General features: G+C 35.8%; 5 protein-coding genes across 7 annotated transcripts; all 5 read right to left on the bottom strand.

Annotated features, from left to right (window-relative positions):
- Positions 1-18,730: 18,730 nt before the first annotated feature.
- LOC133318176 (GDSL esterase/lipase At1g71250-like) lies at positions 18,731-21,582 on the bottom strand. The gene is made up of 5 exons (XM_061520154.1): positions 21,336-21,582; positions 20,951-21,078; positions 20,626-20,868; positions 20,063-20,318; positions 18,731-18,951 (listed from the first exon to the last, which is right to left on the bottom strand). The coding sequence occupies exons 1-5, from the start codon at positions 21,580-21,582 to the stop codon at positions 18,731-18,733; spliced, it is 1,095 nt and encodes a 364-aa protein (XP_061376138.1).
- A 1,776-nt stretch (positions 21,583-23,358) lies between these two features.
- On the bottom strand, positions 23,359-25,073 carry LOC133318166 (pentatricopeptide repeat-containing protein At4g21065-like). Its single transcript, XM_061520146.1, has one exon. It carries the CDS (start codon positions 25,045-25,047, stop codon positions 23,359-23,361), a length of 1,689 nt encoding a protein of 562 aa, XP_061376130.1. The 5' UTR covers positions 25,048-25,073.
- Positions 25,074-27,075: 2,002 nt separating this feature from the next.
- Positions 27,076-31,506, bottom strand: LOC133318162 (protein FRIGIDA). The gene is made up of 3 exons (XM_061520139.1): positions 30,427-31,506; positions 28,218-28,393; positions 27,076-28,138 (listed from the first exon to the last, which is right to left on the bottom strand). Exons 1-3 carry the CDS (start codon positions 31,346-31,348, stop codon positions 27,287-27,289), a joined length of 1,950 nt encoding a protein of 649 aa, XP_061376123.1. The 5' UTR covers positions 31,349-31,506; the 3' UTR covers positions 27,076-27,286.
- A 3,587-nt stretch (positions 31,507-35,093) lies between these two features.
- On the bottom strand, positions 35,094-42,410 carry LOC133318151 (chaperone protein ClpD, chloroplastic). 3 transcript variants are annotated; one of them, XM_061520120.1, is made up of 13 exons: positions 42,068-42,410; positions 41,079-41,584; positions 39,953-40,104; positions 39,635-39,864; positions 39,379-39,487; positions 39,142-39,272; positions 37,927-38,028; positions 37,555-37,836; positions 37,370-37,464; positions 36,986-37,280; positions 36,584-36,817; positions 36,148-36,381; positions 35,094-35,631 (listed from the first exon to the last, which is right to left on the bottom strand). In XM_061520120.1, the coding sequence occupies exons 1-13, from the start codon at positions 42,152-42,154 to the stop codon at positions 35,320-35,322; spliced, it is 2,769 nt and encodes a 922-aa protein (XP_061376104.1). In that variant the 5' UTR covers positions 42,155-42,410; the 3' UTR covers positions 35,094-35,319. The 3 variants fall into 3 exon arrangements, with proteins under 3 accessions (XP_061376104.1, XP_061376103.1, XP_061376105.1); XM_061520119.1 differs by lacking the exon at positions 42,068-42,410 and having other exon boundaries at positions 41,079-42,026; XM_061520121.1 differs by lacking the exon at positions 42,068-42,410 and having other exon boundaries at positions 39,953-40,123; positions 41,079-41,230.
- Positions 42,411-48,478: 6,068 nt separating this feature from the next.
- Positions 48,479-63,773, bottom strand: LOC133318174 (uncharacterized). The gene is made up of 8 exons (XM_061520153.1): positions 63,532-63,773; positions 60,313-60,522; positions 51,784-51,861; positions 50,846-51,024; positions 49,271-50,419; positions 48,975-49,179; positions 48,718-48,875; positions 48,479-48,627 (listed from the first exon to the last, which is right to left on the bottom strand). The coding sequence occupies exons 1-8, from the start codon at positions 63,771-63,773 to the stop codon at positions 48,479-48,481; spliced, it is 2,370 nt and encodes a 789-aa protein (XP_061376137.1).
- Positions 63,774-72,089: the final 8,316 nt, after the last annotated feature.

The raw sequence follows: 72,089 nt of genomic DNA, 5'->3' as shown, positions 1-72,089 counted from the left end.
CTTGATTTTGTATTTTTAAAATCTCAGATATCTGAGGTTTACAGGACATTTATGGGTTCTTCCAGAAAGGGTCCACTAACTACTTATATTCAGGCAGCTATTAGATGGGGAACCCCCAGATATGGGTTGGATGAAGTTGAACACTGACGGTGCTTCGCGAGGTAATCCAGGGGTGGCTGCTTGCGGTGGCTTAATCAGAGATGAATATGGTAATTGGCTAAATGGATTATCATTTTATGTTGGATCTTACTCAGCTCTCACTGCGGAACTTTGGGGCATCTTTAAAGGCCTGGATCTAGCTTGGCAAGGAGGTTGGAGAAATATAATTGTAGAAAGTGATTCGGCAAATGCCATCACTTTGCTCACCAAAGATGGTGATGCAGCTCGTGAGTTAAGTCTATTATCTCGCATACGAGCAATGGTTAATAAGGACTGGAGAGTTATTTTCAAACATGCTTTTAGATAATGTAATTCTTGTACGGATTGGTTAGCTAACTATTCTCTTGAGCATCGTGATGTAGTTAATTTAGTTTGTTATCCTGATTCCCCTCCGGGTATTAGGCTGCTGTTACTTGCTGATGTATCTGGAGTTTTTAGTCACTGGGTTATTATAAATAATTAATATCGGGGTTATGCCCCGTCTTTTACCAAAAAAATTATTTTTAAGTATTTGTGGTTATAATTGTAATTTAATTTTTTATTATATTTTGAATAGAAATTTAATATAAACATAGAAATAAGAGAATGAAGATATTAATGTTTGTTATGTTGTAAGAGATAATTTATATCTTATACACACATAAGAGTATTTGAAGTTCATGTGAGACCATATGAAGAGAAAAGAGAGAAAAAAAGTCTCACACACTTTTATATATGTATAAAAGATAAATTTATCTCCTATAATGCAAGAAAAACTAAATCAAGAATAAATATATGAAACTGTTTGGAATCTTGCAAGAACAAAAAAACAATCATCATTTTATCATTCTGTAATAAAAAATTGAAATTTCAAATAAAAGTGATGAAAATAAGAATTCAAAAAAATTATGATTTCACCGTAAGTTAATGATATAAATTTAATCAAATAAATCTTAATTAAATTAATTAAAAGTAACATCAAATTTCCCCAATCCTGAATTTAATTTGTGCGAAATCCCAACTCTTAAAAAAGTGAAGTAGTGTGGGACTGTTTCCTGCTGTCTGACTCGAAAGGATTTGATTCTGTGATCTGGTCACGGTATTATGATTTCTGACACAAACGCGAGTATGGAATTATCTTTTTCCTTAAAAAAAAAAAAGCAAAAACAAAAAACAATTTGAGATGTTGAATTAAAATGTAAATAAGAGTTAAATATTATTTAATCGAAGAGGCAACAAAATAAAAAAAAATTAGTTGAGTTGAGTGTAACGAAAAAAAAATAACAACAACAATAATAATGACAACATAGACAATCTATTTTTTAACAATAAATTCGTATAAATTATCTAAATTTACTATTAGAACAAATTTGATTGTTTAATTCTTTAGTACCTATTTACATGAACAAATTAAAATAGGATTGATAGTAAGAGATTTTATTATTTTGAATATATATTTTCATTATGATAACTTTTAAAAAATATTAAAATGATAAAAAATTAAAAATAATGTGACATTTTAATCAATCTAGTATTTATTATTATAATTAGTTTATAGGTATCTGCCTTTATATGATTTTACTCAAAATGCTTGGAAGTAAATAAATAAATAAATATATATATATATATATATATAGGTAAAAACATTTCTCCTACAACTTGAGGAAAATTTATCTCCGGCAATCCCAAAACTACGTCGTTTTGATTATTTATTTCCTTATATTAATTGATTCACCTGTGAATGGTTACGATTTCTTTTTTCTCTCTCTACCTTTATTACCATTGATCCATCTTTATACGGTTAAGATTTAGTAGCCAGAGATAAAATTATCTCAAGCAGCTTGAGAAATGATAAGCCCAAATATATATATATATATATATATATATATATATATATATATGTATGGGAATGGATGTTCAAATATGATATAAAGGGTAAGAAAATTCATTAAAATATAATTGTCTATGGATAAGAAAATAAAGGGTAAGAAAATCACAATTTTATAATTGTCTATGGATAGTTGAGATCATCTCACATAATTCATGTTATATGAGGAAATGTATCACATATTTTTTTAAATGAGAAAAATATTTTTCATTTTAAATAAAATAATTTTGTATTATTTTAAGTAAAATTACCATGTTTTGGTGATTTTTTTTCTTTCTTTCTTCTACCATACTCTTATTTTCCCTCTTCTCTTAATTTTGTGGAGGAAAAAAAAGGTAAAAATAAAATCAAAATCAAAATCTAGTAGTTTCACTTAAAATAACATAAATTTATATATTTTAAAATAATAAACATTTGCCTTCAAAAAAAAATATTTCCACCTTATATAGGCTTTTTGACCCTCTTGTCCCTCATTAATTAATTAATAATCATTTTGCTCCTTATTGTAAACTATCTACCAATCTGCCCCTCTTTAATCGATTAACTTGAATATTTAGTTGATTAAATGGTCAAAATAGACAAAAATGGTTGACTGAAGATTTAATCGATTTAATCTCCCTACTTAATCGATTAAATCTTCCAAGTGTCGTTTAATAGTGTCAAAGTCCAATTGCCGCAAATGGAAAGACAGTGGTTAAGCCTCGTGGCCTTAACAGTATTGATAAGAAAGACAGGGGTTTTGGTTCTGGTGCTGGTGCTTGTGTTTCTCCAACAGAAGTTAGAGCACCAGAAAAGAAGCTTACCCTCTTTGCTTTGAGGCTTGCAGTGCTTGAAAAAACAGCAATTGGCCTTGGAACTCTTGGTTTTATATGGGCAACCGTTGTTCTTCTAGGTGGTTTTGCCATTACCTTAGACAAAAGCAATTTTTGGTTCATCACCATCATTTTTTCGAGTGAGGGTACAAGGATTTTCAGCAGAAGCCGTGAACTTGAATGGCAACACCAAGCCACATGGTTTATTACTGATGCTGGAATCAATAGCTTCAGGATGTTGAGGTCCAGTTCTAAATTCCTTTTTCAAAGCATCAAAAGCCTTTGGAGGCCAATTGCCGCATTATGTTGGACTTTGACACTATTAAACGACACTCGGGAGATTTAATCGATTAAGTAGGGAGATTTAATCGATTAAATCTCTAGTTAACCATTTTTGCCTATTTTGACCATTTAATCGATTAAATATTCAAGTTAATCGATTAAAGAGGGGCAGATTGGTAGATAGTTTACAATAAGGGACAAAATGGTTATTAATTAATTAATGAGGGGCAAAAGGGTCAAAAAGCCTTACAAATGTTCAAAAACATAAAAGATGTTGATGTGAATTAATCTATGCACAGCACACACCCGAGAGACGTGGTTTGTCAAGAGAGTAGTCCAGGATCACCCAAGTGGTGGTCCTTTTTTGAAAAATTTAAAACAAAAATATAAATATAAATAAATAAAAAAGATTAAAGTGGAAAAAAATTTCTACATTTCCAAATAGGAACCACCAACTTAGGTGGTCTTGAACCACTAAAGTTTTACTCGTGGTTTGCCTATACTAATTACGCTTCTGAAAGGGTTCTTTATCTTTTCAAATTATTAATTATCCTATCAGAATATCGTATTTTAAGGAAAAAATTTCTACTCAAACTGAAATTCTGAGATAATCTGCTTTACAAATACTGAGTTACACTTAGAGGTATTTGATAGAGGAGAATTTTTTTTATTCTTGAAAATCATGATTGTCAAAAATATGCTAGAAAAGTGAATTTTCTATGAATGTTATCAAAAAAATATTTCATAGAACAAAATATTCTCAAAAACATTGACTCTAGTTTCTTGATTCTATGCTTGGTTGATGTCAATTATTGTTAAAAATGTGGACCGATTTTACAAAATTAATTTTTATGAGTAAAAGTTATTTGAATGGATCAATTTTCAGTTTCAACTCTCTCTCTCTCTCTCTCTGTCAATGTAGGCCCTTGAGCACCGATGTCGCCTGAAACTTTGGTTTTGAGTATAATTTTTCCTCATTCTGCTCGTGAATGAAACAAACTACTTCAGAATCAGATGTAGTGTTTTCCAATTGTACAATATGATCCTGCTTCATGGGTTTGATACCAACTGGGAAAAAAATAAAAAATAAATGGAAAGAGAGACGAGTAAAATCGTTGAACGAAGAAGGGTTTTGATATTGAACAAAGTACTTTGCTTGGTGAATACCAGAACAATTTAAATATCTATTTTGGATGTGAGTCTTATCTAAGTTGAATGTTCAAACCTTCCACTTTTGAAAATGGTTTATCTTCATAAATCTGTTTGGACTTCTGATGCTTCCTAAACTACAACTTCCCTGTATGAGTAAGACTCACTTTGCTAGTTTCGCTGGTTTGGGTTGCTCTGGAATATTAGAGCATACTGTATATTAAAGATCTTTGGGGAAGGGGGCATGGAGTTTTGAAGCTTTATAGTTAACTTCTCTATTTGATTGTGGAGTTAAGTATTGGATATGCAATATACTACTATGTAAAATCTCAATGAATTGAAGGGTTATTTATATTAAACGATGGTAACTAGGATTTCGAATATGAGTTTATGAGATTTTAAAATTTACTCCTTTACAAACGTCTCTTATTAAAATCTCAATGAGAGATATACATTTCTAATTGTTTGGTCCTATTGAACCGTATAAGGATACCTCAAGGGTATGCGCTCAGAGATATCCAAGAGATAGATATCCGATTGACTTATAGCAAATACCTTCATCACTGTACATTATCAATGGGCATGTAGCCAAGATGTGGGTGTGTGCACAATGTTGGCAGTAATAGTAAATAGGTTAAAAGTGTGTACCTGGGGTCTTTAACCTCTTATTTATAAGGATCACCTTCATAGGCTTTGGTCTTTGAGATCTCCCAATTGATATGAAATCTGCCTTGACTAATGGGGATATAGATCTTATCCCTTGATCCTCTCTAGATTGTATGGTTATGTTATTCCCATCCAATCTTGCTAGTAATGTGATTGTTAGGATATGGATCCAGTCCATAACAGTTGCTAGTAATGGGTCTGGTGCGGCTACCTCTTCTTGGTTTGGATTTTTACTTAGCCGAGGTAATTATTTGTAGCTGTTTTCATCTTATCCGGGTTATAATCGTGCTCCTAACCTTCTGGGGTTTGAGCTCGCTTAGGATAAAGATAATGAAGCGTATGTTAACGTTTGTTGTCGTGCTCTATTGTGGATCATATGGGTTTGACATTTGGCCACGACTGACCTTTTTCATGATGTCGTTGTTTACTGCTAAGTTGTCTTTATCTCCAACCTCAGTTTTAACCCGTGGTTTCGTTGTCGTCGATGTTCTTTACTTAAACATCATCGCAAAGGTGCCAAAGTTGAACCAATGCTTGTAGTTGGCATCTGTCGCCTAAACATGACCCTTTGCCTTTGCCCGTTTCTTGACGATTATCTTTTTCCACGCGTCATTGACTAATGGGCGGTTCGTGCGTTGAGCAGCGTTAGTCATCCTGGCGTTTCACCGGCCATGGTGACACACAGTTAATGTTTTCCCTGTTCAATGACTCCTTTTCATTAGCCTTTGACTATTAATGTTGCTATCTTGGCCCTATCGACTTCATCGTTTCATGCTCATAGCATAGCCTTGAATTATATTGCATGAGGGTCAAAACTCGGCTAGGTTATTGGTCTGAGCTTTGTTAATCTTTAATCTGTGGCATATGATTTTATCCATCTGGATGAATTATGATGCCGGACTTAACGAGCTGGGTATTGAGTATGTTGTTTTATTTTCCCTCCATGAACCTTTTCGGTCGAGGTCCAGTTTGGAATCAGTTGATCTTTCTCCATATCGCCTTGCCTGTGATCTAATCCTTGCCCTTTTGGGTCTTGTTGCTTTTGTATTTGTCATTTGTACTTTCTTGCATTTATAACTTGACCAGCTTCCCTGAATTAGGTTGTCCGGTTCTGTTTTGACATCCTTTCTCTCAGCCTTTTGGCCAAAGTACAAGTTCGGACTTTTTGATCTTGCTTTTTAACCGCGTTGCCGAGATCTCTACTTATGATGGTTGTTACTTTTTCTCGTACTATTTTGATAGTTTCATTCCTACACTTGTGAATGCATGTTTGGTTTGAGTTTCTTTAGTTTTGACTAGGCTTATTGCCAGTCTACGCTTTTGAAGGCGATACCTTCGCCTTTCTAATTTTAGACTGGCTTATCATACCACGGATTTTGTATTTGTGATTTTGTCATAGCTCGTTTTCGCATGCCGTGACTTTCTATTGTGACTTGCTTCTTTCACCGAAGTCATATATTTATGGAGGCAGACTTTGCCTCTTTGATTGGAACCCGGCTTTTTACGTCGTGGTCTTTTAATTTGAGCTCTGCTTCTTATGCGATGGCCTTTTTATCTGAACCCAACTTCTTACGCCGTGGTTTTCTTATTTTGAATCCCGCTTTATTTGTGGTGGATTTTTAATTTGAGGTTGGCCTGTTAGGCCGCAAACTTTGTCATTTGACTTTGTTGCCAAAATCTTGAATAGGAGCTCGACATCATATGTCTCCTCGATTTTTCTTTTATCTCAAATTGGGATATGATCATTTTTCAGGATCACAATCTCTCCAAATTTGTCTTCTCAGATTGAGATGTGATCCTTTTGCTAGAATCACATCTCTCCAATTTCGTCTTCCTCTTTATCTTGGATTAAGATGTAATCATTTTGCTAGGATCACATCTCTCTAATTTTTTTATCTCGGATTGGGGTGTGATACTTTTGTTAAGATCACTTATCTCCTTTTCCGTCTTCATTTTGATCTAGGAGCCTGAAGCTATGGCGTTAGCTGAGTTGAAGCTCAAGGATGAGGCTAAGTTTTAATAAACTTGAAGCCCTTAGATGGGCTATGTTGAAGCTCAAGGCCGAGACTAAGCTATTAAACTTAAAGCCCTTAATTGGGCTAAGTTGAAGCTCTAGGCTAAGGCCGAACTTTTAAACTTTAAGCCCATAGTTGGATTGAGTTGAAGCTCTAGGCTGAGGCCGAACTTTAATCTTGAAGCCTTTGGCTGGGCTAAGTTGGAGCTTAAGGTCGAGGCTGAGCTATTAAACTTAAAGCTCATAGTTGGGCTTAGTTGAAGCTCTAGGCTAAGTCGAGCTTTTAGACTTTAAATCCTTAGTTGGGCTGAGTTGAAACTCTAGGCTAAGGCGAGCTTTAATCTTGAAGCTCTTAGTTGGGCTGAGTTGGAGCTCAAGGCCGAGGCTGAGCTATTAAACTTAAAATTCTTAGTTGGACTGAGTTAAAGCTCTAGGCTAAGGCCGAGCTTTAATCTTGAAGTCCTTAGTTGGGCTGAGTTGAAGCTCAAGGCCGAGGCCGAGCTAATAAACTTGAAGCCCTTAGTTGGGTTGTGTTGAAGCTCTAGGCTAAGGCCGAGCTTTAATCTTGAAGCCCTTAGATGAGTTGAGTTCGAGCTCAAGGTCGAGGTTAAGCTATTAAACTTAAAGCCTGTAGTCGGGAAGAGCTCAAGGCTGAGGCCGAGCTACTAAATTTGAAGCCTTTGGCTGAGCTGAGTTGGAGCTCAAGGCCAAGGCCAAGCTGTTAAACTTTAAACCCTCTTTTGGACTGAAGAAGGGTTATAATGGTCTGCCAGTTCCCTTGCTAACAAAATGTGAGACGATACTTCCTTTAATAAAGAATTCAAAATTCCCATGTACCTTTTTCCTTATGATTTAATGACCTATAGGTCTTCACTTGCTCCATCAAGAATTGCGATGACGAGAATTGTAAGAACCCGCACCGTTAAATCAAGAAATTAAATTAATTAATTATGAGATAATTTCATAATTGACCCTAATAATTATGAGAAGGCTTAGATAATTATGATAAGTGATTAATAATGTTGAAAGTCGCTTTTCTGACGAAAAATGCAGATACCGGTTCTGCCTCACGGTATAAATGTGTACCGATGAAGTATCTCAGAAAATTATGAAAAGTATGTATATATCACTAGAATAATATATAGGACTAGCATAACAAGTTTCTAGTTAAAATAACGAGAATTGGTGTCAGAACTGACACTGGCTTTGTAAAAGCACATACCGGAAAAGTATTGAGAAAAATAAAATAAAAATATGACAAATCCTAGAAAAATGGCTAGGTTCAGAATCCCAAGTTTGAGATTAAAATTCTAAGCGTAGCTATTAATGCTAATATAGTGTGATCATCTTAAGGCACATGTAAATAGAAACTTTGGCACAAAAACCTAGGGTTGCTGATTTTGCCTATGTAGAGTTCCTTGTGCTCTTTGTTTTCAGAACTTCCATCCCTCTCTCCCAAAGCTTGAGCCTTTGGTTTGTAAAACTTCCAAGGCACCATTTTTACTCTTGAGTTCTTCTCTTTCTTTTGCAAACACTTGAGACATGGCCTTATGAGGAAGAGAGACACCTTCATTCTGAGTTATGACCCCTGTTTGTGAGGCTTAAGGGGCTGTGTTTCTGAGTTGGTTGGGGGAAGCCATTGTCATGGCATTTTAGGATTCAAGAAGCCACCTTTTGGTGTAAAAGGCCCATCGTGTGTTGCATTTTCGTGGTCAGTCAGTGTTGTGGAGCTGTGTTGGAGGCTCCTAATCTGTCTCATTTTCTGAGTTTTGAGCATTTAAGGTATATCATGATCACCTCTTTGTTATTTTCATGATTTTAGCTTGTTTAATCCATTAAAAAGGGAAACTTGAACCATTTGAGCTAAAGGCTGGTAATCTAAGTCTAAAACATGTTAATGAACATCTGTTTATGAAGTTATTGGACTCCAGATCGAGTTTGGATCATTAAAATGGGACTTATGCAGAGAATGCATGAATTTCTGCATTCTGTCTGATAAGTATTCAAATACTTTTCGTGTAATATTCGAATAGTTATCCCTTGGTAGTCGAATACTCCTTGGAGGAGTATAAGGATACTTTTCTGGGAAGAAAAGTATTTGGATACTGTTGAATAAGTATTCGAATACTAGGTAGTATGTGAATACTGTGGTATTTGTATTCGGATACTTGGTGGTATTGGGATACTGGGGGAAACGTATTCGGATACCTTGTGGTATGCGAATACTTAAGTGAAAGTATTCAGATACTTTCTATAGACATGGAGTATTCGAATACTCATCAAGGTGTATTCGAATACCTCCTGCGGAATTTGCATGAAATGACTTAAAATGAGTTGAAAAGCCTTAATCACTTAATGTAACCTTGGGCAATGATTATTGATGATTAATTATTGTATAAACATACTGTGATTGTGCTATTTGGTGCCATTGAGCTTGTGTGGACTTGGCTTGGATTGTTAGCTTGCGAGGTAAGCTTTCGTGTCCTCGGTTTAGCCATTGTTGGTTCCACCATACCCCATGGGGGGATGGTTTATATACATGATGTGATTTCATGTATTGATTTTGAAATGCTGTTGAGCTGTTATGTGTAAGTGCTTATAATATGCATGTGTTGTTCCACCTAGACGGTAAGCCTGTGTATGTAGTAGACATGCCATAGGGTGATTCTGTGGGTGGGTGTAAGTAGTGACTTGCACTGAATGTAGGCAATAGATGTATGTAAGTCCTGCATTTCTCTGGCCAGTATAATAGTTGACACACATGACATGATTATTCTGCTGCATTGCACTGATTTTGGAACTTATATTATATTCTTGCTTTTGAACTTATATTGCACATGTAAGTGAGCTTGGGGTGGAGAAATTCTTGAGGACCTCTTGTCTTACTGAGATTTCTGTTTAAAGATCTCACCTCATGTTTGGGGCACATATTTCAGGTTCAGGTAACTCGGAGGTTGAGACCTCGGGCGGCAGGAGGCCGGAGCTGAGTTAGTTATATGCTGATTATTATGATATGCTTGGATGCTGACCTGCTTTATGTTGTTATTATGATTTTGTTGTAGAGACTCTGTTGGGCTTTGTTGCCTTATTTGGTGAGCATGGGGGTTGTCCATGCCACATTGATTGACTATGTCTTATTTGAATTCGATTTGTATAAATGTATCAGGATTATGTCCGGACTACGTGTTGTATATCCGTGACTTAGATACTCACTTATTTATAGTATAAGGTTATTCAGTGTAGATAACTGTCTATTTACAATTCACATGCAAGCAATGCTTTTAAAAAGATTAAGTAATCAACTTGGTAATTGATAATGACGTCATAATTGAAAAGAAAAAGTTTTTCCGTATTTTTAATTAAGCGTGGCTTAATACGATGACATGATAACAAACCGGGTATACACGGGGTGTTACTTTTTATGGTATCAGAGCACTTTCTAGGGAAAAAGTATGTGTGTATTGCAATAACTTAGGATGTTTTGTTGTGTGTCTTGTCTTATGTGTTTTCTCTGTTGGGTTTTGCTATGATGATGCATGTGTGACCACATTACGTGGGCCTGATCAACTCATTTTTTGTGTAACTTGTGCAGAGTCATGGTAATGCCTAGGAAAAACTGAGAGACGAACGAGGATCAACCTGATCCTGTCCTGACTGCATTAGCTGAAATGCAGCGGCTAAACTAGCCGATCAGAGGCCGCTAGATTGGACAACCAGTCTATGATGGACGTCGTTCGAGAGGCGAACCGGAAAGCCTCAGAAGATGTTCTTGAGGTGAACAGGCTGTCGAACATGACCATGATGAGGGTCATGTTGGAGGAGATGAGGGCTGGCCGCAATGAGGGCCAGTTTCCTCCACCACCGCCACCACCTCCACCGCCTCTATCCAGTTTTCAGGACGATAGCCTGAGTCACGTTGAGGGTGCCACTCATCTTACTGAGGTGATGGAACCCTACTTGGAGCCTGTTGAGGATTGTGATGTGATTGACCGCCAACTTAATGCTTTCCGTAAGCATAAGCCACCTTTCTTTGATGGATCTTATGATCCTATTGCTGCTGCGAGATGGCTTCAGGCATTGGATAAGATCTTCCGAGTGATGCAGTGCACAGATCTGCAAAAGTTGATGTTTGCGACGTATATGCTGGAGGGCGATGCACACGAGTGGTGGATGCATACGAGTGGTGGATGCACACGAGTGGTGGATGAACACCTCTCATGCCTATGAGATGCAGGGTCATGTCATGACATGGCCATTCTTCGAGGATTGCTTTTTGGGCAAATACTTTCCTTATGATGCTCAGGAGAGAAAGCAGAGAGAGTTTGACAGATTGGTGCAAGGCTCGTTGTCTGTGGACGAGTACTTGGCTTAGTTTAATGAATTAGTCAAGTTTGCACATTTTCGCATTGCTATGATGACTCTGACGTTTTTGGCTGCTAAGTTCCGCAGGGAACTTAATGTGGAGATAGCTGATCGTATTGCTGGTGCGGCATCGAGAGACTTTGGTACACTGGTACAGCAGTGTAGGGACATCGAGGATGTCTGCATTGTGAGTAAGGCCAAGATTGCTGATGTTAAGGGAACTAGTAGTTCCACTTCTTGGAAGGACAGGAAGTTTACTGGTAAAGGAAAGGGAAAGCAGTTGGCTGCTAGGCAGGCGCCTAGTCAGTTCGAGAGGACTTCAACGCAGGGGAGTTCAGTTAGACCTCCTACTCCCAAATGCTCGGGAAGTGGGAAGTTTCATGTGGGCTGTGTGCTACCGGTCAGTTGATCTGCTTTCAGTGTGGCCAGGCGGGTCACTACTCCAGGGATTGTCCGTCATCTACCGTGAGAGCTGCAACGGTTCAGGAAGTTCCACTTCAGATGGTTCCTCTTCCACCGACAGCGGCACCTTCAGTGCCACCTGCCACCAGTCGTGTGTACACCTTGGATCGGCAGCAGTCAGAGAGAGCTCTGAACCTTGTTAGAGGTACTGTTTCCATTAGTGGAGCTGATGGTGATGTTTTGTTTGATTTCGGGGCTACGCATTCCTTTATTGCAACCCCGATTGCTGTGGGGCTTGAGTTGCCCATTGCTGTGCTTTATCCACCGTTGCGGGTGACTACCGCCACCAGAGAAAAGTGTGATACCTTCACTGTTCATCGAGATATCGTGTTTCAGTGGGATGGCCGTGATTTTTCGGTAGATCTGATTGGATTGCCGATGGCTAACTTGGAAATCATCCTTGGCATGGATTAGTTGTCCAAGAATTATGTGACGATTTACTGTTGTGCCAAGTGAGTGGTGATATCTCCATGTGATTTCACAGCCAGTTCGTCGCCTTATATTTCAGTTCTGCAGGCTATGAGAGCCTTGAGAGTAGGGGCATTCAGATATGTCATGTTGGGAGGTTTGGTGAGTGGGACACAAGAGGATATCGCTGGCATTCCTGTGGTGAAGGAATTTCTCGAGGTGTTTCCTGAGGAGATTCTTGAGTTTCCGCCACAGCGAAAGATAGAGTTCTCCATAGATTTGTTGCCTGGTGTGGGGCCTATTTCACTAGCTCCATATCGGATGTCGCCACCATAGTTGGCAGAGTTGAAGAAGCATATTGAGGATCTTTCAGCGAAAGACTTCATTCGGCCAAGCGTGTCTCCATGGGGAGCACCGGTCATCCTTGTGAAAAAGAAAGATGGGACATTGTTGTTTATGTGTCCAAGTGTTTGATTTACCAGAAGGTGAAGATAGAACACCAGAAGCCGTCTGGTAAACTTCAACCTCTTGAGATTCTGGAATGGAAATGAGAGAGTATTTCCATGGACTTCGTGGTGGGATTGCCGAAGGCTCAGGCTGATTGTGACTCTATCTGGGTCATTGTGGACAGATTGACGAAGTCTGCCCACTTTCTTCCGGTGAAGGTGAGCTTCACTACTGAGCAGTTGGCCAGATTGTATGTTCGCGAGATTGTGATGCTTCACGGGGTGCCTGAGAGTATCATCAGTGATAGGGATCCGAAGTTCATATCTCGGTTCTAGGAGGCGCTGCAAGGAGCTTTTGGTACTCAGTTGAGATTGAGTACAACCTATCACCCTCATACTGACGGACAGACTGAGCGGACCATCCAGACATTGGAGGACATGTTGAGGGCTTGCACATTGAAGCAGGGTTCAACATGGGATAGATACCTGCCATTGGTGGAATTTTCGTACAACAACAGTTTTCATGCTAGCCTGGGCATGGCACCCTACAAGGCACTGTATGGTAGGAGGTGTCGGACTCCTACCTGTTGGTCGAAGGTTGGAGATAAGGAGTTTTTTGGCTTGGACTTTGTCCAAGATACCACTCAGCATATTCAGTTGATCAGAGAAAAGATGAAGTAGGCGCAGAATCGTCAAAAGAGCTCACCTCATAACATCTGAAGTTCACATCTCGGTTATGGGAGGCGCTGCAAGGAGCTTTTGGTACTCAGTTGAGATTGAGTACAGCCTATCACCCTCATACTGACGGACAGACTGAGTGGACCATCCAGACATTGGAGGACATGTTGAGGGCTTGCACATTGAAGCAGGGTTCAGCATGTGATAGGTACCTGCAATTGGTGGAATTTTCGTACAACAACAGTTTTCATGCTAGCCTGGGCATGGCACCCTACAAGGCACTGTATGGTAGGAGGTGTCGGACTCCTACCTGTTGGTCGGAGGTTGGAGATAAGGAGTTTTTTGGCTTGGACTTTGTCCAAGATACCACTCAGCATATTCAGTTGATCAGAGAAAAGATGAAGTAGGCGCAGAATCGTCAAAAGAGCTACTATGATGTTAAGCATCGTCCACTGGAGTTCAGTGAGGGCGAGCACGTGTTTGAGAGACTATCACCTGTCACCGGTGTTGGTCGGGCCCTCGGAGTGAGGAAGCTTAGCCCGCGATTCATCGGGCTATACCAGATCCTTGGTAGAGTAGGGCTTGTTGCCTACTGGCTTGCCTTGCCTCCGAACTTGGCCAACATCCACAACGTGTTTCACGTGTCTCATCTTCGGAAGTACATTGCGGATCCTTCGCACGTAGTGCAACCGAATGATGTGGAGGTTCAGGAGAACCTAGAATCTCTCTTCGGACCACTCAAGATTCGCGATCGAGGCGAGAAGAAGCTTAGGAGCAAGATCATTCCGATGGTCAAAGTGCAATGGACAAGAAGAACTCCTGAGGAGTGTACTTGGGAGCGAGAGGACGAGCTTCTCTGGCAGTACCCAGAGTTTCGGGACATGTATGTTTCTAATTTTGCGGACAAAATTCTTAAAAGGTAGGGTGAATGTAAAAACCGGCACCGTTAAATTAGGAAATTAAATTAATTAATTATGAGATAATTCCATAATTGACCATAATAATTATGAGAAGGCTTAAATAATTATGATAAGTGATTAATAATGTTGAAAGTCGCTTTTCTGACGAAAAGTGCAGATACCGGTTCTGCCTCACGGTATAAAAGCGTACCGATGAAGTATCCCGGAAAATTATGAAAAGCATGTATATGTCACTAGAATAATATATAGGACTAGCATTGCAAGTTTCAAGTTAAAATAATGAGAATTGGTGTCAGAACTGATACTGGCTTTGTAAAAGCACGTACCGGAAAAGTACTGCGAAAAATAAAATAAAAATATGACAAATCCTAAAACAATGGCTAGGTTCAGAATTCCAAGTTTGAGATTAAAATGCTAAGCGTAGCTATTAGTGCTAATACAATGTGATTATCTTAAGGCGCATATAAATAGAAACTTTGGCACAAAAACCTAGGGCTGCTGATTTTGCCTATGTAGAGTTCCTCGTGCTCTTTGTTTTCAGAGCTTCCCTCCCCTCTCCCGAAGCTTGAGCCTTTGGTTTGTAAAACTTCCAAGGCACCATTTTTACTCTTAAATTCTTTTCTTTCTTTTGCAAACATTTGAGACATGGCCTTGTGAGGAAGAGAGACACCTCCATTCTGAGTTGTGACCCCTGTTTATGAGGCTTAAGGGGCTGTGTTTCTGATTTGGTTGGGGGAAGACATTGTCATGGCATTTTAGGCTTCAAGAAGCCACCTTTTGGTGTAAAGGGCCCATCTTGTGTTGCATTTTCGTGGTCCTTCTAAGACAGTGTTGTGGAGCTGTGTTGGAGTCTCCTAATCTGTCTCATTTTTTGAGTTTTGAGCATTTGAGGTATACCGTGATCACCTCTTTGTTATTTTCTTGATTTTAGCTTGTTTAATCCATTAAAAAGGGAAACTTGAACTATTTGAGCTAAAGGCTGATAATCTAAGTCTAAAACATGTTAATGAACATCTATTTATGGAGTTATTGGGCTTCAGATCGAGTTTGGATCATTAAAATAGGACATCTGCAGAGAATGCACGAACTTCTGAATTCTGTCTGATAACTATTCGAATACTTTTCGTGTAGTATTCGAATACTTATCCCTTGATAGTCGAATACTCCTTGGAGGAGTATTGGGATACTTTCTGGGAAGAAAAATATTCGGATACCGTTGAATAAGTATTCGAATACTGTGGTATTTGTATTCGGATACCTGGTGGTATTGGGATACTGGGGGAAAAATATTCAGATACCTTGTGGTATTCGAATACTTAAAAGTATTCGGATACTTTCTGGAGACATGGAGTATGAGAATACTCATCGAGGAGTATTCGAATACCTCCTGCGGAATTTGCATGAAATGACTTAAAATGAGTTGAAAGCCTTAATCACTTAATGTAATCTTTGGCAATGATTATTGATGATTAATTATTGTATAAACAGACCGTGATTGTGTTGTTTAGTGCCATTGAGCTTGTGTGGACTTGGCTTGGATTGTTAGCTTGCGAGGTAAGCTTTCGTGTCCTCGGTTTAGCCATTGTTAGTTCCACCATACCCCATGGGGGGATGGTTTATATGCATGATGCATTTTCATGTATTGATTTTGAAATGCTGTGGAGCTGTTATGCGCAAGTGCTTATAATATGCATGTATTGTTCCACCTAGACGGTAAGTCCGTGTATGTAGTAGACATGCCATAGGGTGATTCTCTGGGTGGTGTAAGTAGTGACTTGCACTGAATGTAGGCAATAGACGTATATAAGTCCTGCATTTCTCTGGCCAGTAGAATAGTTGACACACATGACATGATTATTCTGCTTCATTGCACTAATTTTGGAACTTATATTATATTCTTGCTTTTGAACTTATATTGCACATGTAAGTGAGCTTGGGGTGGAGAAATTCTTGAGGACCTCTTGTCTTATTGAGATTTCTGTTTAAAGATCTCACCTCATGTTTGGGGCACATATTTCAGGTTCAGGTAACTCGGAGGTTGAGACCTCGGGCGGCAGGAGGCCGGAGCTGAGTTAGTTATATGCTGATTATGATGATATGCTTGGATGTTGACCTGCTTTATGTTGTTATTATGATTTTGTTGTGGAGACTCTGTTGGGCTTTGTTGCCTTATTTGGTGAGCATGGGGGTTGTCCATGCCACATTGATTGACTATGTCTTATTTGGATTTGAATTGTATAAATGTATCAGGATTATGTCCGGACTACGTGTTGTAGATCCTTGACTTAGTTACTCACTTATTTATAGTATGAGGTTATTCAGTGTAGATAGCTGTCTATTTGCAATTTACATACATACAATGCTTTTAAAAGGATTAAGTAATCAACTTGGTAATTGATAATGACGTCATAATTGAAAAGAAAAAGTTATTCCACATTTTTTCTTAAGCGTGGCTTAATACGATGACATGATAACAAACCGGGTATACACGGGGTGTTACAAGAATCTTTGTCAAATCCTCACCTGCTTGGATCTGGAGCTCCATTCTAGAGTCTCTCGGAGGATCAAAAGCCTTTTTTGCGATAGGGTTTGTCTCCTCGTATATACGTGGTTTCAACAATTTCTAGGTGCGCAAGGCAACCTGCAATATGTGACTTCGCGCTATGCTGCACGTGTTCACCATGGATGAGAGTCGAAATTTACCGATTTCTCACAGACGGTGCCAATGTTCAGTCCTATTGAACCGTATAAGGATACCTCAAGGGTATGCACTCAGAGATATCTAATAGATAGATATCTGATTGCCATCACTGCGCACTATTAATGGACGTGTAGCTAAGATGTGGTGTGTGCACAGTATTGACAGTAATAGTAAATAGGTCAAAAGTGCGTAACTGATGTCTTTAGCCTCTTATTTATAAGGATTACCTTCTTTGGATTGGAACTTTGAGATCTCCCGATTGATATGAAATCTGCCTTGATTGATGGGAATAAAGATCTTATCCCTTGATCTTCTCTAGATTATATGGTTATCATATATGATATCCTATCTAATCTTGCTAGTAATAGAGTTGTTAGGATATGAATCCAGTCCATAATACTAACCCTACTATTTCATGCGCAGTGTGCACATCATCATTTCTTAACTTCAATCCCCAGCCTCTCGCATCTAGTGATTTGTCACCGTCTGTAATCATCTTCTCCATAACTGATCACTAACCGATGATTTAAAGTAAAATATAATGTCCCGACTCGAATAGATACATTTTGAAATTTGTCGGCATTTTTTATTTACATTTGTTACCTTCTAATATAATCACATTCTAACTCTCAATTTATAATTGAAAAATTAATCATCATCCATTTGTTTTTTTTGTTTTTTTGGTAAGCTCATCCATTTGTTTCTACATATACCTTATGTACCCAAAAGCTTTATGATATTAATATTGGGGATTTTTCCTGTAGCATACCCACATTTCCTTTTCTTTACCAAAATTCTTGCACCTTGTTAATAACAAAATAAATAAATAAATTTAATGCTCAAATTGGACCGTTCCCAGGAGAGAAAAGAAAATATTTACAAATAAAATTCTAATTCCCTCCTTTTCAAAAAAGAAAGAAAAGAGAAATACAAAAATACAACTCTCCTACAGTTTGGAGAGTTGTCTTTTCTGCTGACACAAAATTCATGTAGTTATTTTTATATTTTTATAAGGGATGGGTCCAATTACATATTGTGTCGGCAATAATAGACAAAATATCTCCTTTTGCAGGAGAGTCAATTATCCCAAAGAAAAAAAACACTTTTACATTTTCTAAAAAACAAGAGAGAATATTAGCAATGTATATGATTGCTAGTCTGCAATTAATTTTCAAGATACAACAGTTTTTTATTAAAATTATTATCGAGAAAATTAAATTTTCTATTAATTAAATTATATATATATTACATAAATATTATTTATTATATTTTTCTTTATTAAACATGAATTACGATATCGCATAATAAAAATCATAGTTTCAAATCCCAAAGTGGGAATTCAATTGATTAACGGAAACTTCCTTGATTACATTGCTGATATCTCTGAGAAACTCACATGAAATTTGGCCAAACAATTCTTGGTTTAACAAAAATAAGTGATTCATTTTTTTAGTTTTCATACACTGAGTGATTAGGAGTAACTGTTTGATGGCACAAAAAACGATTCACAATTCTCCATAGTTTCTTTCCCATTGCTTCCCCATATCATTTCCCACCCTGTGTGCTCTTTGTGTAATGTAGGATTTAGCACCATAATTTAACCTAGTTAGAGTCAAGGAGATGGAGATTATTGCAATAGTTTTGTTGTCATAGGAGATAGGACCTCTTATATTACGCACCATTAAAGTTTACATTGAAATTCATTGGAAAATCATTCACATTACCAACAAAAAGTTTCCACGAAATTCTCCTTTAATATATAATAGACGGTGCTAGCTGATTTTTTGCTTTGACAGAATGGTATCTACATTAGTGCCATCTGTCTCACATTAACTGGGTAGCAATCAGAAGGTGGTCCATTAAAAGCCCTTCTAGCAAGAACTTTGTTCAAAGCCTGAGTGGGATGGAATGCATCCCAAAACACATATTGGTCTCTATTTGCACATGGAGTAGACATTGGTAAACAACTAATCTGTCCTTGATTCCTTCCAATTCCACAGCAGGCTCTATCTGTTACAGTGAATCCTGTAGTGATAAAAAAATAAATAAAAAATATTACCATATCAATCATAAGTGAACCGTTTGACCGAGGAACTTTAGGTCTCTTTTTCTTATAGGTTGAAGTATCTTGTGACTTAAATGTCACACTTTCTTAAGAATAGTACTTTTTAGCAGACTATCACGCATATAAGTTCGCTACTAGTCAGAGCGAATTTGATTAGGCCACGTGGCACGTTTTCATTAGTGTACCAAGTTCGTTATCAATGATAGCGAACTTAGTCGTCTATGATTTCGTGACACGTGCACACTTTGTAAGAAAAAAACTGACTAGACTAAATTCGCTATCACTGGTAACAAACTTGGTACGCTAATGGAAACGTGCCACGTGACCTAACAAAGTTCGTTATGACTGTTCGCGTAACATTTAGACAATTTTTTTTAAAAAAACATGGCATTTAAGTCAATGTTCCTTCAATATAGATTCTAAATTTAGATGGGGATGTGGAGGGGGATGCTAGATACTCTTTCAATGGCTGAAGAAGGAGTATATATATATATATAGGTGAAAAACTATTCTTTAATATAAGAGAGGGCCATAATCATTTTGCCTATTAGACTCCACTAATACTATTGTGCATGAGGCAATGTATCTCTGGATGTTATGAGGTGAGCCGTGCACGGAATGCGTGATCTTTTATGATGATGGTCTAAAAATCTTATTTTTGGCAGACAGAGAAGTAACCTCTTAATGGGCCTCTAAGAGTTGACCCATAAGAAAGGGCTGGTGGGGTCAATTCTCAACCATAATCATATGATATTATTAAGAGTAAATATCTTTTTTGGTCCCTAATAAAAAACACGGTCCCCACTTTAGTCGCTTACAAAAATAAATTAGTCAGTTAGTCCTAACAAATTCAAAATGAACTCATTTAGTTGAAATCGTGATTCCTCACAAATTCAAAAAAGACCCATATTTGTCCCTCAAAAGGACTAAAATGGGTCCACTTTGAATTTGTTAGGAACTAACTGACTAATTTATTTTTGTAAGAGACTAAAATGGGGACCGTGTTTTTTGTTAGGGACCAAAATGGATATTTACTCTATTATTAATAAAGAAATTGAGGGCATTTCTTACCATAGGTATTTGGGTTGTTTAAGATCTCACTGAAAGCTCCATAAGTGTTGCCATACACAAAAATTGAACCATGGTACTCAGTATTCAGTTGGTCCACCAAAGATCTCAACAAAACATTAAACATGTCAACTATTTGGTTGGCATCAACCCGGCACTGTCCTGGAGGGGCAAGGCCTTTGGATAGTTGATTCGGTATGCAACCAAGTGGTCCAAGTCCTCCAAGCAAGAACTTTCTTAGCCCCAAACCATGCAAAGCCTGTAGATTAATATATCTATTAAACACCACCTTATCACTGTTTTGCTAGTATCTATTAAATTTCCTAATAAGAATATGAGAAAGATTATACTTACGTCCTATTTTTGTTTACAATCATATTTAACTGTTGATTTCTGCTAATTAACGATTATTATTTTCGCAAATCAAATTCATTAATTAATTATTAATTCGCAATAAATGATAATCGTTGAGGTAGAAATCAACAGTAAAGATATGATTGTTATCGAAAATATATTGTAAATATAACATTTCTCCAAGAAAATATACATAAGTTTGTAAAATTTACCAAAAGATGCTTTTTGTAGCGCTCAACGAGTAGTTCAGCATAGTCTTTGGGGTCATACATGAAGCTTGTTGCATATAGTTCAGGCAAGAGATAGTTGTTTATGTAATCATTATTTCCATGGTTCACCATTGTCAATGAATTTGCCAAGTGTTGACTCAAACTCTTGTCATCCATTATGGTCTTAAGTTGGTTTAAGGTTGTTTCAAAATTTCGCACCTGCTGGTCAAAGCTAATGCGTTCTCCCTGTGTCATTTGGTCCTTGAGTTAAAAATGTGGACATAAAACAGTTTCACAAAACACACAAACTAGTTAGCACAGAGATTACCAGCCTTCTCCCTGTCTCATCCAATATTCCAGCAGCAGCTGAAGCGTAGTTTACTCCCCAGGAAATGTTGTTGCCTTTTACAGTAATGTCTGCAAAAGCTGGCAGATAAGGAAGACCCACCATTTCACCTGCAAAACTAGTGTCAGTGCAAAATCACTTTGGTTTTATGTAATTGGTAAAAAGAATAAAAATAAAATAAAAATTACTCTCGACCAGGGAGGATAAGATGAGGATAATTCTTACACGCAATCTTATCTTTGGATATGTATCAATTAGTGACCTTTCAGTTACAAAAGAACAACTTTACCAGTTCCAAACTCGTACTCTTGTGATTTTTATGTAATTGGTAATCAAATAAATAAATAAATAAAAAGTAGTAGTTTACCTAGTAAATCAATGAGAGTTTCACCGTTTGAAAATCTCCCTGTTGGACCATCTGGGAAATCAATACCATAAGGCTCAAAATTGGCTTTTGCTAAAGAGTTGAGATAGTTGTTATTCCCACTGTCCACTAATGAATCTCCAAACACAAACATTGAAGGAAATAATGGAGCCCCTAGCACACCATTTTCCGAGACAGACATCAAAAGCATTGTCCAAAACGGCAAAGAAACCACAAGCAAGGATGCCATTTCCATTTACTATTATTATTATTATTATTATTATTATTATTATTTTTTCAGGTCTTGGTGCTTTGAAAACTATATATGCCTGACATGACATGTTGCGTTTTCGCATTTTGGTTACTTTTTCCCTAACAATCTCCTTAATCTACGGCATGCTTGTTTATTCATCACACCATCTTACCTCCTATGGTGCACAATTTTGGGTCTTAGACACTACAGTTATTGCTTTTACTTCAAAACCTCCTTCACCGGCCTAAAAAGTAACAAAAAAAGGTTAATTTGGTCACTCCTGCAGACTCATTCCTTGTTTATGCAAGGTGTTCAATCGTGAACCAGCCTGGCTAAAACAACAAGGAAAACCCCACTCAAAAAGCAATCCGTAAAAGATGGATCATGTTTTACTTTTACCGTAATTTTTAATCAACCTTGTTGACAAATTGTCATAGCTTTTTATTCTTGATTTTCAGTTTTGGCACTCAAAGTTGTCATGATTTTAACACCTCCACAGACAAGGCCATACTAAGTAACTTCAGAATTCAACAAGAAACAGAATAGCCATAGTAGAAGACGTTTTGCAAGGGAACTGAGAGTATACGGCTGATCTAGTATGGGATAACTGAAGTATATATATATATATATTTTTGGTAACTACACGGGGCATAGCCCCAACTGAATTATATATTTTATCTCTTGTTGCAGAGAAACACTTTTCCCATTATATATTTTTAGAAAATAATTTTGTTACTCCCAGCTCCCAGTTTTGACCGGCTTAGAAGATGGAGACAAGCATACTCTTACACTCAGAAGCACAGACACACGATTTGTAAAAAAATTCGGCCGTCGGACACCGACACACGGGTCAATATTTTGGAACACGCGGTCAACTATCCGACACGTCCCGACACGTTACGTTTTTCTGACACGCAATCAACTTTTTTCGACATACGGTCAACACTCACGCATCCGACACATTTTTTTTTAGTCTTAATTTTATTTTATTAACTAAATATAAAAAAGGTTTGATGTTTGTCATTTTAAATGACATAAGTTATGTCATTTTAAATGACATAAGCTATGTCATTTTAGGAGAGAGACATACACAAGAAATGAAAATCATGAAAGAGAAAAAGTGAGTGATTTTTTTTTTAATTTAAATTTTAAAAAAATTTATTTTGCGTCTATCTTTCTCCTAAAATGACATAACTTTATGTCATTTAAAATGACAAACATTTTTCCCATATAAAATAATAATTTATAAATCAATTTTTTTCTGTTATAAAATTTGACATGAAAAATTAACAAAGTACGAAAAATTATTTTTATTTATATTTATGTTATAAAATTTGAATATTTGATTGATTATATAACTTATTATAGACTGTTATATGTATTAAATATAAATTATATTATATACAGTAAAATTTTTATTTAATATCAAAACGTATCCTAACGTGTCGAAATATGACATTTTTTAGAATTAACGTGTCGATGTATCGTGTCGTGTCCCGTGTCGTTGTCGGTACATCGTAGCTCTTACATACGAGGTGGAAATGTAAGATAAATTGGAAGGATAGGTATGTTAAATGCAGAACACAACTTTAAAGTGATTAGAAAGTGAAAAGCATACGGGACTTGCAATTTATGGAAGCATCTACAGAAATTGACATTGCATGAATGATATCATTGGCAGAAGCTATTGAATAAAAGGCTTGAAATAAATCATTGGTTCAGATAAATGAATGTTAACATATCATTTTCATTTCACATTTGAACTAGCACGATTTACCAAAAATCTCGGCAAGAACATGATCCCTCGTTAAAATGATGGAACCGATTTCGATCTCTAATAATGATATCTTTGTCAAAGATACCTGAAACATGCTTCATGAAATTATGACAGTCATAACAAATCCTAAGATTCTTAATGACCCTAATGGTCCTTCTATCCCTATGATAAAGAAGCACATAAGCCACTGCCAATTTCTCACTATGATAACCCAGACAATGCTCTTTCTCTTCCTCTTGAATATCATGCAGCACAGTGGACGTATTAGGGGTGTAACCTCCAACTTTTACAGTGTCTATAACTGAAACTAAAAATTTCGTAATCTCCTCCCATTGTGGATGAGAATTATCACCTGATACAAACTCATGAACCTCTTGATCAACGTGAACCACACTAAGGCCAGGCTCCTTGACAATTCTATTCTCCCTCATTGAATTTCTCACGCCAGCCTTCTCAACCCAGTTACCAACCCCACCATATGCATTCGATAAAAGCACATAATCACCATCATGATGGGGTTCCAGCTCATTGATCCGCTCCTTGGCCTTCTCAGCCAACACAAGATGATTGTGATTCACACATGCACCCAGCAAGGTCCTCCAAATAACAGAGTTTGGCTTGATAGGCATTTCCTCCACAAATTTGAAAGCTTCAAGGAGCAGGCCTGCACGACCAAGAAGATCAACCATACAACCATAATGCTCAAGCATCGGTTCAATACCATACTCACTCCACATGCTCCCGAAAACCCGCCATCCATCGTCCACAAGACCACCATGACTACAAGCCACCAAGGTACCCGTAATCGCAACGCGATCAGGCTTCAAACCAGAACCCTTCATATCATAAAACGCCTTAAGAGCTTCCCTGCTACGGCCATGCACAGCGAGCCCATTAATCAAAGCCGTCCATGTAACCACGTTTCTGTGAGGCATTTCATCAAACACCTTGACGGAACGATCAATGGACCCACATCTCGAATACATGTCAATAAGAGCAGTACCCAGTGGAACGGTGAGACCAAGCCCAGTCCTAACAATGAAAGCATGAACCCATATACCCAATTCCAGCGCACCCAAGCTTGAAACAGCAGATATCACACTAAGCATAACAACCCCATCAGGTAAACTAGCACTATCCCGTAGCTGCATTTGTTGGAAAATAGAAATGGCTTCACTGGCTAACCCGTTGTTGACTAAAGAAGCAATCAAGGAGGACCAAGAAACCAAGTCCCTGTGGGACATTTCATCGAACAGCTTGAAGGCAATATGGAGGGACCCACAAGAACCGTAAGCATTAATAAGCGCGTTCTGGACGTAGATGTTGGAATCGAACCCGAGTTTAAGAATGAGGGAATGAATGTGGTGGTGACAACGTTTGAAGCGAACAAAGGGTTTGAGAATGAGTGGGAAGGTGAAGTGGTCGAAGGGGATGCCGTTTCGGTGCATGTGGGTGAAGAGGGAGAAGGCGAGGGAGGGAGAGTGGAGTGCCACGTGTCTGATGATGGTGTTGTAGGTGAACGGGTCGGGTATGGGAAAACGGAGCAACACGTTGGCAGCATAACGTGCGGTGTCGGGAGTTGATGATGACTCTGCACAACGAAGGTAGAAGGTGCGGAGGGAGAGAGGGTTCTCGTGTTGTCCGTTTTTTATCAGCGTCGCGTGTAGCTTGTATACTCTGTTCATTTTGGTTTATCTATATTAGCTTCGTTTCTCATCGTTACCGTTTTGTTCATTTTCTGAGGACACACTTTGTTAAGAAATAAACACTTCATACTATTGTCCCTAAATTCATCACTCAAGAGTCAAGACAAGCTCGTTGACCAATTTACGTGTGGAATACCACTACAAAAGATAAAAAAGGTTAGAGTAAATACTTTTTTCGTCGAGCAAATTTCACGATACTCGCTTTAGTCCCTAGCAAATAAAAAAGCCCATTGAGGTCCTAAGAAATTCAAAATGGACCGATTTAGTTGAAATCGTGGTTCCTCACAAATTCAAAAAAGAACCATATTAGTCCCGGACTAAAATGATCCATTTTGAATTTCTTAGGGACCACGATGAGCCTTTTTATTTGCTAAAGACTAAAGCGGGCATCGTGAAATTTGATGAGGACCAAAAATGATATTTACTCAAAAGGTTACATCGTCAAAAAGTAGAACCTCTGACACGCTTCAAAAATTTTGATGCGTCGTAATGATATTTTTCGACATTTTCTGACACTTCAACATATATTGCAAAGATTAAAAAAAGATTCAAAATTAAATTACGAATATCATTTTATTAAATTTAATATAAATATTTATAATATCTTATATTTCTTATTTTATTAAATTTAATATAAATATTTATGGTATCTTATATTTCTTTGCAATATGGATGAATATTATAAGTTTAACTTCAACTTTTTGTTATATTATTGAATATTAAATAAAATATACACTGCATTTTAATTTAATATCAAAATATATCCCAATGTGTCAAAATCTAACATTTTTTAAAATTAATGTATAGAAGTATCGTGTCATATCTTATATCCCGAATCAATATTGATGCAATATAGCCTCTAACTAAGCCATAGCTAACTGCTATCTAAAATTAAGATTATGTTAAAACATTTTTTATCCCAAAAAAAAATGTAGTTTAATTCTTTATATTTGTTCCTCACTTTTGATGTTATAAAAGTATAACACAGAAAAATATAAAAACTTAATTAGAAATTATATATATATATATATATATGGAAAAAAATATTTCTCAAACAGTTAAGATAAGTTTATCTCCGGCACCCCAAAACTATGTCATTTTATTTATTTATTTATATTAATTGATTCACCTTTGAATGGTTATATTTAGTAGCCGGAGAAAAAGTTATCTCCGACAGCTTGAGAAATGATAAACCATATATATATATATATAAAGGGCTTGGTGTTTGTCATTTTAAATAACACAAGTTATGTCATTTTAGAAGAGAGATAAACACAGAATAAATTTTTTTATTTAAATTTTAAATTAAATAAATTTATTCTGTGTCTATCTCTCTTAAAATGACATAATTTTGTGTCATTTAAAATGACAAACACTTTTCCTATCCTATATATAAAAGGATACATTTTTTGTCCCAATATTAAAAATCATTTTCAATTCAATTTCTGTTATTTATACTAAATCTATTTCAATCTCAAAGTGTTATAACTTATACCAATAGCAAATAACAAAAACATTCAAAGTAAATCTGTATATAACAATTAGATCGAAAATTCTTTTCATATCATAACCAAATTGAAAATGAATAGTATATATAAATAAATTCACACAGGCATAAAAATGTGTGAAATTCATATGAACTTATATAATAAGAAAAGAGAAAAAGAAAAAGAATAAACCTCACACTCACTTTTATATGTATATATAAGAAATAAATTTATCTCTTGCAACATGAAAAATATTAAACCCATATATAAATAGAAGTTATACTTGCAACCAATTTTCTTTTACAACCTCTTACAACTTTTTTCTCCAATTTGATCAAATCAAATTAACAGTTATAAAATAATATCAAGTGAAAACCATTACTTTAATTTTGATCAAATAGTAAAATAAAAAATGATGGAAAGAGATTGTAAGGAAAAATAAGTTGTAACCCTTCAAACCACAAACTCGTACGCTGCTCATGACAAATTGGTTATTCCTATGATTAAAATAGCCATCCCCTGCATGTCAATCCTATGGCTATTCCTGTAAACATATATAAAAAAAAAAAATAACTCCCAAGTTGGATCATACTATGAGAAATGAAATTTAACATTGTACAAATCTGTATCTTGTTTTCCAAGGGCAGGTAAAAATTTGTAGAGGATGACATTTGATTCCAGCTGATCAAAATACAAAAGTAATTTGGAGAATAATTACTGTCCCGGAATGACTACGTATCGAATACAGCATCGGCAAAGCCATACAAATCAGAACCTGCACTGCGACTAGCAACACCAATAGAGAGATGATCCTGCAAACCTGTAAAACCTTCTGTAGATGTTTTTCCATATAAATTACTTACTCGTGCTGATGAAGGTTGTCCCACAAAACTCTGCCCAACTGACCTATCATTAGATAACGCCCCTTCTCCCATTCCATGCCATCTATACGGATGAGTGTTGCTATTCAGCATTGTCCCAACATTGTCTTTTATCATATCCCCCTGATACCCGGAATATGAACCAGTTGGGATACCTATTCCAGGTGACATAGCAGGACCAGCTACAGCTCCTCCAAGCATATTACCCCCACTTGTCACCGTACTTCCAAGATAACTTTCTGACAAAGACCTTGAAACAAATCCAATTTGTGCAGATGATGCAGTGGGATAATTATTTGGGTAGCCATAGGATCTAGCATCCGGCAAATGCGCCGCCAATGAACCATCATATGGACTATAGCCATCCATATGACTAGCAATCCTTTGCTCGTGCAAGGTAACAACTGAAGGTGATGCCACAGATGGATCTTTCATACCGAACCTTGTTTGTTTTGCCTCTGTGAACCTTGTTCGTTTTGCCTCTGGAATCGTCACTTTGTTTGAGGAATTGTTTTTCTCTACTTTTCTCTTAGGCACTAACTCTCCAACTTTTTTGTTGGCTGCCTTAATATCTTTCTCCAACATGATAATCGTATCCTTAAGTTGCCACCGAGGAAGAAATTTTACAAAGTCAATCTTGTGACCATACAAACAGTTGACTACAGATTTCAAAGCAGCCAAATAATTTTTATTTGCTTCCTTCTGTGAAATATCAATATACATCAGCACTGTGAATACTCACAATGAAACATAACAAGACAATGTCGGGACTAGAACATACCAGCATACTAGATAAATCACGTGCTTCTTCTTTGGCTTTCTTCCAAGCTTCTTCAGACTTCTGTAGAAATGAATTCAGTGTAGTCTTAGGAGAAAATTTCTCTTCAAAACCGAAGGTATAAGCCAAGTCAAGAGCTTCAACAACCATGCCCTTTTTCATCATTCCCTCTGCAATATCTGTGGCCAATATAAATAATTAATGAGATCGAGAAAATCAAATGATTGAGAATATGAGAAAGCAACAACATATTCATACATAATTATTAAGGGTGTGCCTGATTTAGGAGGGGGGAAATTGGGAGGGAGTGAAATTAGATTGGGATGGAAAGGGTTTGATTTTCAATCATTGTTGATTGGCAAAGGGTGGACAACTCCTTCCAATTCATGTTTATGCTAGACGATTAGAAAAAATTCACAGGGTGGAGTGTAATGAGATGCTAATTATTTTCAACCATCCTACTTTTTTGTAAAGTGTGAAGTAATTTTACTTCTAACTTTTCCATCTCCTACTTTCCACCTCCTTAAACAGGCACACCCTAAACCAGCACACAGATCAAATAGTCACAAGTCAATCAAGTATCTTAAAAAGAATTGGAAATTGCATACCGAAAGGATAATATCCTAATTAGTGGTTTAGGGAACAATTTTCTTAAAATAGAAAAACTGTAAGTAAAGAAAAATATGTACTTAATAGGAGAAAAAAATTGTTTTTTGTGGAAATACAAAGCTAATCAACAAGCTAACTAAAAAAAGTTGAAAAAATCCTGTTACATGAAAATCGAACACTACTTCCATTCCACCACTGTGATGACCAGTAATAGTACAAATGTTCTGAGCTTGATTGACTTTCCTTATTAATATATTTGGGAAGGGTTGCACTAGTTAACAGATTGGGAGTTAGAACAGATCAACTAAGAAGAGAGCAATGCAGCAAAAGACCAGATTGTCAGAAGCCAATCAAGTATCTTGAAAAATTAGAAATTACATGGAAAAAAGAATAAGATCCTAAATTACATGGCAAATCTAATCGGTACATAGCAAGAAGGGGAAAAACTGAGTACAGAAAAATATTGTAGATTGAACCAAAAAATGGAAAATATTTTCGTTAATAGGAGAAAATTTTTATTCAGTGGAATCACAAATGGATGCTAAATGCTAATCAAGGAAGGAGTTGTAGTTCCCCAAAATAGGATGAAACATTATATTTCAGTCTCACAATGGTAAAACTTTAGATTAAGCCATCAATTAGACTCTAAACCCCCTAAAGTAAATCAGAATGCCATTGCTTATGCTATATCAAAATGAAAATGTCGAAGGCGTTGAATTTTGTTATATTTGCAGCACCTACTATCAAAGGTCAGTTGAAATGGATAATTTGAGATAATTTAGCATCTTAAAAAATTTCACCACAAGTAGCTATCCGTGACAACATATTAATTTTCAAGGGAAAAAATGAGCAGTCCCTGTTTGTCGTAGTTCTAGGTCGGTCATGTTATCATGTGCATCATATATAAAACAGTCTATAACACTATGCTGTAAATAGGGATCCACACCGATTGATCTTGAAAAAAAGAGAGGTGGTCTTGCAGTGATGAATGGTTTGTGGAATGTGCAACTTATTGCCAAAATCTGTATTGAACTCAAAGATAACTGCTGGGGAATTCACAACATATTTGTTTATGTCCAAAAAAGGAGGATTTGCATTTGTAACACCTTCAAACACCCAAAAAAAGGTTAATGACTTGTCAGCATCACAAAGAATTGAATCATGATATGCATCACGAAATTTCTCTTCAGAATTTTATTCCAAACCAGGTGTTGCTCTTAGGGTAATAAACTGACACCAGACAGCTTCATATAGTATATAATACTTCTTTAAACACAATAAAAAGGAACTAATACCCACTTTGAACCGCATTAAATGGATGGAAGAAGCTGAAGCTCACTTTATCCTTGAGGGTTCCATGGCCTAAAGATTCCATCTTATTAGTTAACTCAAGTCTCATCAATAAAAACAGTTTACTTTCATTGTTCTGAATTCCATTTAAATGGAACGACCCTATTTGTTTAGCACTTTACCCTTCCAAAGAAAACAACACCATTCCATTTCTTATCACAACTTTCAAAATTTAATAGCAGAACCGTAAACAAATATGCATAACCATCAGCGTGACTCTAGCATTGCATTTGCATCACAAAAACGCATTTACCTGAAACCCTCCTAGGAAGGACCTGAGACTGGCGAAGGGCATGCGAGAATTCTCTAGGATTGCTCAAACGAACCAAGTTTGATATATCCTCGTTCTTGAAAACACCAGGTATCCCAAAGCAACCAATGAAAAGAATCAAACCCTTGGCATCAATTTCGCAGGCGTTGGCCACACCACCCTCAACAATGAGTCTCTTCCTCCACGAAATAGCTGCCGAAGCAGCTTCTTCCTTCAGTGAAGGGTCCATTTCTGCTTCACTCTCAACGCAACCAGATAACAGATAGAATTCCAAAGAGAGAACCGAAGCTAGCCTTCCACGAATCATGGGCGAGTCTTTGGTGTATGCTTTGCTACCCTGCAAGTAAAACCTCCCAATGGAATCAAACACCAGTTTCGACGGTTTTGGCGCACTCTTCAGAGCCACGGGGATTTTATCCCGAAGTATCGTCGTTTTGGATATATGCGTTACTATGAACTTACGCAGGTCACGGCTATTCATACTTTTACAAAGCAAAACAAGCTCGGTTTCTTTTTCTTCTTCTTCTTCTTCTTCGCCCTCAGGCTTCTCTTTCGGTTTTGGACTCGAATCCGATTTAACGTCACCGTCCGATTTAACAGAGACTCCGTTGTCACCGTTAGATTTAACAGAGCCGTTGTCGATGGCTGCGCACACGTTCTGCATTGCACTAGAACCTAGGGCTACACCTGCAACTTCAAACTCCTTGGTCTTTGCATCAATGGCTTGTTCGATGAATTCGAGATGCTTCTGCAATTCATCGTACTTGCTCTTGAAATTTTGTATAGCAATGGACAAATCGGCGAGTTCGTTAACCGATTTAGATAATTCGGCACCACCGTCGAGTTTGTTTTCCGGTGGGACTTCTGCCAGGTTTTCGGCAACACAGGTATTTGGGGTTGCCATGAAAGAAGGAGATATGTGAGAGAATTTTCCGTTCCAGTTCTTTGTGAATTGAACGAATCAACGATGAAGAAGAGACTCGAATGAAGCGGAAACCCTAATTTTGTGGTGAAGAGTGAAATTCATATCACACTCTGGTCTCTCTGGTTGCAAGGAAGGAACGAACCTGATCACGTGGATGGCAAGTGCTCCGTCGGGAGGATATGTCTGTTGTTAAAAATGGGCCTGCACCAGTTACACGCCAGGGCCCATGAAAGGTTGGGACCAATTTGTATTATTTAAGGGGAAAAAAAAACTCTAAACCCATTTATACTTAAAACTTCTTTTGTATTATTAAATGTAGTATTTTTTTTTAATCAAATATTTTATATTTATAATCCTTTAACAAGTGCTTTTAGAACACTCGTTAGCAGATTTTTTTTTTTTTGAATAAACACTTTAACTTTTAAATTTGTCTCAATTAATCCCTTAAATTTTAACTAGTGACTAAAAAAATCTTCCATAAAACTAACAATATGTTAATTTTAATTTTCCATTTATATTAAAAATGGACCCTTGGTTTATTGAATAGAAAATTATTTTTTTTCTAATTTTTAAATATGCTAAATGAAAATAACAAATAAAATGAGTAGATGTTTTATTTCTCATTTTGCTGCATTTGATTTGGGTTTGTTGCATTTTGCTTCTCTGCTACGAGACCAGCTAATGCTAGGACAACGACCAAATTGCTATTGTTTACACAAATTATTATCAGAATGCCACGATCTTGAAAATTTTTATCAAAGTGCCACGTCAGCAGTCTCGCTACAACACGTGGCGAGTTAGAATTGGCCATGTGGCAACACCTCATTGGCCACGTAACTAGCTACGCAGTGCAGCGAGTCTACGTGGCAAACAACCCCTGCCACGTGGCCTAATACGCTGGGTTACGTGGCGTCTTACGTGGACAAAATTGCTGAACAGAGTAGCTGTTTACGGGTCGGCTATTGAAGCACTCAACGCATGTGTGACACATGTCACACTGTGGTAAACCCGCTGAGCTGAGCAGCTGGTTACGTGCATGTGTGACACGTGTCACCAGACTATGAAACTCACTGAACAGATCAGCTATTTAAGTGGACCCCACCACTTATAAAACTGGTCCATTTCCCCACCGCCCTCATTTCTCTCTCTCTCTCTCTCTCTTTCTCCAATTTCGGTGGTCAGAACATTGACTGTTGCACTGTCCACCAGAGTTTATTTCTGCATACAACTCAATAAATATGGAATCTGGATGTAGTCGAAATGCATCTACTACTAAGGTGATATCTTCATCTTCAACAATCTCCATTGGAACTTAACTTTCTTTACTCGATGCACATCTAACAGTTAAGTGAGACAGAGATTGACCACGTTATAATCTTAATCTCTTGTATATTGTCTTCTTCAATTCATTAAAGCTACATAGCGGGCTCATACGAAATACTTTTGTATCCCCTTCAAAAACCTATCCATTAGAACAAAAATATTTTCTCCCATTGTAATAGAGTAACGCAATTACTGAATCATTGTCATCACTCATTTTGAATAAATTTGGCTGGAAAAAAACACACAACTGTTAATTAGCTGAAGAGAATGAATCAACACAGTAAAATAAAAAAAATTACGGAAATTAACTGATTTGAACGCACCCACACTGATGTACAATACAAAAATCCAACCGAAATTAAATTAGGTAATATAGAAAATGCAGCACACCGAAGATGGATGGAACGGGAGTGGAGGGGGGGGGTATATATTAAGCATAACACGCTGGACTGCTGGGCTAGTTAGGATCCGCGTGTAAAAAAAAGTTACATGTAACTAGCTATGTTGCATAGCGATTTGTACATGTGTGAATACAGTGACACGTAAGTCGCTATGCAGCATAGCTAGTTTAACACGTGTCAGAAAAGTGACACGTAACTAGCTATGTTGCATAGCGAGTTACACATGTGTCAGTCACGTAAGACGCCACGTAACCCAGTGTTTTAAGCCACGTGACAGTCTGTGGCAGGGGTTTCCTGCCACGTAGACTTGTTGCACTACGCAGCTAGTTGCATGATCAACAAGGTGTTGTCACGTGGCCAATCCTAACTCGCCACGTGTTGTAGCGAGACTGCTAATGTGACACTTTGGTAAAAAATTTCAGGGTCATGGCATTCTGGTAATAATTAGTGTAAACAGTGGCAATTTGGTCGTTGTCCCACTAATGCTATACCAGGGGCCAACATGCATGACAAACACAAAGTTTGAGGACCTTCATGTGAGATTTTTTTAGTTCAAGGACTATATGAAACCGGGAGATATTTTTTTTATAGGAAAATTTTATTTTTCGGGAATATGGTGAGAATTTTTTTTTCTCGGATAAGTTACGAAAAGGTGATTGGTAGGTCCAAAACTTTTCTGGAAATGTTGGATTAATTATACTGATGTTGTGAGAAAATAAAAATACTATGTATCAGATGGTATTTTCGTTTAGGAATATGATGTGTAAAATGAAATGATGGGAAATTTTTTTTTCTGAAATTATTTCCAGTTTTCTTATACTAAACGTTCGAAACAAATTTGTCCCACCCCACTTTCATAGAATTTATAGAAAAATTTCCATACCAAACAACCCCTAAGATCCTTTACTCCTTCAAATTGTATAGATAAGAAGCAAACAACATTTTTTTGTAGGCGGTGTGATTCCATTGTTGTGTGCTTTTATTTATTTAATTTAACATGTTTAAAAAGTCGGAAAAAATTAATAATAAATTAATTCGGTCCAAATTTAGTAGACTAAAGTTTACTTAAATTTTAAGGATTAATTAAGGAAATTTAAAATTTAATGTAACTATTTATAAATCGCCTAAAGTTTTGAAGAATTTAATATCATATTGCCCATTTAAATTCGGATTAATCGGCGTTAGTTTCCGATCATATGTCGAGGCTGTCAAGCGGTTTATAAAATAAAAAATAAAAAAACTTGAAAAAAAAATGAGTTTTTATTTATTAATAACAACATAATTTATCTACTTATAATAGTAAAACAAAATCGGAAGACATTACCAACTATCAAACTACCTTAGCAAGCTTATAGGTGGTTTGTCAAGTGGGAATAGATTTAACTAAGATGTTGAATACTAAAGTTCCAGTCTAATAAGGATGTTTACCCCCACCACTAGTTATGTTAGAATAACCATTCCCAGTTAATCCTGCTCTTGGTGATAGAGGAAATTAAATTTCAAACTATGTATACTATCGCATTGATTATGTCCTCATTTTTATGCAATTTGTAATTTTCTTTATTTTTATTAAATTAAAAATTAGTCATAATAATATTAAGTAAATTACAACTATAGTATAAGAAGTTAAAAATAAGTGTATTCAAAAAATAAAATGTATTTATTTTTAATTGATTAATAAACTGCAATTATAATTTCATAGTTTTTTTTCATTTTTTTCTTTAAACTATTAAATGGTTGATTAATATTGACAATTTAGAAAAAACAAAAAATGGGAATATTCATTATTTGAAAAAATAAAATACATGTAGATTGACACTAGAGATTAATGCATGATGAATAAAGAGAAATCATGATCTCATGTCAAATTTTCCATTTTCCGATTTAAAGACATTGCGATTTAAGAATTTGAAGCTTGTATTTTAGTGGAACCCAGTTGATATCCAAACGCTTTCCAAAAAAAGAAAAAAGTGAAGAAACTTTATGAAGAATTTGCCAATCAAAGTATGTGTATCATTACTTTTACAAATGAATTTAATTTGAATACGTATCCAGTAACATATTATCACATTATTTAATAATTTGACATCTCTTAAGTTGTCAAGCTTATTAAAAAATGTGATAGGCTCAACATATATGAATCAAATACCTAAGCTAACAAAGATCAACCAAAACATTTTTCATTACATGTGTATACCTATCAGACTACTACTATACAATAGTTAATTACGGGGATGGACTTGTGTCAGATAAGTTGACAATCTGATCAAGTTGATTTGTAACAAAGGGTTTGCCATTAGCATCCAAATCAATGAGGACAGTGTCACCTTGCTTGCACTCTCCTGAAAGGAATGCTTCACTCAATGGGTCTTCAATTAGTGATGTAATGGCCCTCCTGAGAGGACGAGCACCATATGTTGGGTTATAACCTTGCTGGCAGACAAGGTTCTTGACTGATTCAGACACCTCTAAATTGACTCTTAGGGACAAGACCCTTTTCTTTATGTCTTTCAGCAGCACATCCAATATCTTGAGCAACTGTAACAAACATAATAACATTAATAAAAGGGAAAAAAGTATATAATGATACTTTAGACAATTTTGTCTAATATTCACCGAAACCACGTCGTTTTGGGATTGAAAAATTAAAAAATTAGAATGATAAAGATTATTATAATTCTGAAATAAATTAAAATTACAAATATAACATAATTTCCGCCCCAAAACGACATTGTTTTGGTGAATATTAGACAAAGTTGTCTAAAGTAACTTTAAAAAAAACTAACCCTTAATAAAATGAATAAACAGATTACTTTAAAATCTTAGTAAAACATTTTACTATAAGATCCTCTAATCCTAGCCTACTTGTCTAAGTCATAATCAAGTTTCTCAAAGTGTAGATAGATTAGTGGTACTAAAGATGCTTGGGATGCTTAAAACAGTTTCTGTAAAGAAAATTAAATAATTGCCACACGAAAATGACTCAATACGATACTAAGAGCCTCCCAAGCGATTATCATCAATGAGCTAAATCATAACCAAAACTTAACGAACCTGTGACTTTTCAAGGGGTTGAAACACTACCACTTCATCTATCCTGTTGAGCAATTCTGGACGAAAATATGTCCTCAATTCTTCAATTACCATCGATTTCAAGCCATTATATGATGTTGATTTGTCATCTGGAATCAAGAAACCTATGGAGTTGTGTCGACCCTTAGCAATGGCACTAGATCCCACATTTGATGTCATCACCACCAATGCATTTTTAAATGAAACTTTCCGACCCTATTAGAGCCAGTTTTACAAACAATAAACAGAAAATTTAGGGAGCTATTAGTATAAAGTCCACACTATATTTAAACAAGAATACACTTTGACTTGGTAAAGAAGCAGAAAAGGAAGAAATGGAAATTCACGGAAAAGGCTTCGCATCTGAAAGCTTGTTGACAGTCCTAGTAAATTAGGGTTCACATCAGCATTCACAAACCTGAGAATCAGTAAGTTGACCATCTTCTATCAATTGAAGAAGAATGTTGAATATATCTGGATGAGCTTTCTCTATTTCATCAAGCAATAACAGTGTGAAGGGTTTTCTTCTAATAGCTTCGGTTAAAATGCCACCCTCTCCATAACCAACATAACCTGGGGGTGATCCGATCAATTTACTCACTGTATGCCGTTCCATATATTCACTCATGTCCAACCGTATCATGGCTGCCTCCTGAAATAAAATATAAAAGGCTAAATATAAACAGATGAACAATAAAAGTGAAATGTATTGACCACAATGTAATCGCTGCAGACCATCAAAAAGAAAAAGAAAAAAACAACAGTAAAGAATGTTTTCTAAGTATTAATGCTAAAACATATACTCTGTGTGAAGTCTTACCGATCCAAAGTAGCATGCCGCCAAAGATTTTGCAAGTTCAGTTTTCCCAACCCCAGTTGGACCACAGAATAGCATTGCAGCTATGGGTCTATCGGGATCCTTAAGGCCAACACGGGATCTCTTCACAGCTCTAGAAATGGCAGAAACAGCCTCCTCTTGTCCAATGACACGTTTCCGAAGTTGATTATCAAGATCTAACAGAAGCATTCTTTGATCGGCAGTGAGCTGCTGAACTGGAATTCCTGACCAGAGGGAAGCAACTGCTGCTATATCATCTGGCCCAACTACTATAGGTCTAAAAAGAAAAATAATGTCAGCCACTCAGAAGTCAAACCTAGATACATACAAATGAAAACCTTCTGCTTTTGGGGTCAACTAACATACTCATTATCATTGGCTTCAGAAGACAAATATGAGTCCAGAATGAGTTCACTAGTATCATCAATGCTAGAAGCTCCATAGTATTTCAGCTTGCTCTCCTGAACCAGTGGGCAAGAAATGTCATTATAAACTAAAACTATGAGCAACTCATACAGACAACAGTAGAAAGCAATAAGCAATGCCATTACCATTTCGTGCATGGACTGAACAGTTTTAATTTCTTGCCAGTAATCAGCTGGGCATTTAGAAAGTATGCATGTTTCTTGTTCCTTTTTCATCTTAAAGGCTTCAATACGAGCTCTACTTCCTGCTTCATCTATGAGGTCAATAGCTTTATCAGGTAGATACCTATCAACTATGTATCTTGCTGACAAATGAACTGCAGCCTTTATGGCATCTTCTGTATATCTGCATTTGTGGTATGCCTCATATTTCTCACGGAGACCCATAAGTATCTTAACCGCATCATCCTAGATATTAACACATATAGTCGGATAAGGAATCAAATTATGATTAAAATGCTAACTTAGAAAGATATAGACATGAATATGGGATGCAACCTCACTCGGCTCATCAACCCAAACAGGTTGAAACCGCCGTGCCAATGCCTTATCTTTTTCGAAATGAATCCTGTATTCATATATGGTGGTAGACGCAATACACTGCAAAGAAGATAAAATTGTTGCACTATGAATAGCAGACAAGTTATGGGGTGAAAATATAGTATTTGCAAAGGAAAAAAAGGATGATTCCATCTTATACAAAAATGATTACTTTAAGCACATTCCAAATGCACTTTAAAATCAATAGCCAATTACAAAGAAAAATTCATTAGAAGGCAGAATTATTTTATCTTCACAGTTGCTTCGGCCAAAGAGTTTAAATTCAGAACTGCTCTCTCCTCAGTCCTCACCATGAACCCCTCCCAAAGAAACCACTCCCTGTTGAACCCCTCCCAAAGAAAAAGAAAAAAATGAAAACCCCAATAGCAGAAAAGCATTAACAGAAAAAATAACATTATCAAACATAATTACTTATCAACCAAGCAAAGCAGCAGCCCTGTCCCTAGCTCTCAACATAGCCTTAACGTTATTGAATATAACTAATACCAGTAATCATAGCCTTAAGTCCTTAACTACTACCATATTTTTGACATTCCAGTTACCTGTTAGTCCATTAAACGATGCACAAATCACTCCTTCAAGAAGTTCATATTGATTAACCTCAGTGCACCTAGTATAAAAAAATACCAGGACCCAAAAACACTGAACATACAACATTGCCCTCGTTTCAGTAACAGGTTGCCCCCGTTGACAAAAGAATATCTCTAGTAGTACCATGTACCCTTTTGGTTCCATAACTTGCTGAAAAGCAAGATATTTACCAGTTAACACTCATACCTCTTCCAGCTCTACATGACCTTGGATGCCCACCATTTTGAGAGAAAGTTTGAGCCAAGCTATGAGTCTAACTACAAGTATGTCAGCCTCCCAGATTTTCATAAGACACCTTTCTAACTAATCTCAACCTTGTATTGCACTTTCCAGGTGTTAATTGCCAACCTTGTTCAGCATGATTACTACAAGAATGTGGTAACGACACCTTCGGCTGTGTCATAAGGACTAAGTAGTAAGCATATATTTTGATCTCTAACCCTAAATTTATATGTAATTAGCAATTGTTTAAATCAGGCTTCAAAGTGAAAATGTGTTCATCTTCAAGAATCACTTAGAACAGAGGAAACTAGCGAACGCAAATACATGACAAATAATCACCTGAAATTGACCCCTTCCAAGTGCAGGTTTAAGTAAATTAGCAATGTCAAGGCCAGATCCCTTATTTCCTCTCCCAATTGTCCCTAATTGAACAAGTGTATGAACTTCATCGATGAAAAGAATGACATCACCTGCATTTCAAGAAAATCAATGAGCTAAACCAATCCTCTTTTAGCGTGAAACTCCAAGCATGTATTCACCTAACTTCTTTTCATTTTTTTGTTAAAATATATTTACCTGACTTTATTATTTCTTTTATTAATTTTGTAACACGTTCCTCTAGCTCTCCTCTCTCTTTTGCCCCAGCCATTAATAGTGCTACATCCAATGACATGACACGCTTTGTCTGCAGAAACACAAAGCAGAAAGTAAAATTGCAATGCATTTAAATTAGATAGATATTATATATATTATTTAAAACACGCTCAATTACACAAGGGTGGAGCAGAAAAGAAAAACTTTAGAAACATATCTCACTTATTGAGAAACATACCAATAAAAAAGGAGTCACATCTGCCCGAGCAATACGAATTGCCAGCCCCTCAGCAATAGCTGTTTTTCCAACGCCACTTTCACCCAGAAGAATGGGATTGCTTTTTGTTTTTCGGCATAGTATTTGAATAATTCTCTGAACTTCAACTTCTCGGCCAATAACTGGATCAATTAGTCCTTCACTCGCACGAGCAGTGAGATCCGCACAGAATTGTGACAGAGCACTCGTCTCTGAAAACCAGAGAATGATTACGAAAAACTCTTCTCTGCCTTCAGACATAAAAGTATTAAACAACAAACTTATAAATTATTTTCTTACCATTTGTTGTGGTCGAGGATCCTGCAGCAAAACCTTTTCTTGAAATAGACAGTCCCTTGGACACCATGTTTGGTTCTCTACCATCTTTAGCAAGCTCCCTTTGTAGTCTGGAGAATGCCACAGCTGCCAACTGGTTTGCATTTGTCCCCAGTCTGAAATCATATTTGTATACTAGCAACATTAATGGAAAATTATGGTTATATATTTTTAAATTTTAATCATACACCCTGCACATATTCAATTGTAGAATCATTAGCAGCAGTGACAACTCCAGTCCATTATCATCATAAAACAAAAACAAAAATTGGAGTTTCCTGGTTAAGCAAATTTTTATAGAGTCTTAAAAAATTCATGCATTTTCAAAAAACTTGTAAGAAACGTAAAATTTCTTAAAAACCAATTCTACTGAATGATTTCAAGCTACGAATGGGGCTTAAAAAGGAGGAGTTTAAACCGGTTTACAACTTGGTATTTAGATAACGCATCAATTTTCAATTTAGCTGTTCAGCACAAGATTCCCGGTGTTGTTCAACCAGTGGGACTGTGAAAGCATTTTGGCTTGAGAAACAATCAAAGATCATTTATATGCCATGAAATATCATGTTGCCTGGTTACACTCCATAATCCAATTCGCAATAGCAAGTCTCAGCCACAGCTTATCTGAGTTTGGATTTTCATAAAAGAGTTTGGATTTTCATAAAAAAAAACTATGTTTTGCTTCTAAGAATCCTTTGTAATGACTTCAAAATCATTATCAATAAAAGGGAAAATCCCAGTGTACAACCCAATTTTGCAAGGATAGGGGTGAGAATCAACTATAAGTAGGCTTGCCCTTACATTTTTTGCAAAGACACTATTTCCAAATTTGAATATGTAACTTTTCGGTCACAAAAGGAGCAACCTTTCCAAGCTCACCCTCTTCCAAAATCATTATCAATAATAAACTAAAATGAATTGGGGGAAACAAACAAACATATTCATAGTAATGAACCACCACTGATCAGCCCAAATGTCAAATGGCAACATTCCAAGGGAGACTATCATTGCTAACAAAGATTCAGCCACATAACAACTAACAAGACAGACAACCAAAAAGAGAGAGAGAGAGAGAGATATGATGCAGTACCTGTAAAGGACCCGACTAGCACTACCATCATCCACTTTGACTAAAGAAACTAAAATGTGCTCAGGGGCAATGAATTTATGCCCCAAAGACCTGGAATACTCAACAGCTGCCTCAAAAACTCGCTTTGCACTAATTGAAAAGGGGACATGTGTGGCAGAAACAGAACTAGCTTTATTATCATCATCAACACCACCAATTGGGGTATCAGAGCTTGAATCATTTCGATGCCAAATGCTGTGAACAGTGTCTCGTGCCTTATCAATGGTGACACCAGATGCAAGGAAACCATCAGGAGAACGATCCTCTTCAGCTATAAGACCCAGCAAAAGATGCTGCGTGTAAACCAATTCACTTCCAAGAGCTTTGGCTTCCCTTTGGGACAACACTATAGCCTTGATTGCTCTCTCCGTGAACCGCTCGAACACTGCAGAGACAGTGAACACTCTTCTCCTCCTCATCTTTCTTCCACCGATCGGTGCCAGCGATGTAAAAGCAAAACCTTTTCTCTGAGACACCAAAAACGAGAGTGAATTATCAACCTTGCACCGTGATGGATCAGCACGCGCGAACAAAACGGTGGTACAAGGTGAGTACGAGGTAACAGCAGGAGCAGCAGCAGCAGCGACCGCGGTGGTAGTACTAGAACAAGGTTCGGATGGGAACGAACGAACATGTCGGTTTCGGTTGGAAGCAAATGTTCCGAACCATGAGTTCATCGATGAGGATGAAACTTGCATCGTTTCAGAGAAGGTTCTTGATTTTGTTTCAGTGTTTCGCCGCCAAAAAAATGAACTAACGATTTGAGGTTGTGATTGTTAATAGAACAGGAATATTAGAATTATGGCGAAGATCACGGGGTTTCGTCAAAGAGTAAGAAAAAAAAAACGTTTTTTTTCTTTTCTTTTGTTTTTGTAACTTTCGTTTTCAGGGTTGAGTTGAGGAGAACAAAGAAAAAAGAAGAAAGTGGAAGGAAGGTATGGAGTGAGAACCTGAGACACGTCACCGAGAGCAAAAGCCAAAATTTTCTCTTTCTTTCTTGCTTGAGACATAACCAATACTTTGAATCTTTGATCCATCAAGAAAGCTACGCCAAAAGGATGGAATCCATGTACTTCCCGCAACTACCTTCTCCAATAACCGCAGACTTAGTATTTTCAAAAATAAATAAAAATGAAAATAATATAAAAACAAAAATCATAATAAAAAAAGATTAAATATCATTTTCGGTCCTTACAAATTTCTCCGTATCCGCTTTAGTCTCTAGCAAATAAAAAGGTTATTCGTGGTCTTTAAGAAATTTAAAATGGATGCATTTAGTTGAAATCGTGATCCTCACAAATTTAAAAAAAACCCACATTAATTCCTCAAAAGGACTAAAATGGATCCATTTTGAACTTTTTAGGGACCACAAATAGATTTTTTATTTGCTATGGAATAAAGTGAGCATAATAAAATTTGCCAAAAACCGAAAAAGATATTTACTCTAAACAAAATTTCGTGGACCACTGTGTAATTAATCTTCCCAAAAATAGAAAAAAATTTAGTATTACGGATACTGTCTTATTCTTTACTAAATTATTCTCTCGTCTAATTTTAAAATACATTATTTATTAATAATTTGACAAAAGAATAAAACACATATTATATTATAAATAAAAGATATACAAAAAATTCAGTGCATACTTTATTACAAAATATTCTGCCAAAAATAAATGAATACAGGAGTCAAATGACACCAATTTGCCTTCTGTTACCATTTTATGGTAAATAAAATCACAAGGTGACTTTTCAAGGGGCTAAATGCAGGTTTGAAAAGGTTTAAAGTATCTTATCTGAAACATTTTGAAAAACAAAACGTGTTTTGAGATTATATAAGAATCCAAAAACACAGTCGAAAAAGAGATACTCATCCCATGGCCCTTATATGTCTCATCTGGTTATTTTCCACAGCTTGAAAGGTAGGAAGGTGCTTCCTTTTCACACTTGCAATTCATTCCAATATCAATGCAGAAGGAATAACAGCCCACCACCGTGCTGCAAATGAACATCTCAAAGTGATTTTCTTTTGGCCTCTAACAAGATCTACACCAGTACTCTTAACAGATAGTTCAGGAATTTGTTGCCAAACACAGCATACTCTCATCAGCAATAGTATTTGTATTGATGCAAGCATATGTCCCTAAAATGGACTGAAGTCACTGAACTGAAAACTTTCTTCTCTCAATGTAAATCAACTTGGTTCAGATAGGAGGTTCAGAACTTTGCCCCAGAATCCTAATATCTCAGGGGTAAGCTGATAGGATACCACCTTTAAGGTATCTAGAGAAAGCTGAGTCAGCAAGCAAGTTAGTTAGAATCAAATATGAGTGGAAGACAATTTTATTATTGTCAGAGGTGAGAAGCAATACTGAAATGAAGTGAAAGAATTAGTATAAATAAGCAAGGAGGATGGAAGTATTTTTTGGACTTTGGACTTTTGGACACCTCTTAAATGATTTGGGAGAGATTAGAGCTTCTCAAATGCTCTAGAACTATCACTGTTATTTTCTAGTTTCCTTGGGCGTTTGGTTCAAGCTTTTTATTTGGTTCCCCATCTAAATGAAATTGGCTTTCAATGATTCCCTTGTTTGGTAGATAGAATCGAAAAATTGTGCTAGGCTTGTCCTTTCCCCATCCTTCCACAATCATGTGCAAAAAGGTTGGGAAATCACTGTAGCAAATGACCAATGTAAGAGTGGTATTTCTAGAAAAGGCTGAGCAACCTCAAAAAGGTGAAGGAATACGTTACCGTATTACCCTCGGTTACAATTCTGAAACTTCGAATACTAACCCTCGATTACTGACACTCGGCGACGACATCACAAGCGTAACTGAAGATCTGCTTCAATCATTATGGTGGGAGGTGAGGTAACAAAACTCAACTTGGTTTTCATTCAAAGTTTAATTGCAGTGGTGAAATCTGACTCGATGATTCCTTTATGTTATGATAATAAAAAACTGAGTTGACAAGATCTGCTTTACCCTTTTGTATGTCAAGTAAACTGACAAGTGACCATGTATTTGGTAGCACACTTCTTCCGCGTAGCTACTTGAAGAACACTGTCGTGAACAGAACAACCCCTAAACAGAGAAGTTGCCAGTGTGAAGTCCGTCCGATGTGAGTTACAGGCGACTGGTAGAGGAGCAGTACTGTTGTTGTTTTAACCCATCATCGGATTCAAAAATTAAATCAGGGTTATTTTTGGTATTTTAACATATTTACCCATCATTATTCCACCTTCAACCAAATAAAGACTCACAAATTCAAAATTTAACTCAATTTTTCTGGTAAAATTTTGACCAACCAAACAATTTTTTTTTAACTTTACTACCAAACTCACTTTCCAACCATTCTCCTATCAATTACATTTTCATAGTATTCAAAAAATTTCTCCTAAACCAAACACGCCCTACTGTAATTGTCTTTTCTTTTGCATTAATGTACTTGCGTAGGAATACATATTTTCTATAATTGTCATTGTTGCTGAGTAGGGGTGTTAACCGGCCGAGCCGAGCCGAGCTTTGGTCTTAAAAGGTTAGGCCTGTGTTTAAATGTGTCAGCCTGACCAAGCCTGTTACCTGTTATGAATATAATTTCAGCCTGTGGCCTGTCTTATTTACAAATATTAAAAGCATGTTAGCCTGTTTAAAACAAAATAAGACAACAAAAATTTATCCAAACAAAATATACAGTCAACAGCACTAGTAATTTCATAAATATTTATAAATTTAATGTATATCCAAACAACATAATATAAAATAAAATCATTCAAAAAGTCTGTTTAATTAATAAAATGAGATGAAATGAATTGAAGAGAGAGAGAAGGCTATCACAAGTAGTATAAAAAATATAAAATAAAAATAAAAATTAATATATCAGGCCAGCCTGAGAGACTCTAAGGCCGAACTTTTAAATTTGAGCCTGAGACCTTTTTATTAAACGAGCTTTTATACAAGTCCAAGCCTGGTTCCAACAATCAATTTTAAACATAAAAGCTCAGGCCTTCACGAGCCGAGCCGAGCCAAAGGCCCCTGGCTTGTTTAGCACCCCTACTGCTGAGCATTGTAATGTTGATTCTGTTAATATACAGAGTTGTTTCTGGAATTATATTGATGATCCCTATCATAAGCCTACATATTTTCCTCCCAAGTTTGATACCTGGCCATTATTTCTACGAATTGCTAAGCCACCCTTGCGTCCCAGGACACAAAAAACCATATTGACTTACCCAGTCGGCCCGGTTATTAACCCGGTCGAGGTACTGGGTCACTGTGTCACTAGTTCAACCAGTGGATGACTGGTTCAACCACATGACCCGATAATTATATGTAATTTTATAATTTATATTAAAAAATTATAAAATACTCAAATATCTAAAAAAAATGATAAAAATTTCAAATATTTTAATACAAAAAATAATAAATCACATATTATTATCAAATAAAAAATCAAACAAAAATATAATGATCGTGATACGGGGCTTTAGGTTCAGAAAATGACATCTCTAACTATAAATTACTTCAAAATTTTATGTATAGTACATAATTGAGATAATATTAGTGTTGTAGGTACATAACTTATGTAAGTCAATAAGCAAAAAAATATTCAAATATGGCTATTATGATTTTTTTGAAAAAAACAAAAATTTGGAAAAAAAAATTTGGACCGGGCCGGGTCACTGGTTAACTGACCAGTTCGTCGCTTTTTATGAAAAACGATCGGGTCGGATCGGGTCGCACCAATTCTGATGCATGGCCAGTCTGTTGCTTCAACCAGACCGGTTCCCGAGTCGACCCGACCATGTCGGTCCGATTTTAATAACTATGGAATTACCCATCTCACTTAATGCTTATTTTATCTACATGCCTTTAGTTATTTACATTTTATCATAAAAGTTGTTTATCTAATACCCCTTCCCAGACCAGAAGTTTCTATGCACCCCCTGCACAAAATTATTTCTATAAATACTTTTGATCTTTTTGTTACAATAATGTTTAGGGTTGCCAAAATGGCCAACCCTAAAAAAATAAGCTGGGTTAGGGTTAGTTAGAAAAATAAAACGAGTCAGAAAACCCAATCCGACCTGAGTCGGATTAAGGTTGGCTCGCGAGTTGGCTCAAAAATATGGCTCGTGGGTTGGCTTGAAAAAATAGCTCGCGAGTTGGTTCGAAAGTTGCTAGCGGATTGACTCATTTTCATCCTATTTAGATGAATATATAGTATTATTGCACGCTTCCATCAGCTTAAACAAATGGTTACAAAATAAGAAGTAAATACAAAATGTTCTAATTTCGAATTTTCTTCACAACAAATTTGCACCAACATCGAGAAACAATTAGAACCACTTGCTATCAAGTGGGTAAGATATTTGAACCAAACATAACCTTCACAGCCTAACAATATAAAAATGACATGGGAGAAGATTAGGGACTTAGGTTTAGAGAAGAAGACGATAACATCCTGTGTGGATTTTGTCCAGTTTTTATATTATATTTTGTGTTTTTTATATATATAAAAAAATAGAACTCAACCTGCGAACTAGTCCGTTTAATCCGCGGGTTGGCTCGTTTTTTTTTTGAACTGGCTCGGGTCGAGTTGGCTCGGATTGAGAGCTTATTTTTGCTAACCCAATCTAACTCATTTTTTATGAATTATGAGTCAATCCGATAAATTGGCTTATTTTTGCCGACTTTAATAATCTCATGAAAATTTGAATTTTTAACCTCTTGCAAACTAACTAAAGTCCTTATCACTAGCCCAAAAAGAGTGGCTCTTAAATACACTTTTAATAGGAGTAAACACTTATTTTGATCCTAGAGATATACATGACATCTCATTAGTCCCTGTTTATCAGTGACATCAAATTGGCCCCTCAATGATAATTAATGCCATCATTTATGTCCTTCGAAGACCAATTTGATAGGAAAAACATGACATTAAAGAACAAATTTAATGTTACCTATCTTTGGAAGACCAATTTGATGTAATTATAAACGGACGACTGATGTGATGTCGCATTATCTTTTAATGATCAAAATGGACATATACACTTTCTAATTGCACTTAAAATATAAATATGTGGTATAGAGGAAACAAAAACACAGATAGGAAATTAATAATTTGAAAACTATATATACAAAAGGGAGCAACATGACGCATATATAAACATTTCAAATCAAAAGTTATGAAACCATATGAATGGACTAAAGTTCATATAAGTCCTTAATTTACAAAAGACCAGTGATAAATGATAAATGAAATGTACAAATAAATGATCGTCCAATATTGAGGGATGCGGATTCACTACTTTTCTTTAGAAACATGATAGAGTGATGTAATACATAGAGGGATCAATTATAATTTTAGTCTGGATTTTGATGATTTACTGTTATATTCATATGAATAAAAATATTGAGATTTTATTTATAATTTTATTTCACTTGATATCATCAGAGCATAATATTATGTCGTTCCCGATAACAGGCTCCCTGTCTGCTGAAGGCCGTCTTAAGGAAATTCTTTAAGTTTCTTTCAGAGAGAGTAAAGATAATAATAATATTATATGAAGTGCGTAAGAGATGAACTTATCAAATCATGGATAACAACACAAACAATGAAAATACCCAGTCAATTATGCTACAGTCTTCCTTACCCCTTTCTCAAAAATAAAAAATCTCATAAAATACTCTTATATTCAGAAGATGCAAATATCCTTGAAACAGTATCAATGTTGCTCAACACTTATAATATTTTCAAGAAATAGATATTTGTGTTTAAAAGTATCATCAAGTTGATCTCCACCAAAAGATTAACTATGAAAAAATTTGTCCAATCTTCCTGATCAGAACCGGTTTTGCAACTGGGCTGACCATGTGATCTTTCTCTACACAAAGGGCCTAGAACCGCCTTGGGTCAAAGCATCTTACAGTTGAGCAGCTTTAATCCATGGGTCTTCAATGGAACGAGATGGGGTGTACTTGCAAGACACTCTAACGCTAAAGTCAGTTTTGGTTCAAACAGGTTTTATTATGTAGAAAAAGATGTGTACCTTTGTGTTAATAGGTATGTATTTATAGCAGTGTTTAAAAACCCGGCCCGGCCATCGACCCGGCCGAGGTCAGGGGTCATGGGGTCACGGGTTCAACCGGGGGGTCACGGGGTCACTGCGCTGACCCGATTTTGTATGTTAAAAAAATATAAATACATATATCATATATGAAAATATTAAAAAATAAACCACCAATCATCAAAGATTCAAAATATAGTTAACATAATTCACCAATTACAACCATAAGTCAATATTACACAACCTAATTAAAGTATCAATATACCAAAGTACAAAACTCATATTCTAATGGAGTTAATTAAAAGTAATATCATCAAATTCAGGCTCTCCTTGTCTTTCTCCACCATTGCCATCCAAACCTTGAAGAACATTGCTTTCATTTTGGGGTACAATAGTCATATGAGGTTCATCATCTACATCATCCTCATCTAAATTCAATTCATCTACAATAACATATTATATGCAAGTCAATAAATAATATAACGTGATCAAATCATCAAATTAAACAATAGAATTATCATAAAGAAACATACCAATACCATCTACAATTGGTTCAATGGTATTATTCCTCAAATATCTTGCCTCTTCATCGGTTAATAATGGTGGTGACTCCTCAAAAACCCAACTAGTAGAATGATCATCCATTGTTTCCAAATTAATTGGGTCATAATTTTGGTGCTTCAATTGATTCCTATTTTTTCCAATATTCAACATCAACAAATATAAACATATATTTGTCTAAAAGAAAATAAACAAATTTTTGGAAATATGTACGTATAAATTAGAATACCTTTGTTGTAGTCTTAGGTTGTATCGAACATATACAAGATCATTCAACCTTTTATGCTCTAACCGATTTCTCCTATTTGAATGGATCTGCTCAAATGCACTCCAATTTCGCTCACAACCGGAAGCACTACAAGTTTGGCTTAAGATACGAATAGCCAATTTTCTCAAGTTTGGTGCACCAAAACCATAAAGTTCCCACCATTTATCTGAAACATTGTAAGCAATAAAATATATTAGTATTCAATCATTCAACTATAACAAGAATTAAAGGTACATACTAATCATAAATTATTTTACCAGGCATAACTTTAGTTCGTTCCCGAATAGCTATGTTCCTTCCAAAATCACCATCAGATTCATTGAAATTTCTCAGCTCAGATGTTAACTTGGACAATAATTCCTCATCCTTATGAGCATACCTCTCTATAACATCTAAAAGACCAGAAGTTGTCAATGCATGTTTATTGAATTCTTCAACATTGAAATGACATGCTGGATTTAACCAATATCCCGCAGCATGCAACTTTTTACGAAGCTGAGTATCCCACCGACTATCCAGGATGTTCAAGTACGGCTCCGCCTTCTTTTTCTTTCTTTGAAACCGTCTAACCATCTCTTCTCTTGCTTTAAAAAAGGCTTGATAAAGATAACCCATAGAAGGCTTGTCTTCACTATCAACAAGACGCAACAAGCGTATAAGTGGTTCAGTAACTTTCACAATGTCAGCACATTCTTTCCAAAACCTAGAATCTAAGACTAAATCCACAAATTTTCTAGCCTTCAAATCCTTAGAATATGCTGAACTTGTCCACTCTCTTGAAGTTACCATTGCTCTTAATGGATCTTTTTGAGCTAATATGCTTTGCAAAGCAATAAAATTAGTAGCAAAGCGAGTTGGAGCTGGACGAAGAATTTCTCTACCACCTGTGAATTTTCTCATCAAGTGTAAAGGATGACAATGGTTATATACGTACTTGGTAATTGATGAAGCATGTGCCACGGTTGCACCCACTTCCTCTAACTTGCCAATATCTTGCAACATCAGATTAATACAATGAGCAGCACAGGGAGACCAAAATATTGTGGGAAACTCAGCCTCCAATAACCTTCCAGCAGCAACATAATTAGAAGCATTATCAGTCACAAATTGAACAACATTTTCAGGCCCAACAAATAGAACAATTTCTTTGAACAGATTAAATAACAAATCAGCAGTTTTGGAAGCATGAGAGGCATCCACAGACTTCAAGAAAACAGTTCCTTTAGGACAATAAACAAGAAAGTTGATAAGAGTTCGCCTAGTCCGATCAGTCCAACCATCAGCCATAATGGTGCATCCAGTTTGCCGCCAAACATTACGGTAGTTCTCAACAAGACTATGAACATCATCAACCCAACTATCTAGCAATGGACCACGCAACATATACATTGATGGAGCTTTAAAACCTGCACCCAAACTACACACAGCATCAAACATTTCTTGAAAAGAAGGATTGTTGGCAGCATTAAATGGGAGTGAAGAAATAATCATCCATTTTGATATAGATTTGTGAGCTCTCCAAATCACTTCTTTACTCTGTAACACGCTTTTTACGGTGGGTTGAGATCCAGGAGTTGTTCTTTGAAGAAAATAAGAACCTATGGGATTCTTCCCTTTTTCAGAGTTGGAAGGTGGACAACTTTTTTCAGGAGGTGTTATTTGGTCACCAAGCTCAATAGTTTCACTTTCTTCTTCATGTATGACTTTTCTTTTTTTCTGTTTACCTTCATCTAAATTTTTTTTCATTTCAGCCCGCACCTCAGGTGGCACACTCTTGCATGGCTCAACATGTCCTTTTTCTCCCGCCAAATGATTCTTTAACCGATTAATACCACCTCCTTTAAGAGTCTTGTTACAATACTGGCATACTAAAAAAGTTTTTCCATTCTCCATAACCTGTCTACAATGACCCCAACTTGGATCTTGCTTTCCCCTACAATTTGGTTTGGAGGAATTTTGGGACGACACATCTTCAGTTGGTGTTGAATTAAGTTCATTAGATGACATCTTGCTGAAAATTAATCCACATCAAATCATCAATAACATAAACAGTTATACAGGCACGATGGAAAGACATAGCCTTGGCTGGTCACATATTTTATTTTTAATTTAATTCCTAAAAGTTATATTACAATTACATTCATATATGCTGCATTCTCATCATTCCATGGTTGTCCAAAGACTTGCTACGTGATGCTTAACAGAATAAAACAGAGGACAAGTGGGCTTATAGGTTTATTTAATTTTTTCTTTTCTATACTAAAGCAATGAATAAACATCTGGACTTACTCTCAAAATGTTTAGTCGACTTCCTGACTCTTAAATAAATGCAAATAAAGATCAGCAACCCAACAAAGGCAACAACAGGTACAACTTAAGCGGTGACAGTTTGTGATCTCTGTTTTTGTTTCCTGCATGAACACAAAATCCCTTCTGATTAATACAATCCACGGCTTGAGAATATCTCAATTAAGTCATGTAACTAAGTAGAGAAACAAATAGTTAAAGGTGCTGGAATTTTTATATCTAAAATAACCCCTCCACATTGGAATGAAAATTTATAATAAAAAATCCCCACAAAAAAATAAAAATTTGAGATTTAACAACTACTTACTTTGTGCCAATTAATTAATTAGTTGCTGCTTGATGCCTATCAAAAATGTTATCACTATAAAAAAGGAACAGCATTAACCGAAGTACAAAGGGAAGAGGAACAACGATTCATAGTTTTAAGCAACAGCGATTCTGTAAAATGGATTTCGTAGTTTACCTCTTTCCTTTATCCCCACGTCCTTGACTTGAGCGATTCACAACGGTGAGTGAAGGATGAAGACGACTATCCGTCTGGCTGGGAGAGAAGAGAATCAGAGAACGATAGATTTAGGTTTCAAAGATTTTTTTGTTGTTGTAAAAAACGACGTTGTTTTAAGCAATTTTCTTTTAAAAAAAAAATACGCAATGACCCCCTTTGACTCCTCTGACCCGGGAGTCACTGAAATCCGGGGGGGTTTTGGGGGTCGGAGGGGTTGATGTGCATATAGGGTCCAACTTGAGACTCGAACCCTTAGAGGAGAGGGGTCAGGGTTGACCCGGGGGGTGGGGTGGGGTTTTAAAACACTGATTTATAGTGGAGAGATGAGCAGCTTGGGGGATGACCAGTTTTGCAAGTGGTGAGGCATACTTAGAGATGAAGTATTCAAGGAGATAAAGTTTTTAATGTTGAAAAACTTGCTATCATGTAGCTTTTAAGGTTGAGGAACTTGATGTTATTGAGGAGTCTTTGCTGTCATAAGCTTTTAATATTGTGCAGCTTGATGAGATGGACTTTGCTACTTTCATTGACTATGAACTTTCTTAATAATAAAAACTTTTAGTTTGGACCTTGTCTTTTGTATAATATTATTCCATATCACTTCCTAAATGGATCAGTAAGAATTATAAATGACTTCTCAACAACAGTACGTAGATCTAAAAATTTCTACTAAATTAATCACTCACTACAGACCAGTGTTATTAGAACCGAACCGACCCGGCCGAGTCGACCCGGGAACCGGTAAACCGGTCATATAACCGGTTCGGTTCAAACAACGGACCGTCCATGCATCAGAACCGTGCGACTCGGTGCGAGCCGGCCAGTTTTCATGAAAACCGGTGACCCGGCTGGGTCCTAAAAAAAAATTCCAATTTTTTTTTTCAAAAAAAAAATCATAATAGACATATTTAAATATATTTTTTGCTTATTGACTTACATAAGTTATGTACCTACAACACTAATATTATCTTAATTATGCACTATGCAGAAAATTTTGATTTGATTTATAGTTAGAGATGTCATTTTCTGAACCTAAAATCTCATATCACGATCATTATATTTTTGTTTGATCCTTTATTGTACAATAATATATGATTTATTATTTTTTATATTAAAATATTTGGATTTTTTTGTCATTTTGGTTTAGATATTTGAGTATGTTTATAATTTTTTAATATAAATTATAAAATTGCATATAATTATCGAATCATGCGATTGAACCAGTGACTCAGTACCTCGACTAGATCAATGACCGAGCCGGTTTTAATAACATTGCTATAGAAAAAAGACTACCTTCACTTCGCAATCAAACTAGAGGCCTTGCAGAATTTTATATGGATCCGGACTAGTCATTTTTTTTTTTTTGTAAATAAAGAGGGGCTAAGCCCCAGAAACAGAAAGAAATTACAAATCAGAAACTAACAAGCTAGACATATTTCTAGCATCAGCAACTATAAGTTCCATCAACTGAGGAGGAGGATCTTTAAAAATCTTGAAATGGAGATTATTAGTCTGCCCAACTTTAGCTAACCAATGAGCACATTTGTTGTTTTCTCTCTTGGTATGAACAAGATGAATAGTCCAATCTGCTTTTAACCATAATCTCAATCTGCTAGTGACTTGAGAGTCCCTAGGATCTTCATGCTGCTCCTTTAACATTTGGATGGCTTGGCTAGAATCACATTCTAGTTCTATTCTTTTTAATCCTGTTCCCCAAAGCAGTTCCAAACCTTTCAGTAATCCCCATAATTATGCATCAAGAGGATTGCAGGAACTTAAATTACAATAGAAGCTTCCCAAAAAGGATCCATTGTGATCTCTTAATATACCACCACAACTAGCTTTTTTCATGCCACACTCCCAAAAAGGAAGCTTCCCAATTCCTTTATGAATTCGAATTTGCAGGATTGGTTGACTTTAAATATCGATAACATGTGGTCCTCCAATAAAGTGAAGGACTGGAGGGATATTTTCTTTACTACTTGTTGATTTTTGTGGAAGTGGAGAAATTTGGAGATCCATGAAGATCATTTCTGCCATGATGAGCAATCACAGGCTTCAATTTGGATGTTTGTCCAACAGATTCTGCAAGCCCGAATTTATCAGGGCCGTGGTGATTCCAACGATAGCGTTTGGACAGACCCCAAGCAAGGGTGGGTTAAGTTGAATTGTGATGGAGCTTCTTCTAGTGGCATGAAAAAAGGACTAGTCATTTTTTATTAGTATGTCTGAACACCTCATTTGATTGAATATATTTTCATTTTTTATTAAAAATATGTACAGTTTTATTAAAATAAAAAAAAATATTCAGTAATTTTTTTTATTTTATCTAGTCTCTTAATCTATTTTTTTATATTATATTATTTTTATTTTTAAATGTAAACAAAAAAATCAAAAATAGAAACACCATATTTTTATTTTATTTACGAAAAAAGATGTGTCATTTTAAATAACACATCTTATATTCTTTCACTTTTACAAAGAGATGAAACTCACATCTTTAAAAAAATTTCTCCCCACTCTCTCTTATGATTTATCTTTCTTTCATTTAAAATAACACAACTTTATATACTTTAAAATGATACACATTTTTTCCTTTATTTATTTTTGAGAAAAATGTTTATCCTATTAGATGACACAACTTATATCTTTTCACTCTCGCAAGGAATGGGATCCATATCTTTATATTTTTTTGTCGATTCTCTCTTCTCTTTATTTATTTTTTTTTCATTTAAAATGACACAACTTTACCTACATTAAAAATAATATACAATTTTCTCATTTTTACTCATTTTTTCTCATTTTTACACCATATTCTTCATTAATGAACAACCCATGACCGAGCATTTATTAACATGACACCTCCATCCCTTGACTCATCATTCACCGACTATCGAAGACCCTTGTCAATCGATTTGATTATCTTCAGATAACCCCGCCACGTGAACAGGTTCAGAGGAGAAAGAGGAAGGATCAGAAGAGTTTGTAGAAAGGAAAAGTAACGCTGAAATCGAGATACCGAAGGAAAGATGAGAAGGCATCGGAAAAAACAGAGTAGAGGAGATTTTCGGACAGAGAACGAAGACGTATCACTCAAGGGTATGAAATAGAAGAAAAGAATTCTACTCTCATTCAACATCTCCGGTGATACTTGAAAAGAACAACATAGAGGTATGATAATTTAATTAAGAACATACAGATTCCAAGCTTCAATACCATGTTGCCAAGTCTTTTTATATACCATGTTTTATTTCTACACTCCAACAGTAATAGGAAATCTATAAATAAATGCACCTATAGAACAACAAAGTTCCCAAACATTTTTATTCCATACTCTGCTCGAGTTTCGGTAATAAGACAGAAAGGGAAAAATTATAATGGAAAAATGTAAGTGGAATAAAAAGAAAAGATTTTTATCAAAAAAAGAAGAAGATGTGTTCCCCTCCTATCCAACATCTTCATCTCTATTCTCCTTCTTTTTCTTGCACAAGAACCTAAGTTAGACTCCTCACCACAATATCCATAAAAATCAACTGCAGCCACCAACTAGCTTCCTCGTCATCTGTCTGTGGTGGCTAACCACCATTGCCGCTTCTGTCAGGGCTGCATGACGCCGCCGCCGCACAACCGTCACCACCGCTACCCCACCGCGCACGCCATTGTGCCTACCTATCTGTCTTCGTTGAACCACCTCTATTAGTCTAAAGTTTTCAAAAATGGACCCTCTTACGTGAAAAAAAATATGATATGGTAATTTGAGAAGATCACAACCAGGTAAAGGTAAATCAACGATTATAATTTTTTAACTACCTATTTTAACATTTTTTTTCTCTCCTCTTTTATTACTATTGATATCTACCTTTGTATGGTTATGATTCTCCACATGACATGATCATATGAATTTTCATATGAGAGGATCCAGATCCAAAGTTTTCTTTCTTTTCATTTGAAGAGGGTTTCCCACCTTTTGAAATCTGATGCCAATTTAGCCCACTTTATTCCATTGGTCTTCGCATTGCAAAATATTCAAAACAAAGTAGGCCCAAGTCACATTTTAGTATAAAACCAGAGTTACTTTTGGGCCTATGCAAGTTCGACTAGTTTGTGTTTTGATAGATGAGTAAATGAGAGTAAGAGTTATTAAAAATGAACATATCCTAATCGGTTCATCGTTTCGTGACTAGTCCGATTCAGGGCGAGTTCCAGATTAAGATTTTAAATCCATCTTAAAGACGGTACTGAGGAGGATCAAACACATATTCTCACCTCCAACTGTTCAGTTTTCTGACGCCAACTGAATTACCATCATTAAATGAAAGTTAGAGTTATTAAAAATATAATTTAAATTGTCGAAGAATATTATTAACAGTGTAAAATTAAATATTAATAAATGTAAAATCATATCGAAGTAATTAAAATCGGGAATAAAGATTAGCTTGTGTAACGTATCCTTTAATATTATTAGCTTTATTATTGTAATATATCATTTTGTATTTTGTGATTGATTATTAAAAAAATTTAAAATTTGTTGCATTCCTTTTTTATTTTAGGTTAATAAATGAGTTAATTTAACTGTGGCAGTTCATTGACTCTTTAATTCTTATTCTCATTCATTTCGACTGCGACAATTCGATGATTCAAAATTTTATTATCCAATGAATTAAGAAAAATGTGTTTCTCATGTTGCATGCGATAATTTATCTCATGCAACACAAAAGTGGACGAGATCTACTTTTTCTCTCTCTCCTTCTTAGTGGGTCCCATCCACTTTTTTGTATGCTGCATGAGACAAATTGTCTCATGCAACATAAGAAAAATCAAACCCATAAATTAATTCCTAAAAAATGTTTTCAATATTTGAGGATGGTAATAACAATCACAATATTTTTTATTATTAAATTTTCAAGAATAAAGTATCAAAACATAATTTTTAGATAAAAAATTAGCTGAGCCGTGATGGTTTGTTAATCTTACGCATTTCATTTAGAATTATTTCAATTGTGATAGTGTGATGACTTTAAGTCATTTAATAATAATAAATGAAAAAACAAACAATTGTAGTTTTTATTGATTATTTTGGGTTAATTTAGAAGATAAAGAATAAAGAAGATTGATTTGCTATTAATTAAAATATGAGTTAATTGAGTCGAGACAGCTTGTTAACCCAAGATATTTTGTTTTATGTTATTTTTGCTTTGACAACTTGATGATTTAGAACTAATTTTGATTTCTTTAGTAATAATAAAATAACATTAAAATTATTTTAGGGGTGATTTAGACGTGACAGCTTTTTAATCTCGTGTTGAGGAAGCTACAATGTCTAAATTTCACTAGGAAATATAGGAACATTCTAGATCTACTAGAAGTTGATCTACAAGGGGAGGTGATTATTGCATTGGCTTAATTCTATGACCCACCTTTGAGATGATTCGCCTTTCAGGATTTTCAGCTAGCACCCACTTTGGAAGAATTCGAGCAAATCTTAGGTTTGTCCTTGGAAAATGGGAAGCCATATCACTACTTGAGGCACTACCCTTCTATGCACACTATTGTTGAGATTTTGAGATTGCCTACGAAGGAATTACAAAAAAGAAAACAAGTTAAGAATGATACTGAAGGATTCCAAAAAAAATATCGAGAAAACCACCTTCGTCACTTAGCCAAACACGAGGACTGGGATGCTTTCATTGATGTGTTGACCTTCACCATTTATGGCAAAACCATATTTCAAAACATTGATGAATTTGTGGACTCTGCAGTTATTAATGTGTTTGTTGTCGGTAAGTTTAAAGGTGAAAACCTTATTTCGGCCATCCTTGCTGATAATTACTATACCTTAAACTTTTGTTATGAAAAAAAAGGGTAAATGAATCATATGCTGCTTACCGATGTTGTTTGTAGGGCTAACCACACGTGTTTAAAAGAGAATGTAAAACATTATGCCTAATTGCTGGTCTTTAAAGATATTAATTGAAAGCTAAAAGTTGTAGAGAGTGGGCTTGAATTTTAGCACAAATTGATGAAAGACACGTTCGATGGCGCCCCCAATTAGCGAAAAGGGAAACATTGATATACCAATGCGGAGATTTTCCAAATTTGCCTCTCATGGGTACTCGGGGATGCATAAATTATAATCCATCTTTGGCTCTAAGACAACTGGGATATCCCATGAGAGAAGCTCCTACTAAAGATATGGTAACCCTTTTTATCCTGTATGGTATGAGTTTAAGATATAATGATACCCTCAAGAAAATTTGAGATGCTTGGAACAAATTCATTCAGAAAGGAAAAGAATTGGGACCTAGAAGTTGCGTAGCCAAAGAGAATTATCGCTAATAGGTCAGGGATCGAGCATGAGAAGTAAAGCTACCATTCCAAGTTCTAACAATTACTACAAATGATGAATCATCGGTGTCTGTTCCCATGAAAGCGAAGAGATAAGAGAAATAGAAGAAAAACTGATGAATGTTGAAGAGAAGAATAAGAATATGGAAGAAGAGCTAAAAGAAGCTCAACAAAGGTGTGGGGCCTTGGAACGAGAAAATGAGAGGAAGAATCATACTCTCGAGAGAGCTAATAAAAAGGTCAAAATCGAGGAAGACTATATGCTGAAAACTAAAGGGTGCCTTCAGGCAAAAAATAAGGAGTTAAGTCTCTGAAGACAAGAAAGAGATAAGGCTATTGCTAAAAGCACATAACTTAGAGGGTTACTCATAAATTCCAATGTGGCTCACAAAGATTCAAAAGGCAAATAGCAGAAATGAGGTGACAAATAGAGGTGAAGGTTGCAAAATATGAAGATAGGATAGAAAGAGAAAAATAGTGTATAGAGGAACTAATCGCGATGTACCAAGATCCAATTCGAAGAAAGTAGGAAAAGTACAAAGGCTAACCGATTATATCGGAGAGTAGAATGAAATTATTGCTGCATATATACATGAAAAAGCATTTTGGATGACTTGCTTTTCCAATTTGGCTGAATTCTCTAATGAGGCAATTAGAGTTATCCCAAACAATTTGAGAATAGCAGAGGCGATGGTGAACCTCCTTACTACTTCTGTAGAGATTTGCGACTTTATTGAGTATTTTGAAAATGAAACAATTAGCCATCAGGCGCATGTAAAAGCAATGTAACACTTGTACTATGTTATGGTTCTTAAGGAAGATGTTCTATTCGCTACTTGTTTGTGGTCTTGTTTTGACATTTAGTAGGACGTAGTACTTTCAAACGTGACGCTCCGAGGAACAGTCGTAACAAAAAATAATCAATGATACTCACGTTAAGCTTACACGCATCAATAGTTCTCTGATAAGCTTGCAATATTAGCATTATTCTAACTAATAATCCTCATTATGTCATCGTTACACTAAAATAAAAATAAACATAATTTTCCTAAATTTAATTGATCTCACTTGCAGAATACATATTAAGATTCAAACATTGCGCGACCAAGGAAAGATAATACCAATCAAACTTGAGTTCACAATACCAGATCTCGAATCAGAATGGAAGCAAGCAACCAAAAGGGGAGGAACATAACTCAGGAAGTAGACGAAGCGAGAGAATGAGCAAATGTGATGTCAAGATCTCAAGTGAGAATGGAAAAAATGGTGCAAGCAATAATAGAGTCTCTTAATATGTTGGGAGCCAATAGAGCAATAGGAGGAGCACAGCAAAACACACAACCACCTCTTAATAATCTACAACAGATCTATGTACCATTGTTCCCCCTATATGGCCTGCCTCCAGGGTACGTGCCATCACAAGCCACTAATCCCGCAAACAACCCCACACAACTACCTCTTAATAATTTACAAGAGGTTCATATGCCATCGTTCCCCCCATATGACCTGCCTCTAGGGTACGTGCCACCACAAGCCACTAATCTTGTAGACAATAACACACCAACACCTACTCCAAACTTTACCCAACCGCAAGGTCCTCACCCAAATACCAATTAAAACCTGCAGATACAACTACCATTCCCTGTTGGTAGCGCAACGATGGTTCAACATGTTTCAAACCCACAAATTGCATCCCAGCCTCAAGTATTTCCCTTTAATTCAAATGGGGATCCACTAACACCACATTTTAATCTTGTATATATGATATGACACTTCCCTCATGGAACTGCTCATGACATCTTAAATCATTTTTCAGTTGAAATTCTATAATCTGTGGGGAAATTAGAGATTTTTGAAGAAAGATTGAGAATTATAGAAGGAGGAAGTAATTATGGACTTGGAAATGCCTCTAAACTTTGTCTTGTTCCTAATGTTATGATTCCCCCAAAGTTTAAAGTACCTGATTTTGATAAGTATAAAGGGACCACATTGCTCCCAAGTCTCTAGAATAGATGCCTTTTTGAATCTTTGTGAGCCACATTGGAATTTATGAGTAACCCTTTAAGTTATGTGCTTTTAGCAATAACCTTATCTCTTTCTTGTCTTCAGAGACTTAACTCCATATTTTTCGACTGAAGGCACCTTTTAGTTTTTAGCATATAGTCTTCCTCGATTTTGACCTTTTTATTAGCTCTCTCGAGAGTTTGATTCTTCCTCTCATTTTCTCGTTCCAAGGCCCCACACCTCTGTTGAGCTTCTTTTAGCTCTTCTTCCATATTCTTATTCTTCTCTTCAACATTCATCAGTTTTTCTTCTATTTCTCTTATCTCTTCGTTTTCATGGGAACAAACACTGTTGATTCATCATTTGTAGTAATTGTCAGAACTTGAAATAGTAGTTTTACTTCTCATGCTCGATCCCTGACCCATTAGCAATAATTCTCTTTGGCTACGCAACTTTTAGGTCCGAATTCTTTTCCTTTCCGAATGAATATGTTCCAAGCATCTCAAATTTTCTTGAGGCTATCATTATATCTTAAACTCATACCATACAGGATAAAAGGGTTACCATATCTTTAGTAGGAGCTTCTCTTATGGGATATCCCAGTTGTCTTAGAGCCAAAGATGGATTATAATTTATGCATCCCTGAGTACCCATGAGAGGCACATTTGGAAAATCTCCGCATTGGTATATCAATGTTTCCCTTTTGGCTAATTGGGGGCGCCATCGAACGTTTTTTTCATCAATTTGTGCTAAAATTCAAGCCCACTCTCGACAACTTTTAGCTTTCAATTAATATCTTTGGAGATCAGCAATTAGGCACAATGTTTTACATTCTCTTTTAAACACGTGTGGTTAGCCCTACAAACAACATCGGTAAGCAGCATATGATTCATTTACCTTTGTTTTAATAACAAAAGTTTAAGATATAGTAATTATCAGCAAGGATGGCCGAAATAAGGTTTTCACCTTTAAACTTACAAACATCAAACACATTAATAACTGCAGAGTCCACAAATTCATCAATGTTTGGGAATATGGTTTTGCCATAAATGGTGAAGGTCAACACATCAATGAAAGCATCCCAGTCCTCGTGTTTGGCTAAGTGACGAAGGTGGTCTTCTCGATATTGTTTTTGGAATCCTTCAGTATCATTCTTAACTTGTTTTCTTTTTTGTAATTCCTTCGTAGGCAATCTCAAAATCTCAACAATAGTGTGCATAGAAGGGTAGTGCCTCAAGTAGTGATATGGCTTCCCATTTTCCAAGGACAAACCCAAGATTTGCTCGAATTATTCCAAGGTGGGTGCTAGCTGAAAATCCTGAAAGGCGAAGCATCTCAAAGGTGGGTCATAGAATTAAGCCAATGCAATAATCACCTCCCCTTGTACATCAACTTCTAGTAGATCTAGAATGTTCCCATATTTCCTAGTGAAATTTAGACATTGTAGCTTCCTCAACACAAGGTTAAAAAGCTGTCACGTCTAAATCACCCTTAAAATAATTTTATTGTTATTTTATTATTACTAAAGAAATCAAAATTAGTTCTGAATCATCAAGTTGTCAAAGCAAAAATAACCTAAAATAAAATATTTTGGGTTAACAAGCTGTCTCGACTCAATTAACTCCCATTTTAATTAATAGCAAATCAATCTTCTTTATCTTCTAAATTAACCCAAAATAATCAATAAAAACTACAATTGTTTGTTTGTTCATTTATTATTATTAAACGACTTAAAGTCATCACACTATCACAATTGAAATAATTCTAAATGAAATGCGTAAGATTAACAAACCATCACGGCTCAGCTAATCTTTTATTTAAAAATTATGTTTTGATACTTTATTCTTGAAAATTTAATAATAAAAAATATTGCGATTGTTATTACCATCCTCAAATATTGAAAACATTTTTTAGGAATTAATTTATGGGTTTGATTTTTCTTATGTTGCATGAGACAATTTGTCTCATGCAACATACAAAAAAGTGGATGAGACCCACTAATAAGGAGAGAGAAAAAAGTAGATCTCGTCCACTTTTGTGTGTTGCATGAGAAACACATTTTCCTTAATTCATTGGATAATAAAATTTTGAATCATCGAATTGTCGCCGTTGAAATGACTGAGAATAAGAATTAAAGAGTCAATGAACTGCCACAGTTAAATTAACTCATTTATTAACCTGAAATAAAAGAGGAATGCAACAAATTTTAAATTTTTTTAATAATCAATCACAAAATACAAAATGATATATTACATAAGACAATAATAAAGCTAATAATATTAAAGGGTACGTTACACAAGCTAATCTTTATTCCCGATTTTAATTACTTCGATATGATTTTACATTTATTAATATTTAATTTTAAACTGTTAATAATATTCTTCGACAATTTAAATTATATTTTTAATAACTCTAACTTTCATATAATGATGGTAATTCTGTTGGCGTCAGAAAACTGAACAGTTGGAGGTGAGAATATGCGTTTGATCCTCCTCAGTACCCTCTGTAAGAGGGATTTAAAAGTTTAATCCTGGAACTCGCCTTGAATCGGACTAGTCACGAAACGATGAACCGATTAAGATATGTCCATTTTTAATAACTGTTACTCTCATTTACTCATCTATCAAAACACAAACTAGTCTAACTTGCATAGGCCCAAAAGTAACTTTGGTTTTATACTAAAATGTGACTTGGGCCTACTTTGTTTTGAATATTTTGCAATGTGAAGACCAATGGGATAAAGTGGGTTAAATTGGCGTCAGATTTCAAGAGGTGGGAAACCCTCTTCAAATGAAAAGAAAGAAAACTTTGGATCTGGATCCTCTCATATGAAAATTCATATGATCATATCATGTGGAGAATCATAACCATACAAGGGTAGATATCAATAGTAATAATGGAGGAGAGAAAAAAATGTTAAAACAAGTAACGAAATCATAACCGTTGATTTACCTTTATCTGGTTGTTATCTTCTCACATTACCATATCATATATTTTTTCACGTAAGAGGATCCATTTCCAAAAACTTTAGACTCACAGAGGTGGTTCAGCGCAGACAGATAGGTGGGCACAATGACGTGTGCGGTGGGGAAGCGGTGGTGACGGTTGTGCGGCGGCGACGTCATGCAGCCCTGACAGAAGCGGCAGTGGTGGTTAGCCGCCACAGACAGACGATGAGGAAGCTAGTCGGTGGCTGGAGTTGATTTTATGGATATTGTGGTGAAGAGTCTAACTTAGGTTCTTGTGCAAGATAAAGAAGGAGAATAGAGATGAAGATGTTGGATAGGAGGGGAACACGTCTTTTTTTTATCTGCTTACATTTTTCCATTATAATTTTTCCCTTTTCTTTCTTATTACCGAAACTCCTTGCATTGGAAAATTATGTGAAGGAGTGTGTTACCAGAAATGATGCAGTTTGTTCGAAACTTTGAGTCCCACTTGGGGTAAATAGCTGCTAGCCTTAACACCAGAGTGCTTGGATAACTGCCAGGAGACACTGAAGTTCCCTCAACATCCTCCCCAGAGCAGATCAAAGCAATCACCTTGAGGAGTGAGAGAGTTGCTACATAAACCTCAAACACTCCCAAGACCACAACCATGAATACTGAGGAGGAATGTGTTGAACTAGTTGAGGTATATCCAAGTATTGCACATCAACAACAAATGTAAGTAGCTAGTGCCAAAAACCAAGGACTTGAGGAGATAACTCTAGCTGGTGAGCAAACCCGAGTTGAAAGCAGTCAAGCAGCTAGGCCACCACAGAAGAAACCACTACCAGTTGCAGTATCATTCCCTCAAAGAACGAAGAAGCAGCTGGATGACAAATAATTTGGAAAAAATTTGAGCATCCTGAAGCAACTTTATATCAACATACCTTTGGTGGAATCTCTGGAATAGATGCCCAAGTACGTCAAGTTCATAAAAGACGTTCTTTCCACACAAAAAAAAGAATGAAAGAATATGAAACCTTGACACTGAAGCAAGAAAGCTGCAAATATTTGGGTAAACTTTCACCAAAACTACAGGATCCTGGGAGTTTTACCATTCCCTGTGTTATAGAAAACACTTACCAAGGCAAAGCCTTGTGTGACTTGGGAGCAAGCATCAATCTGATGAAGTACGTCAAGTTCATAAAAGACGTTCTTTCCACACAAAAAAAAGAATGAAAGAATATGAAACCTTGACACTGAAGCAAGAAAGCTGCAAATATTTGGGTAAATTTCACCAAAACTACAGGATCCTGGGAGTTTTACCATTCCCTGTGTTATAGAAAACACTTACCAAGGCAAAGCCTTGTGTGACTTGGGAGCAAGCATCAATCTGATGCCCTCCTCAGTCTTCAAACAACTAGCTACTGGACTAGTAAAACCCACAACTGTAACACTGCAGATGGCTACTAGATTCATTGTCAAGCCTGAAGGAAAAGTGGAGGATTTGTTGGTCAAAGTAGGCAGGTTCATTTTTCCTGTTGATTTCATCATCCTAGACTATGAAGCTGATGTTGACGTTCCCATCATTTTGGGAAGACCTTTCCTTGCAACTGGAGGAGCAATCATCAATGTACAGAAAATGGAACTCACCATGTGCATGATGATGAGATTAAGTTCAATGTCCTTAAAGCCATGAAGTTCCATGATGATATAGAAGATTTGGAAGAATGCTCTGTGATATGTGTGTTAGATACCCATGTCAACTTGAATTCAGATGATGAAAAATCAGAAAAACATGATGAAGAATCAGAAAAAGAAAATAGTTTACAAGAGGAGGAATAAATTCCTTATCTACAAGAAAGAAAACCTGAGCCTCTGAACAGGACTGAAAAAGAAAAACAAGTCAAAAGACCATCTGCAGAGCAGCCTCCTGGTTTGGAATTGAAGTCACTTCCCCAACATTTGAAGTATGCATATTTAGGGAACGCCAACACCCTTCCTGTTATCATCTCCTCGTTCTTTACCAAGGAACAAGAAGAACTGCTGATCAGCAAATTGAAAAAGTATCAAGGGGCTATTGGTTGGACCATAGCGGATCTTAAAGATATCAGTCCCACTTTTTGCATGCATAAAATATTATTGACTGACCCTGACATCTTTTCAGTAGAACATCAAAGGATATTGAACCATATTATGAAAGAGGTGGTAAGAAAAGAAGTCATCAAGCGGTTAGATGCAAGAATCATATATCCTATTTCAGATAGTAATTGGGTAAGTCCTGTCCAATGTGTTCCCAAAAAAAAGGGCATAACTGTGGAGCTAAATACAAAAAATGAGCTAATCCCTGTCAGAAAAGTCACAAGTTAAAGAATCTGCCAGGACTATAGAAAACTCAATGCTGCCACAAGGAAAGACCAATTTCCACTTCCTTTCACAGATCAGATGCTAGATCACCTAGCAGGTAAGGAATATTTCTATTTTCTTAATAGTTATTCTGGATATAACCAAATTCATCTAGCACCAGAAGATCAACACAAAATCATTTTCACCTGCCTCTATGGGACGTTTGTTTTCAGAAGAATGCCTTTTGGATTATGCAATGCACCAGCAACGTTCCAAAGGTGTATGTTTTCTATTTTTTCTGACTTAATAGGTGAGTGGAAGTTTTTATGGATGACCAGTCTTAGGAACGTCATATGATCACTCTTTGGTTAATTTGGAAGAAGTCTTGCAAAGATGCCTTTCTTCTAATCTAGTTCTTAACTGAGAGAAATGTCATTTCATGGTAAAAGAAGGAATTGTCTTAGGACACAAAATCTCCAAGAACGAACTAGAAGTAGACCAAGCCAAGGTAGAAGCTATAGCCAGGATGCCTCCCACTGTCAATGTTAAAACTCTCAGATAATTTCTTGGGCATGCTGACTTCTACAGAAGGTTTATTAAAGATTTCTCCAAAATAGCTAGACCCCTTTGTCATCTATTGAAAAAAGATGTTAAATTTGAATTCAGTTCTGAATGTTTGAAAGCTTTTGAAGCTTTAAAGAGTAAATTAATCACTACTCATGTTATTCAACCCCCAGACTGGAACTTTCCCTTGAGTTAATGTGTGATGCGAGTGATCAAGTTATTGAGGTAGTTCTGGGTCAGAGGAAGGACAAACTCTTTCGTAGCATATACTATGCCAGCAAAACTTTAAATGAAGCTCAAGTAATTACACAGTCACTGAAAAGGAGCTACGAGCTATAGTATATGCCTGCAAAAAGTTCAGGCCATACATTCTAGGATTCAAAGTCACTATTCATACTGACCATGCAGCTCTCAGATACCTATTTGCCAAGAAAAAGCCAAAACCTCGTTTGATAAGATGGATTCTACTGCTACAAGAGTTCAATTTGGAAATCAAAGAAAGAAAAGGATGTGAAAATCGAATTGCAGATCACTTATCCAGATTGAAACACACCAAAGTTGGATTGCCTCTCAAGGAGACGTTCCCTGATGAATAACCGTTTGTTATTCATGACAAAAACATTCATTGGTTTGCTGATATAGCTAACTTTCTCGCAGCATGAATATAACCCTATGAAGCAAACAAGATGCAAAAGAAGAAATTCTTTCAGATTACAAGAGCTATTTATGAGGATGAACCTCTACTATTCAAAAGATGTGCAGACTAAATGATAAGGAGGTGCGTTCCGGAAGAAGAGTAACCTCAAATCCTCTTCTACTGTCATTCCTCTCAACATAGGGTTTTAGGTTACTCTTCTTCTGGAACACACCTCCTTATCATTTGGTCTGCACATCTTTTGAATAGTAGAGGTTCATCCCCATAAATAGCTCCTGCAATCATGAAAGAATTTCTTTTTTTGCATCTTGTTTGCTTCATAGGGTTCTATTCCTGCTGCAAGAAAGTTAGTTATATCAGCAAACCAAGGAACATTTTTGTCATGAATAACAAACGGTTGTTCATCAGGGAACGTCTCCTTGATAGGCAGTCCAACTTTGGTGTGTTCCAATCTGGATAAGTGATCGGCAATTTGATTTTCGCATCCTTTTCTTTCTTTGATTTACAAATTGAAGTCTTGTAGCAGTAGAATCCATCTTATCAAATGAGGTTTTGCCTCTTTCTTGGCAAACAGGTATCTGAGAGCTGCATACTCAATATGAATAGTGACTTTGGATCCTAGAATGTATGGCCTGAACTTTTCGCAGGCATATACTATAGCCAATAGCTCCTTTTCAGTGACTATGTAATTCACTTTAGCTTCATTTAAAGTTTTTCTGGCATAGTATATGCTACGAAAGAGTTTGTCCTTCCTCTGACCCAGAACTACCCCCAATAACTTGATCACTCGCATCACACATTAACTCAAAGGGTAAGTTCCAATCTGGGGGTTGAATAACATGAGTAGTGATTAACTTACTCTTTAAAGCTTCAAAAGCTTTCAAACATTCAGAACTGAATTCAAATTTAGCATCTTTTTCCAATAGATGACAAAAGGGTCTAGTTATTTTGGAAAAATCTTTAATAAACCTTCTGTAGAAGCCAGCATGCCCAAGAAATGATCTGAGAGTTTTAACATTGACATGGGGTGGCATCTTGGCTATAGCTTCTACCTTGGCTTGGTTTACTTCTAGTCCGTTCTTGGAGATTTTGTGTCCTAAGATAATTCCTTCTTTTACCATAAAGTGGCATTTCTCCCAGTTAAGAACTAGATTAGAATAGAGGCATCTTTGCAAGACTTCTTCCAAATTAACCAAAGAGTGATCATATGACGTTCCTAAGACTGATCATCCATAAAAACTTCCACTCACCTATTAAGTCAGAAAAAATAGAAAACATACATCTTTGAAACGTTGCTGGTGCATTGCATAATTCAAAAGGCATTCTTCTGAAAGAAAATGTTCCATCGGGGCAGGTGAAAATGGTTTTGTGTTGATCTTCTGTTGCTAGATGAATTTGGTTATATCCAGAATAACCATCAAGAAAACAGGAATATTCCTTACCTGCTAGGTGATCTAGCATCTGATCTGTGAAAGGAAGTGGGAAGTGGTTTTTCCTTGTGGCAGCATTGAGTTTTCTGTAGTCCTGGCAGATTCTTCAACTTGTGACTTTTCTTAGAGCGATCAGCTCATTTTTTGTATTTAGCTCCACAATTATGCCCCCTTTTTTTGGGAACACATTGGACAGGACTTACCCAATTACTATCTGAAATAGGATATATGATTCCTGCATCTAACCACTTGATGACTTCCTTTCTTACCACCTCTTTCATAATATGGTTCAATATCCTTTGATGTTCTACTGAAAAGCTGTCAGGGTCAGTCAATAATATTTTATGCATGCAAAAAGTGGGACTGATATCTTTAAGATCCGCTATGGTCCAACCAATAGCCCCTTGATACTTTTTCAATTTGCTGATCAGCAGTTCTTCTTGTTCCTTGGTAAGGAGCGAGGAGATGATAACAGGAAGGGTGTTGGCGTTCCCTAAATATGAATACTTCAAATGTTGGGGAAGTGACTTCAATTCCAAACCAGGAGGCAGCATTTCTAAAAGCTATATGATCTTCATTGGCTCAGCAGATCCACCATTATGCAGAATGTGGAGTACATAGCTCCCTTGCACACTGTCCCCTCACACTCCCCACATATACATGACCCTTTACATGTCATGAGTCATGCTGTCTCACACCTACTGGGGTCCACAAGGGCTAAAAACAATTATGACATCACACCTTGCGCACAAAGAGAAAATATCAAACTTCCTATATAAAGGGATCTCAGCTCATTTACTATTCATCTTTTTCATTCATCTTCCATACTTGTTAATATGTTGAATTCTCACCATAGCCATAATCGTAGCCTGTACACACCATCCCCTCTTAGCACCCTCAGTATACCTGAGGTTAATCAGAGATACTTCGGAGCCTTGGTTCATACCACTGCCTCTTGCATCTCCTTTAGATCAACATAGTCCACCCATTCGAGAAATAGATCCATACCTCATGTTCTGATTTAGTTCATAATTCATGCAGCAATTTGACTTATTAATAAGTCGAGACACCATGATCAAATCTCCCTTATGATATTAATTATTGGTTCAAATCACAATAAGTTTGTTATCATTTAATTAGAGATCTCGAGTTTGAATTTTGTGAATGAAAAAAGTATTATATTGGGCAAATTGTTCTTAAAATGAGTCTAAGAGTACTCAAACCAAATTAAATTAACTTATGCAAGGAAAAAAAAAATTAGTTTTGTTGGGAAAATTAAGAAATTTAAATGTAAGTGATAAAGTCTTATATTGATTAAGAATGGACTGAGTTGACAACATATAAGTAAAAAGACTCATATATCTAATGCATTAAGATTTTAAGTTTCATTATAATAATTTTAATCACTTAATACTGATTAATACTGTTTGCCACTTAACTCATTAATAACGATATCTTCTCGCCATCAGCTCGTACTAGCACAATAACTCTATCCTTTTGTTGCCCATCGCCATTGTAACTAGTAAACCATCCTCAATTTCAAACTAGGAAGCTTTTGAAGTGAGAATTGAAGTGAGACAACCAATGTTTAATAACTGAGTTGCTCTTTCTCTAGTTATCTTAAACATTTTGCGTTAGATATTAGTATTTTTTACACGTCCAACTGTATCAACTGTAAAGACATAACTGCAATTTGTATTTCTTTTTTATATAAATTTTATAAAATCGAAGACCATTCCAAATTGCTTTAGAATCTTGTGGGAACCCCCCGAAAAAAAATAAATCATTTTCAATAATTTAACGAAGAAAGCAACACTACAAGGGCCCATTGGTTGCATTGTTTTGGCTTCTTCCTTCCGGTACCAACATGTATCTTAATTAACGGGGAATGATCCGTTTATAATTTTTTTTTGAAAATTTTTACAAATTACACTATGTTCTCTCGGGAGAACATAATATAATGAGTGTTCTTCTGAAAAAAAATAGTATAATTTGTAAGAGTTTGTAAATAAAAAAATTTATAAATATAACCTGTTGTTTAATTAATAGTCAAAGTATCGTTAATGTGTTTGGTGGACGCAATCCGCGCGAGGGCAAATGCAAAAGCGAAACTGCTAATGAATATGAAAAGTGTTTCTTCCAAAAAGTTATCTTATGCAATTTTAAAATAAATTATTTTAGAAATTTTACTTTCCTCTTATATTATAAATTTTACTAAAATATCTAATATTATTTTTTCCATACCTCAAAATTATGCTATTTTGAAATTGTATGAGATAATTTTATCTCATATTATAAGAGAAATATTAATATTGTAAAAAAATGATAAACCTATTTTTATTTAGTCCGAAGATTGGAATGAAATTGGCTTTAAAAGTATAATTAACTTTAAGGTTTGCTCCCAAATCATTTAACTCCCTGTACTTTTTTTTTTCTAAGACTTCCCTCCTTTATCATTTTTCCAATGAAATCCATCTTTAATGCGTTTAAATATTAAATTAATTTATCCATTTTGTGCAAATGAATAAGTAAAAAAGCAAGAGGGGGTAAGTGATTAAAAAAACGAAATACAATGGGGTAAGTGATAAAATTTTAAACTATACGAGAGTTTTTAACGTTTCCCTTGTAACAATTGAAAAAAAAAAAAAAAACTCGAAGTGAGGAAAAATATGAAGTCCAATAAGCTATTGAGATATATGACTAATGTAAATAAATAATGTCTTGGTCATCACGCACTATAATTTGTTGCCCAAGAAAAAAAAATTGAATGTCTTGCTATAAAAAAAATTAGAATTGAAATAATCATCATTATGTTTTTGAGCACTCTTGCAATTTACGTAAATTGGGATTAGATAGTGTAAAGTTCTTACTCTTCTTATGAAATATAAACAGATTTGTTGTTGGTGCTCTATTTCTATTATTTTAATCTTCAATTTTTCAATTTTGTATTTTTTTATTAAAAAACAAACAAACAAATTAGAATAAAATAAAATAAACTATTAAAATAATAATAATTTTTTCTTTAGCAACCATCTACATGTATAACACTGATGCACTCAAATACAACGATCAACAAACTAAAAGATATATATAAATGACAAACATAAAAGACAATATGCAACAATTTTAAAAGAAAAAAAAGAAAAAATTCGAAGTGAGGAAAAATATGGAGCCCAATAAGCTGATGAAATATATGACTAATGTAAATAAATGGCGTGTCTTGTTCAACATCCATTATAATTTGTTTCCCAAGAAAAAAATTGAATGTCTTGCTGTGAAAAAATAAAATAGAAATGGAAATAATCATCATTATGTTTATGGGCACTCTTGCAATTTACATAAATTAGAATTGGAGTGTAAACGTTTTACTTTTTTTATAAAATATAAACAGATTTAATGTCGGTGCACTATTTTAATCTCTAATTTTTGAAAATAATATTTTTTTATTTATTAAAAATAAATAAATAAATAAAATAAAATAAACTATTAGGATAATAATAATTTTTTCTTTAGCAACTATTTACATTTATAACAATGATGTACTCAAATACAGCAACCGACAAATATAAAAGACACATGTAGATGATATTTGCAAAGAACACCCTTCATTTGCAATAATCATATATACCTCATTAGCTTGTTCAGTTCTATATTATTCTTCACATCAAATTTTTTTTCTTTTTTATTTTTAAATTATTGGAATGGAAAAGTTTAAACCCTGTACGGTTAAATATTTTATCATTTATCCCATTGTATTTCTCTTTTTTAATCACTTATCTCCTATGTATTTCTTTAGTATTAGCATGGGTAAAATGTACAAATTAACCCAATATTTAACAATATTAAGAGTCTTGGACGGAAAAAATCACAAGGGAAGTAAGTGACATAAAAAAAGTACATAGAGTTAGATGGTTCTGAAGTAAATCACAAGGGAATTTTTGGACTTTTCCCTATATCTTATTATTCTTTTAAGAACATTTCAATTTGTTTTTA

This window comes from Gastrolobium bilobum, unplaced genomic scaffold (assembly GCF_033153095.1).
Source record: "Gastrolobium bilobum isolate Gb01-03AN ecotype WA unplaced genomic scaffold, APGP_CSIRO_Gbil_v1 utg5821, whole genome shotgun sequence".
In the NCBI taxonomy this organism is placed as follows: Eukaryota; Viridiplantae; Streptophyta; class Magnoliopsida; order Fabales; family Fabaceae; genus Gastrolobium; species Gastrolobium bilobum.
The sequence above is the reverse complement of the archived record's forward strand: the minus strand, read 5'-3'. Positions and strand labels throughout refer to the sequence as shown.

Excerpts from the sequence above, each read along its gene's own strand:
- LOC133318151 (XM_061520119.1), bottom strand. The coding sequence starts at position 41,815 with ATGCAAGTTTCATCCTCATCGATGAACTCATGGTTCGGAACATTTGCT. Across the intron at positions 37,465-37,554 it reads TTCAGTCCATGCACGAAATG|GAGAGCAAGCTGAAATACTA; the intron begins GTAATGGCATTG and ends CCACTGGTTCAG. Across the intron at positions 36,818-36,985 it reads CGGCATGCTACTTTGGATCG|GAGGCAGCCATGATACGGTT; the intron begins GTAAGACTTCAC and ends ATTTTATTTCAG.
- LOC133318174 (XM_061520153.1), bottom strand. The coding sequence starts at position 63,773 with ATGGTTGTGGTCTTGGGAGTGTTTGAGGTTTATGTAGCAACTCTCTCA. Across the intron at positions 51,862-60,312 it reads TATATGCTAAAAACTAAAAG|CCAGACGGATAGTCGTCTTC; the intron begins GTGCCTTCAGTC and ends CTTCTCTCCCAG. Across the intron at positions 50,420-50,845 it reads CAAGACTCTTAAAGGAGGTG|GTTTTAAAGCTCCATCAATG; the intron begins GTATTAATCGGT and ends GTTTGGGTGCAG.
- LOC133318166 (XM_061520146.1), bottom strand. The coding sequence starts at position 25,047 with ATGAACAGAGTATACAAGCTACACGCGACGCTGATAAAAAACGGACAA.
- LOC133318162 (XM_061520139.1), bottom strand. The coding sequence starts at position 31,348 with ATGGCAACCCCAAATACCTGTGTTGCCGAAAACCTGGCAGAAGTCCCA. Across the intron at positions 28,394-30,426 it reads CCTTCCTAGGAGGGTTTCAG|ATATTGCAGAGGGAATGATG; the intron begins GTAAATGCGTTT and ends TATTGGCCACAG. Across the intron at positions 28,139-28,217 it reads GTGATTTATCTAGTATGCTG|AAGGAAGCAAATAAAAATTA; the intron begins GTATGTTCTAGT and ends GATATTTCACAG.
- LOC133318176 (XM_061520154.1), bottom strand. The coding sequence starts at position 21,582 with ATGGCATCCTTGCTTGTGGTTTCTTTGCCGTTTTGGACAATGCTTTTG. Across the intron at positions 20,869-20,950 it reads ATGAGACAGGGAGAAGGCTG|GGAGAACGCATTAGCTTTGA; the intron begins GTAATCTCTGTG and ends CAAATGACACAG. Across the intron at positions 18,952-20,062 it reads AAACAACCCAAATACCTATG|GATTCACTGTAACAGATAGA; the intron begins GTAAGAAATGCC and ends TTATCACTACAG.